At 41.5% G+C, this 72,089-nt stretch overlaps 1 protein-coding gene and 1 long non-coding RNA gene across 5 annotated transcripts; one reads left to right on the top strand and one right to left on the bottom strand.

Moving 5' to 3' along the window:
* Positions 1-15,117: 15,117 nt before the first annotated feature.
* Positions 15,118-63,654, bottom strand: LOC116237221 (potassium voltage-gated channel subfamily A member 6-like). Of its 4 annotated transcripts, XM_090148036.1 has the most exons (6): positions 59,340-63,654; positions 56,581-57,639; positions 56,201-56,282; positions 54,658-54,838; positions 35,158-35,592; positions 15,118-17,928 (listed from the first exon to the last, which is right to left on the bottom strand). In XM_090148036.1, the coding sequence occupies exon 1, from the start codon at positions 63,534-63,536 to the stop codon at positions 61,989-61,991; it is 1,548 nt and encodes a 515-aa protein (XP_090004162.1). In that variant the 5' UTR covers positions 63,537-63,654; the 3' UTR covers positions 15,118-17,928; positions 35,158-35,592; positions 54,658-54,838; positions 56,201-56,282; positions 56,581-57,639; positions 59,340-61,988. The 4 variants fall into 4 exon arrangements, with proteins under 4 accessions (XP_090004162.1, XP_090004152.1, XP_090004147.1 ...); XM_090148026.1 differs by having other exon boundaries at positions 56,577-63,654; XM_090148021.1 differs by having other exon boundaries at positions 56,581-63,654.
* Positions 63,655-66,008: 2,354 nt separating this feature from the next.
* LOC149919742 (uncharacterized) lies at positions 66,009-67,152 on the top strand. Its single transcript, XR_016463687.1, has 3 exons — positions 66,009-66,049; positions 66,408-66,515; positions 66,694-67,152. It is a non-coding gene; the product is annotated as an uncharacterized LOC149919742 (long non-coding RNA).
* The last annotated feature ends 4,937 nt before the right edge of the window (positions 67,153-72,089 follow it).

Here is a 72,089-nt window from a genome sequence, read left to right as displayed (position 1 = left end):
GATTAGTGTGTTATCTGGTGTCAGTCAGTAACCATCCTATTGTTTCCAAGATGTCTCAGTGCTCTTCTTGTCGTATTGATATGGTGAAGTTCAACAAAGAGCACCGGGGGAGGAGGGGGCAGGGTGGGATGATGCCAGGCCTTCCGATGTCTTCAGGCACTTCCTTGGGCATGCGATGATTTGTTCTCTGGTTTGATCTCATGCAGGATATTCTTGCAATGTGTGTGACAAAATATACATAAATACACCTATATACAGAGCCTGCATTCCTGGGAAGGTTCATCTAGAGGATAAGTGATGTAAACTATCAGAGATCTTCCCCAAGTTAAGTAGAAAGACTCCCAAAAAGAACTATGACAGCGGAGATCATGAAATTAAAAAAAAATATTATCCAATTCTAATGCAGAAACAACATTTGATTCCCACAATTCCCCCCTTTTTCTTTTTTTCATACATTGTTGATTTCTGCATTTTTTTTCTTAAGTTTCACTTCTATAGACATCTCCCTCTTCTCCACTTTCTTTATTTCCCATCTCCTCTAATACCATCATTTTATCCAAATGTGGTGACTCCATTGGTGTTTGCTTCAATAGTGCTGTCTCGATCAATCACTGTACCAGTCCCCTCACACAGGGAATAACACAGCCACCAAGGGCCAGCAGGGCTCCTGCTACTACTATGAAAGAAGTAAACGTGGATACAATCACCCCTTTCCATTCACCAAACCAGAACTCCAACCGTCCAGTGATAGAACTATCCCTGATTTTTCTGCCAGTTCATTGGAAAGGGTGGTAAGCCCTTGCAATGCCTTAGTTATTGTGTCACCTGGAGCTGTGTTATTGGGATGAAGGTGCAACAACAGGTACCCAGCATTACACATACACCCCTTTTTTTTTCAGCTTGTATCATATCTTAGGAGATCCTATTTTCCCAAGGACAACAAGAAGTGAAAGGTTTAAATCCTTAGCTTGCCCACATACCAAATAATTACTGATATATGTATACTTTGCCATGATGTTTTTCACAAGAGATACATAAGCATTTACTGCACTTATCAAATCAACATTTCTAACAATTACAAGAGCCCATATTACAATCTTTGCATTCACAATTTTTAAGGGCCCAGCTGACTTCAGTTCCCACTGTATTTGAGGGACCATCTTAACTCTAGTATGATGTATCCGCAATGCTTGCTCTTTAATTTTTACTGTTCTGTGGGACATTAGCAGCACCTGGAGCAGACCTACCCACCTTGGTTCCAGGGGCGAATGTGAAAGAGATCTGCTACATACTTATAATCTCCTGGTAAAATATTATGTATCGAGCCGTCAATGCCTTGGGCTCTAGTTCCTAGAACCAGTTTCTCTATTTCCTAAAGCTATTCCTGTAGACTTATCATATGCTCAGTTAGTATTTCACTCCCTACTTGGGTAGAGATCCTGTTTGTACAACATAAGGCCTTTTGTACAGTATTTTGAAAGACTGTACCCCTCTTTGGCTCTAGGTTTCATTCTGCTCATAAGGAGAGCCAAAGGCAACAACTGTGGCCAGGATAGTCCAGCTTCCTGGTCCAGTTTTACAACCTGTGACTTAATTAGATAGCTCATCCTTTCCACCTGACCACTCGCCTGTGGTCTGTGTGATATGTGCAATTGCCAATTTATTCCCAATGCTTACTGACCTGTTGGACAATCTCTGCAATAAAGTGAGTTCCCTGGTTGAAGGGTATTGTTGCAGGACACCCAAACCTTGGTATAATCTCCTGCAGCAATACCTTGGTTATTTCTTTGGCTCTATTGGTCCTGCAAGGGAATGCTTCTGGCCACCCTGAAAGGGTATTTGTTAGAACTAGCATATACCGAAACCCTCCTTTTTTCTGGCAGTTCTGAAAAAAAAATATCTATTTGCAATTGTTGTCCTGAAAGGTTTCCTTTCCCAACAAGCCCCACTTGTACCCTGTTCCTGGTACTAGGATTGTACAGTTGCTTTCTGGTGTCTGTACCCCCATATGTTTTATTATGTTCCCTTAGAATGAAATTCTATAAAATAATAAAGGGCACAACAATGTGTCCATCTGGGTATGCACCCACCTGTCAGCTGGCTCTCTTCCCTTCTAAATCCTTAAATTCCTATCCTCTCTACAATACCTTATAGGTTCTGATTAAGGTTCAGATATTTTAAGTTTAAAGTCTGGAATTAAAGCCAGTTCAACAATTTCTTTTCCTTCAGCTGCCTGTTTTGCCACCTGATCCACCGTCATATTCCCAGTTTCCTGTACAGTGTCACTCTTCTGATGTCCGTTCCAATGTATAATAGCCATGCTGCTCTTTGGTAGATTTACATCATGCTGAATTTGTTTTCCATGTGTGTATGAAAACCTCGCTCTTTCCAGATGGTACCATGAGTGGGTACCATCCTAAAAGCATATTTAGCATCTGTCCATATATTTAAGGTTCTTGTCAAGGCAGTTATTTCAGCCTTCTGAGTGGAAGTCCCCACAGGTAATGGTTTTGTTTCAATTACCTTGTCAGTAGCAGTTACTGAATATCCTGCCTTACACTTTCCTTGTCTCACAAAACTGCTTCCGTGGATGAATCCAGGAATCTTTACCATCGTACAACGGCTCCTCCTGTAGGACTGACCAACTGGCATAGACAGTCTCCATGCAGTTGCACACTGCTGGTTTGGAAGTAGCTCTGCGTTGGTGTTCTGGGTTTTCAGTGAATTGCTTCCTTCTCTTTGTTGTGCTTTCTGTTGAGAAACTTGATAGGCATTGAAATCAAGAAATTCAGCAGATTCACAATCCATTGTACACAGTCCTCCTTTGTTACTGTAGTATCCACGTAACACAGTAAAGTTCCACTGTGAGATGGAGGAACCCAAGTCTCAGGCTTACAAATTGACCAGTTCTCAAAAATCATTGGGCTGTTCTCACAACACTGGGTAACACTGTCCAGGTTAGCTGAATTTTTCTTATAATTTTTTTAGTTATTATTTTTTTCCTTCTCCCTATATTGGAGTTTTCTTATTCAAAGGCAAACAAATTTAGACTTTCTTTGGCAAAACCAGGTAGAAAAAGGTGTACATCAAATCCAGAATGGTAAACCCCACCTACTTATTCCTTAACTTGGTTAATAAAGATATACACCATGGGTTGCATATATTCAACATTTCCATTAATTGCCCTCAAATCTTGTACCAAAATATAGCTCTTGCCATCCAATTTTTCATTTGCAAGATTGGGGTGTTGTATTTGGATTTCTATCCAATTAATAATCCAAAATTCAAAAAGTTATTTATTATTTCTTTTATCCTCCTACAATCTTGTATCCTCAACGGGCATTGCTTTACCCTGGTTGGGCTGGCTCCCGTCTTCAACTTAACTATTATTGGGCTGCATTTTTGGCTCTGCCAGGTGTTTCTGATGCCTGCAATCCTGTGCATACCTGATTTAGGACTTACCTAACTTCTGGGGGTCCAACATTGCTTTTCCCAGTTTGTGTTAAAGCCAGACTTAAAAGTTTCAGTCAATTGGTCTTGCTTGACACTTAGCTCCAATTTTCTCTAATGAATTTAATCTCTACATTCAACTGTTCTAATACATCATGCCCAAGTAACGGTTTTGGAGAACCTGGCATGTACAAGAATTTATATATTCCTACCTGTTCTCCTAGCCTGTATTTAATTGGTCCCCAAAAAGTAAACTTCTCTTGCCAGTAGCTTCTACAACTATTACAAAAATCATCTACAGGTAATAATTCTTGATGTAGCACACAGTAAGAGGCACCCGTATCAGAAAATAAACTCCTTACCCTGCTTCCCCAGCTGCTTTCGGTCCAGTGGGGGTGGAACTCTCCCTGAGCCCTTCCAGGCTCCCCCTTACCTCTTCTTCTAGGTAAGGACATCCCTGTTACACCTTGCTCAACTTTGCCTTCCTCAGCCTGTGTTTTCCAAACCCTTTTCACTTTTCAGACTTTCATCATTACTGAAATACAATGTTAGTAATTTCTGTTTCACACCCGCCCCTTCCCAGGCTTCCAGTGCTTACACGGGGATATCCGGTTTCCCGAGATCTCTGCAGATGACGGCTATTCTCACTTTCAATGACCCATCCCATCCCCATTCACAAATAATAAGCCCTTTACAGTTACAGCGGGAGGCTCCGGCCCCCAGCTCTTTCTCTCACTCCGAGTTGTTCTTATAAGCCATGGTGGGGGAGGGGGCTAGTGCGGGGGATGTGTTCTCGTGCCGATCCAACTCTAATATCCCAAAATCACTGTTTTTCTTAACCTTTTTGCTGTTTTTGTTTGTTTATTTGTTTGTTTGCTTTTCCACAATTCCACTATTTGTACACCCTCAATTACATTTGCTAATACCATTAACAATTGCACTTCCATATATCATCAAGACAGTTTCTCCCACTGCCTTCCAAATCCACAAATCAAACAATACAGATCTTCAACTTCCACAAACACCCAGCACTTGGTCTCATGATTAGGGTACTCAATTATAAAACTGGTCCCATTACTCCATTTATGTTCCTGATTTCTTATTCAATATTCCCCCTGGCTCACCAGCAATGTTTCTTCCAGTGAGCCAAAATACAGCCCAGGGGGTCTTCTCAGTTTCACTTTAGACACGCTTTGTTCCATAACAGCCTCATACAAGACATAACATAACATAACATAACATAACATAACATAACATAACATAACATAACATAACATAACATAACATAACATAACATAACAAACACTTTCATGACATAAACATTTAACAATCAACAAAGACAGTGACAATAATCAGTACAATTTATCCTCAGGATCCTTCCTCTCTTCGCCTCCCTCTAGGGCCCAACCTTTCCTCCGTATTCATCTCCCACACGTGCATAGATGCCCACCTCCTTCTTCAATAAACAACATATCAATGATAAACATCATTTCCATCCATGAGTAGAAATTAGGCCCCAGAAATTGATCTAATTGTTCTGCTACACTTACAGGATCCTCAATTAAGGGATTTATTTCCTTCTTGAAACTCCTAACCTTTCTGCTAGTAAAAACAGCAGGCATTAGCATATCCTATTTCTCATTCAACTGTTCTAATACATCATGCCCAGGACCATAATTGGCCAGAAAAAAAATGTTCAAATGTGTTATATCTTGCTTGGAGACTAAGAAGGCAGTGAGGAAACATAGCACAGCTTAACTAAGAGTAACTGAAGTGTTTTTAAATAACCTAAAACAAACTGTTTCACTGTAAATGGGAGTGATTCCTGTTATATAGGGCAATATTTACTACAATCAGAAACACTAAATCACTTTTTTATAAAGAACATCTTGTTCACCACACATGGAGCCAAAGTCACTCAGGTTTAATGACTTGCAGTATGCAAGCTCTAGAGACTACCGGCTGTGTAATTCAACATTGATATACTGCCCTTGGAAGTGAAGCAATAAGTTCTCATGCCAGATGCATACCAGCAATATTCAGATGGGCAGGTGCATACACCGAAAAACAGATAAGGAAGTCTGTCAGCAGAAACTAGGGAAAAGAAGTGTCTGTTTCACCTTGATCAGGAAGGAAGGTCATGATAACATCCATCCCAGTGTACAGCCTTTCAGCATAAAGTCTCCCAACTGCATACCTGACCAGCCCTGTGAAAGAATTTATATCCAATCTCTAGAAGAAATTGTTCGCAGACACTTTAACTGGCAGATATCCCATTTAAGCCATTGCAGTATTTAAATGGAAGGCACAGACTGAAAATACAGCCTCAGAATGAATGCTGGGCACAAAACATGAATGTCTTGGGCGAGGCCACTGGAAAGTAAGTTTATGAAGAGAAAGCTCTCCCATGAGCATTAAGAGCTTACCTCTTCAATTTTTAAACAGGTTTTTCTATTTATCAAACCCCTGCTGTAACACGAAGGAAAAATTTTAGATATGTTTAAACACACATTTCTTCTATTTGGATCAAATACATTTCCTTCTCCTAGCTATCAACTTTCAAGGATGCTGAGATTAAGCCGCTGTTTCTTACAAACTGGCAATGCTTTGAGTATTCCCTAATGGCACTAAATAGAATTTCAATCACTAAAACCACTCTCCCCTATGAGGAAAGGCTGGGTGACCTGGTCTTTTCAGTCTTGAGAAAAGAAGACTGAGAGAGGATCTTACTAATGTTTACAAATACGTTTGCGATTGTGGGAGTAAAGGGACGTGGCCAGCCTCTTTTCAGTGGGGGGAGACAAGGGGAAATGGCCATAAACTGAAACATAAGAAGTCCTGCACCAATATGAGAAGTAACTTCTTCACAGTGAGAGTGATGGAACATTGGAACAGGCTGCCCAGAGAAGTTGTGTCCTTCTCTGGTGATATTCAAGATTCATCTGGACACCTACCTGTGTAACCTGCTGTAGGGGGCCTGCTTTGCAGAGGAGTTGGACTCAACGATCTCTAGAGGTCCCTTCCAACTCCCACAGTTCTGTGATTCTGTGAAAAGCTGGGTCTCTACAATAGCTCACATCCTTCCCGTGTTACCACACAGTACTATTTATTGTCTGTTTTTCTGTGGTCCCTAGAATCTCCAGCCATGGGCCACAGTATCAAATTATGACTAATTCTTCCTTCTTGGCTTCCACAGGAAAATAAAAAGAGTATTGACACCAAATATATTTAGAAAGGAAAAGTCTGGTTAACCTGTGCTTTCTTGCTGAATATGAACTTATGCTACAGTTGTTTGTGGCTTTTAGCAAGAATGATTGTCTTTCAACAGCTCACTGACCATGGGACTGAAGGCTTGTCAAAAAAAACAGAAGAGATGATCACAAAAAAGGTATCTGCTACCACTGTCCTAGAAGAAAAGATGTAGGCTGACCAGAACACCTGACTTTAAAGCAAGACTTTGGTCCATAGAGTTGTTCTTCACAACTAACAACAGTGCAAACTTGAGTATCAAAGATGCAGGAGAGCACTTCGTGCAATATCTCTGGGATACAGATCTGTCTCTCAGGTAACTTCTTTTTAAATAATTTAAAAATTTGACAGTATTACAGTAATGCTTTTTCATATATGCTAATATAATCTACAATGATTAATAACGATTAATAAAAAAATAAAAGTCCAAAGTGCGTTATGACAGAAAGAGTACTTCTGATTAAAAAACACAGGGTTTTATTTGTTTGTCCACTGTCGTTTTTTTCAGAGTTGCTTTAATTGCTACTATAGTACCATAGAACCAGAGAAGGAGATGAGTGATATATTATCATAGCACAGTTCTCAGCCCTTTGCGGGGTGGCCCAAGCTCAACCCATTTCCTAGCAATCGTCCAAAAGCCTATGGTTTAATGCTGGCAAGGTCAACTGTATAATTTCTCTAGTTCCAGAGGCTGAGTGGCGAAGAAAAACGTTTTGTTAGGAGACCTCAGTAGATAAGGAATGAATCTGCTTTGAATTTGAAAGCCAGAAATGATTCCTATGGTCATAATAAGAAAATGGAAGAGAACAGCCCCATAATGCAACTAACACTTTTCCCAGTGTCATCCTCAGACCCTTCCTTTCCTCACAATCAACAGGTTACCCAGAAAGGACCACCTCCTGGCAAGCGGACAATCCATACTGCCACTGGCAATGGAATGATGTTTCACAGTAGCGAGCTGAAAAATCTATATCTTATTGCTAAAATGTAGTTTGTAAAGGAGAAATGAATTCAGTTTAAAGCTAAAGCCACCAACAGTGTCAACTTACTTGTCCAATTTCAGGTAGTTTCAAAACATCTGTGCCCACAAACTTGGCAACTGCATAGACATTGCATATAAAAACAAATAAATAATTATTATAAAAAAAGAACAGCATAAAAAAAAAGCCACTTAGACTGTGATTTAAGTCTGAAGAGAGAGATTGAAAATCCAGAATGTTTTCTAGAGGTAATCTGTAGGGAGAAATGTTTATGCACCTGGAATAGAACTGAAGAAGAAAGGGAAAATAAAAAACAAAAACAGACCTCCAGCTCACTGCTGAAGGCACCCTGTACCCTCTCCCAGAAAGCTAGGCTCATTTAAAACATTCCAGTGCAGGAGAGAAACGGAAATAGGGATCTTCAATGAAAAGTGTTGGATCTGGGTACAGGCATGGCTATTAAGAAGGAATGCAGCTCAACATGTAAAATGATAGAATGAGAGGAAGGTGAAGTGCTGTGCAACAACTGAAGTGGCTTTGGTTAAAGAAAATAGGAGTGAAAGGAGGCAAGTGAAAGGAGGGAAACAGAAGACTATATTTGAACAACTAGAGAGACGTGAGATGGTAGGCTGGTAATGGACAAAAGCTTACTATTGCAACAAAGAAAACCAGAGGTTGAGCACTGATCTTCTGCCCAGACACAGCAATAGCAGGCAATACCATTTCCTTTAGCCAGAAATGATGTCTTGATGCTTCTGGTATCTCCAGTACAGTTAGGTACCACTCATAATTCAGACTGTGACACATGATGTCACTATAGGTAGGGTGTCCAATCCCTTTAAACCCTCTATTAGCCTCTGATTTCAAGGTGACTCAGAGTTGAATAAAGAGCAGATAAGCAACACAGGAAACCAATTCCTGAAATGGTCTTTCTTACAACTCTCTCATAAGTGAGATAAGTACTCTCTCAGCAGCTGGGACTTGCCTGTGTATTGTCACTAATGCTACAGCTGTCACACTAGCTTTATCCCTTGCAGGCTTGTTGTACACTTCAAGAGAACCCAAGCAAGAGCATCTGATTAGTCTTACATCTTTTCCTTCAGAAGATGGAAGGTGATATATTTTTTAAAAAATCATGCTTCAGTAGAGTGTTCTGCAACACGAAATGCAAGTTATTTTAACCAAAATATCTGTATTCTCTGATAAAGGTTCTCATTAAGATTTATGGAGCTCCAAGAGCCACTATACTTTAGCCAGCAGACATAAATTTATGCTAGGGACATAGGAAATTTAGACCTGCCACAACTCTCTGGCCTCATACAAACTGCTTATAAGGATTGGTCTAATTCCCAGGCTCACAGACAAGGCCCCTAAATTATGAGCAGACAACTGCTTGTTATATGCGAAATTCACCTTAGGGATCACTGACATGACTTGGTTCTAGTGTCCAGGATTATTCAATTTAATTTAGTAGCCTAGATGTCACTTAAGGCTCAGAATCCACCTTTAAAATCACTCCAAATGCTGTACATTGCACCACCAAAGTGTGTCCTCTTCTCTTACTGGGAAGAATGAAGAGAAGATGAAGACTGGGTATGAACCTGAAGACTAAAGATGAGTCTCTGCTGTGCTGTACCTTGAACATTAATGCTGCTGCAAAGAAGTGAAAGATTTCCTGATGCAGTCATATTTTCCGGGGAAAAGGAATCAAAACAGCAGAAAATAAATCCCAGACAGGTCAAAGCAAACAGCCAAGAAAAGATGAGAAGATATTCCCTTTCAAATAAAGCTGTGCTACTCCTGGTAACATTATTGCAGTGCTACCCTAGCTCAATGAACTAGTTAGCATAGGCACAAGCAGAACCAGCATGTCTGTATTACCTTTCTCCATCTCATATCTGTATTTCTTCCTGCTGCACCATATCCTCTCTGCTTAAACTAGGCCAGATTATTAAAATATTATTAAAATCCAAAATGCCCTGAAGTACCATAAGTAACAATCTATACTTACATACATTCACCAGCTAGCCCGATTGCTGTATTGCACTGCAGGATGCTTTCTCATATAGTTATTCTGAAGACCCGTCATCATTAGCCTCCAAAGAGTTCATCAAAATTGGCAATCTGTTCAAGCTTCCTTTCCTCATCTGTCTTACAGATTAGTGCCTTGTCCACTGTAATCACCACCACTCCTAAACCAGAGAAAATGTGTTTAAATTGTTTAATGAGCTTGCCGTGTCTCTAATGTAGCTGAGATAAATACACATCCTTCCTCTTGCTTCCATCCCCTCCACCCTCAGTAACAATAAATGAGTCACAGCAGAGCTAGCTGGGTTCTCCTCATTTGATACAACAGCATGTCTCAGACGAGATCCTCAGGTGATGTAAACCAAAGCAGGTTTCATCTGTAAAACGGCCCTCAAACTGACAAGGCTATATCCCAAAGGAGAGCCCTTTTTAGGCAGTTATTCACTGAGTCCAGAAGTGAATTATTCACTGAGTTCAGAAGTGTTCCCAAGGGAAAAATCCCTCACTTAACGGTGACTGTAGTGTTGTTACACTGTCTAACATGTGCTGCAGTTTCATGGCAGATCTTCCTTTCGTACTGTAGAGTCTGGCTACAAAATCCAGAGATCTCAAAAAAGAAAAAATAAACAAACCACCAAAATCAAAATTTTAAACCACATTAATTTTGATTCTGGTGTCATTTTCTATAAAAGCGTGTTTCTTTTCCAGAGCGTCTTGTCTGCTGGACAAGAAGATGACAGCCTTCTCAGCTCATGCAGGAGACACTAAAGCCAAGCACAAGGACTTTTACTACTCTTACTCATAGTTGGTTTCAAAAAATCTATTGTTATGAGCAACTTTCCAAAGGTCCTCTTCATGGATACGTTGCTCATTCTTCTTCCTCGGCTTTGTTCTCAAGTAAACAAGTGTATAATTATCCACCCACAATGGATCGGTGAAGTCTTCATCCACAGAGAAAACACAGCTGAAGTATTTATGCTTCTCTTTTTTCTACTCTAAGAAAGGTGCTCTTAGACTTCTGACTACTGCTGTGGACCATGCTGCATCTCACTCCTGCCTGTATGAGCTACAGTCATGGATGCTATAGTCTGGATTTTTCACAGCGCTGACACCAAATACCATCACAGCACCAGCAACATCAGAAGCAGTGATACCTCCCTTTTTCCCATACATTACCATGCCAGACTCACACCATGGGTGGAGTGGTTCCCCAAAAACAGGGTAAAGTCACCCTCCTTCTGGGCTCTCCACTAATAAATTGTACAAAGTGCTCCTTCACCCCACCTAACTCTGCAAGTCGTGAGATCCACACTGTTACCATAGAGCACTGTTTCCCTGGCCAGGGCACACAGAGTTCCAGCAACTCATCATGCATATACTGATTTTCTTCTGGAAGAAAATTAACAATATCCTATCAGGAGACAAATATGAAGTATTCATAGCAAAACAAGTTCTACCTGATCATTTTCTTCTTCCATAAACTAGATGAACTTGATGACTGTAGGGGCGCTGGGGCAGGACTTACAGTCCACTCTAGATGTATTGATTGCAAGAGTAACAGAGATCATGGGTATGTGACACAACTTAAACCACTAAATACAAAGTGGATTGAAATGATCAGCATTGTAACACAGTGTAAAGGGTGAATTTTTATATTAATAAACAAGGAAAATATTCCTCTGAGCATGCAAATTGCTACCTGGGAAAAGGCCTGGGTTATTAGGAGCTATTAATATACACAAAATCACAGAATCATAGAATATCCCTAGTAGGAATGGACCCATAAGGATCACTGAGTCCAGATCTTGTTCCCACACGATCACCCAGAAATCAGATCATATATCTAAAAGCATTATCCAGATGCTCCTTGAACTCCAGTAAGCTCAATGCCTCAATGCCATGTCTGAGGGGAATCCATTTATTGTGGTTTTGTGATTTTTGTTGTCAGTATTACACACCGGAACATCATGTAAAACAGTTGGAGTTAAAGAGTTAATGTTCTGGTTCCGTGGACTGCCTTTTTTGGGCATTTTGGGATCTCAGAAGGGAGGGGAGAATAGGCATTCCCGGACTCGATGCATGGAGTAAGAATGCTAGAGCTCCTGGCCGAACTTCAGCTGTTCTCCCTCTCACTGACTCCCTCTCTCTCGTTTTTCTGTGGAGAAAAGCATGTGCTTCTCTTGCAATATACTAGTGTAAGACCTCGTATTTTGGACACTCTTTTCTCTCTCATTTTGTTTGATTTTTTTTTTTTTTTTTTTTTTATTAATAAATTCCTACTCAGATCGTTGCTGCTGGTTTTTTTTAGACCCATCTGCTATCTTGTTACCCTTCCCCTCTACCCCTCTGTCAGAGTGCAAGGCCCACAAGTGCCTTGCCTCATTAGTCACGGGCTGGGGCCAACTGCGCTGCAAAAGGTGGGGTACTTTTTTTTCCCCTCTCTCTTTCATCTCCTTCTGGGCTTGTGCCCCTGTCACAGACTCAGATCATAACTCCATGACACCGTTCCAGTGCCCGACTACTTTCAGTGAAGACCCTGTTCTGGATAACCAACGTGAACCTGAACCTTTTCTTTTGTAGCTTCATGCCATTCCCTTGGGTTCTATAACTGGTCACCAGTGAAAGATCAGCACCTGTCCTTCCACACCCCATCATGAGGAAGCTATAGTCTGCAATAAGGTCTTCCCTCAGTCTTCTCTGGGCTGAATAAACCAAGGGACTTCAGCCACTCATCACGTGTCTTTCCCTCCAAACCGTTCACTATATTTGTAGCCCTTCTTTGGACACTCTCTAATAGATTTATGTTCTTTCTATACCCAAAAACTGCATACAGTACTCAACGTGAGGCCACACCAGTGCAGTATAGTGTGGAACAGTCACTTCCTTTGATAGCAATGCTATACTTGATGCACCTCAGGAGACTGTTGGCTTTCCTGGATATCTGGTCACACTATTGACTCATGTTCAACTTCCTGCTGATCAAGATCCCCAGATTTATTTCAGCAGGGCTGCCTTCTAGTTTCTTACCCTCTAGTCTGTACGTACGGACAGGGTTGCTCCTTCCCAGGTAGAGAACCTGGCACATGTTACACTTCATACAATTGGTGATTGTCCAGTTCTCAAATTTGTCTGGATGTTTCTTCAAAGCCTCTCCACTACCAGATATGTTTTAGTAGCCTGTGGTAGTAATGGTGATAGGAGAATGTTTGGACCGATCTTGTAGGCCCTTTCCAACCTTGTGATTCTATGATTCTATTCATTTCTCCATTTTGGGGACTACTGAATCTGACGTTTGTTTGTTTTTTTCAAAATTTATTTAGCAATCAACAATCACTCTTTCCTACTACTGTTTACCAAGTTTCCCCTTATTTCCATGTGAAATTTTGCATCTGCACCATCCTTTGTCAAGCTCCCCAGAACTGCTTCCCTTTGCATGAAGGACCACCTCCTTCTTTGTGTTTTGAATCTGGATCCCAGCAGCTTCATTTCATTAGTCCATGGGTGTCCAACGTTTTGGCTTGCCTGGGCCACATTAAGCAAATAGAAATTGTTTTGGGCCTCATACACAAAGGTCACTCTAAAAATAATGCCTCCTGTCTTTCCATGGAACTATGGCAGATACAGAGAGTGCAACACTATTTTATAGAGCAAAACCTCAGCTACAAAATGCAATTGTTCAACATAGTCACCACCATTAGCTGTACATTTTCACCAGCAGTGAACAAGACCCTACATGCTGCACTCATAAAAATCTGCATCAGTAGAAGTATTGCTGAAATGCACCACCCACTGCCTCACTGTGCTAACATCCATTGTTTGGTCTCCAAAATTTTCGCAAGTGTTAATGAATGTCAGTGGCTGCTATTTTTCCACATGAAGAAATTCACTTCCATACTTTTGCTTCTTATGCACTTTCATGTCAGATGCCATTTTGTCAGACTGCCCCTCTGCTACCATTTGTCACACTGCAACAAAATGGAACAGAACAGTAGGAAGATTCAACCTTTACTACTATACCACCAATATCTATCTCATCTGTCAGTGGCCAATATAATAAAACAGGAGGCATGGCTTTCAGAGCAACAGTCATAAAATATATAGTACAGTTCATGTATATAAATAACAAAACTTAATAAAAAATCCTACAGTTTAAAAAAGTAAAAAAAAAAGAACTAGTGGGATATTCTTGTTTTTGTGAAATTAATGCATCATTCTGGTTTGATGATAGTAGGTACAATTTTTAGTGAGTTCTTGAGGTGTTTGTCAGATTTTTGATGAGATTTTATTATTCCTGTACTTCCTCCTTGAAAACAATTGTTCACAAATGTACATACTGTCAAAAAGGGATGACTTGAATAAGGTGTGGTAGTGAAGGAAGGAATCTTTTTCTGGTAAGATAGGCCTTATAAAAGTAAAGAAATACAATCAGATTTTTGAGTAGAACATCACATTGGAACTCTATTCACTCATTTGAAAATTTGCAGGTAACATTAACTGAAAAAGGAGTTTCAAATATACCCAAAAAATGCTGATTTTTTTTTTTCAGTTATCTTGAAACCCATTCCCAAATTCCTTTATCAAAATGGAAAGCAAGGCTGCATAATTTTAACTGCTCACAGAATAGTTTTTAGCCAGTGAATCAAAATGCATACAACTATCTGCTATAAATTGATCTGTCACTGTACTGCGCCTTCCCCATGCCCTGGTTCCAGCCCAGACAGCGTTAATAGTGCACCAGTGTTTGGCTGTTGCTGAGCAATGGGTGCACCCCTGGGACCATGCTGGGCCACTTGACAGGGCAGATTTGCAGTTCAGCAGGGAGGCAGGGGGTGTGAGGCAAGGGCACGGTCACAATACCAGAAGAGCTTGTTATCATCAGCTAAACTGAGCACCTCACTGCTTGACCTTTTGCAAGACTGTGAAACAGAATAAGTTGCAGCATTGATCTCATCCAATAGTGACTTCTTTCCATTCTATAAGTTGGTCAGAGATTCTGCTCTATATTTCCCACTTTTAACCACGCCACATTCTTTTCTTTTCTTTTATCCCATAGCTGCACAGTTCCCTCTAAAGCCTTTCAAAACCTAATCTACCAAATAGAATCAACATTATCACTGTTTATTTACCCCTTCAAAGAAATTAGTTTTCTAAGGCAAAACCTCTATTAATAGAAACCATGTTGACTTTCCCATGGAAATTTTCCACATTTATCAGACATTCATTGATCCAGTTCTCTATTACAGTCTATTATTTTGCCCAGTAGAGAAAACCACATTCTGTCACAGTTTGAAGAGTCAATCACGTGACACCCCTTCCTCACCTTGGGAGAAAGGAGGGGGGAAGGAAGAAGGAAAAAAACAATTGAGATAGAAGAAACTAATTTATTAAAATGAATGTGAGATAATCCAGAGCAATAAATCAAAACCAGTGAATCGAAAAATCATGTGGAGGGTCCTGGGAAATGCAGTACATTCTAGCATACCTTCCCCTTGAAGAATCAAAACTCGCATGAAATTGCTAAACATGAAACAAAGCTTTACACTGCACTATGTCTCTGCACCCAACAGCCTGTTTGTTGTATGACATTATGATACAGAAGGATGCAATCAGGACACACCCAAACAATATGAATGTGGAGTGAATTGCCTCCTATAAACTATGGGCTTACATCCACACTCAGGACTACAGTACAGATCTGATGTAGAAGTATCTTGACCTGCTACCTCCCAGTTGCTTCAAGCCCAGTCCTATAAGAATTTGTTTTCTGTTTGAGTCACACGTTGTCAGGAAGTTGCAGCTCATCAGATCAGACTCTCAGCCAGCAGCCATGAAGAGCATTAAGAGCTTCCACATTAGAGTGAAATGCTTTCTATCTCTACTCCCTCACACACTGACTGAAAAATCTGCTACAAGCTAAAAACCATGCACAAAATTTTAGAGGTCATCATTGACAAAAACTCTGGGAGAGCTGAATCATAGAAAAGGGGTTGAAAAGGACCATAATGATCATCTAGTTTCAAGCCCCATGCTGTGGGCAGGGTCACCAACCACTAGACTAGACTGCCCAGAGCCACATCCAGCTTGGCCTTGAGTGCCTCCCGGGATGGGGCATCCACAACCTCCTTGGGCAGCCTGTTCCAGCACATCACTACCCTCTGTGTGAAAAAATTCCTCCTAATATCTAACCTAAACTTCCCCTGTCTTAGTTTAAAACCATTACCCCTTGTCCCATCACTATCCACCCCTTTCAACAGTTGTATCCCCTCCTGTTTATGCGTTCCCTTCAAGTACTGACAGGCCACAATGTTTCCCCAGAGCCTTCTCTTCTCCAAGCTAAACAAGCCCAGTTCCCTCAACCTTTCCTCATAGGAGAGGTGCTCCAGTCCTCTGATCATCTTAGTGGCCCTCCTCTGGACCCATTCCAAGAGCTCCACATCTTTTTTGTGCTGGGGACCCCAAGCCTGAACACAGTTCTCTATATGGGGCATCACAAGAGCTGAGTACAGGGGACCATCACTTCCTCTCCCTGCTGGCCATCCCTTTTTTTTTTTTTAATGCAGCCCAGAACATAATCAGCCTTCCAGGCTGCAAGCACACACTGCTCATGTCCAGCTTCTCATCCCTGAGGAACCTCAAATCTTTCTCAGCAAGGCTGCTCTTGAGGACATCTTCTCCCAGTCTGGGATTGCCCCAGCCCAAGTGCAGCACCTTGCATTTGGCCTTGTTGAACTTCATTAGGTTCTCATGGGCCCACTTCTCCAGAATGTCCAGGTCTCTCTACTGCACCACTCAGCTGAGGATGCACTCAATGCCATTGTCTATATCATTGATGACGATGTTGAAGAGCACTGGTCCCAAGACCAACCTCAACCCCTGAACGGTCGACTTGTGACCAGCTTCCACTCAGACATAGAACCATTAATCACAACCCTTTGGCTTCATCCAGCCAACCAATTCTTAATCCACAGAACAGTCCAAATACCCAGCATTCCTCAGAATACCCTTTGAAAATCCCAGTTGTAATGCTTAGAACAACCTTTACTCCCTTCTTCTTCTCAGTTTCTCCTTTCCCAGAATCATTTACCTATTTCCTACCCTTCCACTCACCTAAATGGAAAACTGGCAACACATCAAAGGTAGAACTGCCTTTTGTTATGGACTTTTGGTTACAGGACTGAACTCCACCAAAAGGTAGCCAAAGGGAAGGGATTCCAGGCCAGAACATCCCTTTCTGTCCTTCACTTTCCAGTACTAATTGAGTTTCCTACCATTTTCAGTATAGTACAGCATGAGCTCAAGGAACTTGAGGAGCAAGAGGTTTTTGTCAATGGTGCAATGAGAGAAGACTTCAGAGCATTTCCCAGGAAATTATATTACACTTTCTAACTATCTTGCAGTTGTGCCTTTTAAATGACATGAAAGACTACGAACTATGTTATTTCAGTGTAACACTCTACAGCCACTGAAGCTAAGCCACTACCTCCTTCAGAGTAGTGAATGGAATCAATCACATGTTCTCAAGAAGAACTAACTGCACATACACTAAAGCAAGACACTTAATATGAAAATAAGAAATACTTCTAGTTTGGGCCCCAGTCCTTACATATTATGTATATATTAGATATGATCAGGATAATTATTGCTTGTAGAGTTATGTCAAACCATTTATTTGACTATATAACAGCACAGCAATCAATGGGTAAAAGACAGGCAGACAATTGGACATATATTGCCTAGTTGTTCAGGTCCCTAGAGACGACTATTTGCTCTTCTCTAAGGGCTGACTATGCATTTGCCAGGACTGCATGCTCTACTAAATTAGGTGTCAATAACAGAGTGATTTGATGTTGCCCTGTGTCCATTTTCAGATTCCCAAAAGACTGTGGTTGTCTGGTGCTTTTGATGAATAGCTCAGATACTGCTTCTGTATAGCCACTGGAAGTTGAATCATAGAATTCTGAATTCCCAGAAATCAGACACATGTGAACCTCATATGGGATTCTTCCTGCCTCCTTCCTCTCACCCCTGCTTACATTTAAATTACCTGAAACTGAGACCACTAACCTCTTCAATGACAACAAGAAAGTCACTATGCAAAGAAAGTTTTCTGTCCACAAATGCTGTATTCTGTGCACAGAGTGAAACTTCACCAGCTCCACGATGAGAAGGTGCAACTTCTTTTACAGCGCCCTGACACAACAGACTTGCATCATCCAGCCTACTGAGAGAAAAAAAAAAAAAAAAAAAAAAGTTGTGTTAAAAAAATACCAAAGAGAAATATCTTACTTTGAATGTGATGTTGGAGGAGTGCAGTCAGTAAGTCCATGTGTATATACATAGGTTTGTGTGTGCGTGTGATTAATGCTTGTTAATTATGGCTTGTTTGTATATATTACGCATGATTTATGATTAAGTAGCGATGTAGAATAAGAGGTGGAATGCCATGGTTTTATGATTTTTTGTTATTGTATTCCACATCATGACATCATGTAGTGCACTGGGAGTTAAAGCGTTAATGCTCAAGTTCCGGGTACCTATGGATATTTCTGTAAAAAAAGATAGCTTACATGTTCCTATGATGTATGGTGAGGATGTATATTAAAGTAATCATTTGTGGACTTCAATTCAAAGGAAAAACACTGAGATTCAGACTTCATTTAATTGTTATGAGTGGCTGACAGGTGTAGCCCAGGAAGTTAAACATGTTGAAATGCTACAAGCAGGCTTTACAAGGTAGTAATTTCATTCATATTTTCACACAGTATTTTCCACTAAGACGATTCCATTTCCCTCTCAGTACAAAAGCGTGAAAGTAGTTTCCTCCACCATGAAGACCATGCACTTCCTACTCTTCATGTTCCTACAACTCTTCTTACAGCTCTACACTGATTCAAACAACCAGAAAAAGGAGAGTAAGAAGAGGCAATGATGAAAACACACCAGTGAGCAAGTCCTGGGCCTAAGGATGGCAATAGCATTGCTACAGCCCACAGAAGAAGAAAGAAGTGGGAGAAGCATTAGAGAGAAGGAGAATACAAAGGGAGCAAGTTTTTTGAAGAATACTATTTACAAAACAGAAAAATAAATATAAATGCACACTTACAGAAATTCTATAAAGAAAAGCAATGCCAAATAACCATTTCTAAATTACCCCAAAAAAGCAATGGTCACAGTCCAGTTAAAGAAAGAAATATTTGTTTACCCATCCCAAGGATCAGAGCTTAACAAATACTCCAAAAGAAGGGATTGCCAGTCACAAAATATTCCCTTAAGCCAGCTAGCCCTCAAACGAGGTTTAGGGGAAGGTGGAACCTGGTTCCAGTCATACAAGTGAGCTGCTTTCACCTGTGCTCTGAGGGCTGGCCGTGTGCCTCCACCAGGGGCTCAATCATTGGTTCAGGCTCTGACTTAGCAATCCCCATACACTCCACCCCTTCATGGTGTGAACCAATGATTGAGCATATCAGCGGCAAACTATTCTGTACAGTTTATAACATAACAGATGTTATTTCATATGACGTGGATACAGCTTTTACCATCACAATATAAAGTGTGCAGAGTTTTCAGTTATATCTTTTCAGCTTGGAAGATGCTAAAAAAGTCCACTGTGACATGTCACTGAAGGATCAAGATGTCACAGGATCAAGATGTTGTGAAGATCCTTTAGAGGCACTGGGACATACTTGTGTCCACTTATGTCACTTCTGCCTCTGCTGGTGGTCTTGGTGGGCCATGGATTTCGTGAGGAGTAGAGTAAGTATTTAGTCAGTATCAGTATGGACAAGTCCACTCTCCACAGAGTAGAATACACACAGTATTTCTGTCTTGAGTTAATATTTTTGCTTGCACAGTAGCATGCCCAGATCACTCATACCATACCTTTTGCCCTGATGTTGACGGTATTACTGTATCAGGTACCAAAGAAGGAGGTCCTAATTTGCCATAGTGATATGATTAGTGTCTCCTTAGTGATGAAAATCGGAGTTTGCACTATAATTGTCAGTTACTTGGGGGATGACTGCTCCCTCTTCTTCAGTCTCCCCCAACATGCAAGTAGGCCATACCACTTTGGTTCTATTTGCACCTCCCAAGACCATTTTATCTTATGTGTACCTGGTTCCAAGTCTTCTGGGGCAGGGAGCAGAACATTGTTCATTGTCCTAGTTTGGGGTTTTACAAAAGTATTATTTCCTTTAATTTGTATCCTAATGAAGAGAGGCCTGAGTAGTTTATAGCACATGCATGGCAGCGGGTCTGCCATCTCCGGGTCTTTCGCGCAGATCTCTCAGTGTTTCATGAAGTTGTTCAGTCCATCCCTGCAAGCACTACAGTTCTGTTTTCAGAGCAGCCTTGAGATACCATTGTAACTTATAATCAGGCCTGGTCCTGTCAGACTGTAAGGCAGATGGAATCAACATTTGATGTTGTTTTCTTCAGTCCATTTTTGTACCATTTTTTATGTGACATGTGTACCCTCGTTGCTTCTGGAGTCCTATATGCTGCCATCAATCTGGTTAAGGCCTTAACAGTACAGGCTTGGTTTGCTTTTTGTATCAGATAGCTTCCATCAGTCCATTTTTGGGTCCCTCACTACAAGAAAAACATTGAGGTTCTGGAACATGTCCTGAGAAGGGCAATGAAACTGGTGAGGGGTCTGGAGCACAAGTCTTACGAGGAGCAGCTGAGGGAGCTGGGATTGTTTAGTCTGGAAAAGAGGAGTCTTAGAGAAGACTTCATTGCAGTCTACAGCTTTCTGGAGGGAGGCTGAAATGAAGAGGGATTTGGCCTCTTCTCCCAGGCAACAAACAGGACCCAAGGAAATGGCCGCAAGCTGTACCAGAGGATATTTAGATTAGACATAAGGAAAAACTTTTTCTCTCAGAGGGTGGTCAGGTACTGGAATGGCCTGCCCAGGGAGTTGGTGGAGTCATCGTCCCTGGCAATGTTCAAGAGGCATCTGGATGAGGAGCTACCAGATATGGTTTAGTAGGTTTAGTAGCTTATGGTAGTAACGGTAATAGGAGGACGGTTGTCTTTTCCAACCTTGTGATTCTATGATTTTATGATTCTCTGGTTTGCCTTGTCAACACAGGTCAGTGCACATATGGCCCCCACAGATCAAGGGAGGAGACCTACATAGTCACCTTGCCACCATTGTAAAGGGTTGTGTCTTCTGGCAAGGTGCGCTGTCATCTCTGGCAAATGGCTTGGTCTAATCCTTGAGCAAGCATCGCAATAGTAATGTGCCTGAATGATATCTGATGTTTGTACGGGCAGCTCCCATGCTTTGGCCACTGCCCACATCATCTTCTCTCTGACATACTGCTGTTTTTGGTGAATCCAGTGGATTATATTTTCTGCAGGTGAATCTTTTAACCATCTAATTCAGATGAGTGTGTCTGCTTCATCATTTCCTGGCAAGCACATGGGCTGGTGTCCAGATATGTGGTAAGCATGTACTGTTCTATGCCTGACCATGTTCCAGATATCCACCTACATATCCTTGTGCCAGATTGGTCAGGCATGAATCTTCCAGTTCGAAGTGGCCTGCTGCACTATCCATAGTGCAAACATTCTGTAGACTGCCCAACTATCAGTGTAGATGTTCAAAACGTAGTCACCTGGTTCTTATGTGATGACCATTCTCATAGCCTAAAGCTCTGCCCATTGGCTACTCTGTCCATCCCCCTTTTCAAGCCACATTCTTTCTGTTGAGAGATGGTATGCAATTGTTCACCACTTGCTCATATTGCCTTTGCTGGACTCATCTACACACCATGCATCTTCAGGGATTGGATACTTTCTTCCTAGTACAGTACTCTTCTCTGACAGAGTGACCATGGTTTCTTCTGGTACATCACTACGATATGTGACTGAGCCCAATATCTTTTTAGTTCTTCTTTTAATGAATGACTACATTGACCCAGATAGGTGATCCAGCATGCCACTGTTTGTGCTTGGGCCACCACCATCTTAGGAATAGCTCTAAATCTTTTACCTAACTTTGAATGAGTAGTGTTGTTTTTACTATTACTTCAGCTGTGTATTTCATCAGTTCTACTGTCTTTAATGCTGAATATGTTGCTAATAGCTGTTTTTCTATCATACTGTATCTCTCTTCCACCCTGTGCCAGACCTGGGACTAGAACCCAAGTGGGGCATGGACAGAAACTTGCCACAGCCACAGTCGGCACAGAAAGCCTTTCAGGGTTATGTGTACATCTAATTTGATGGGCAGAGTGGGGCTGAATATGCTGAGTGCTTGCAATTGCTTCACAGCTAGTTGGGCTTGCTGGAAAGTGTCTTGTTCCATCTGTCCCCCAGTCCCTACCAGCCCTGAGATTTAGGCAGCCAGCTGAGGCTCCACAGGATGAACATCATCCCCTACCACCTTGCAAACAGGTAATTGGAGGGAACCAGCTGGCATACAGTGTTCCTGCTAAAGTGAACCCGTCCTCTCCTCCCATAACAACAATGGTGATGAACTGGGGAACAGAGAGTAATGCCAATGCAGGCCCACCTGCCCCACGATTCCCCTACTTTCCCAGCTGCCCCTGCAGAACAGGTACAGTGCTCTTCAGGGACAACTAGACAATGGTGGGGATGATGGTTCTTCCCACTTAGAGGTGCCACTGAAGTCTAGTCAGACTACCCTTAGCATTAAAACCTCCTCAATAAAGAATAAAAGATGGGTCACTGTCATTGGTGACTTACTACTGAAGGGAGCAGAAGGTCCAATATGCAGAACAGACCCACCAGACAGGTAGGTCTGCTGCATACCAGGGACCCAGGTTAAAAATGTAAGGAAGAAACTTCCTTCCCTAGTACAGCCCTCAGATTATTATCCCCTATTGTTATTTCAGGTAGGCAGTGATGAAATAAGAAGAACTCTAAGGATTATGACGAAGGACTGCAGAGCCTTGGGGCAACTGGTCGGGTTCAGGAGCATAAGATATGTTCTCCTCTATCCTTTCAGTTGTAGGGAATGATGAGGGACTGAATATGATAATCCAAACAGGGGTTGGGGTTTTTTGACCTTGATTTGATTTACATGAGACTAGGCCTGGTGGCAACAGATAGGAATAGCTTATCCCACTAGTGGAAAGGAGTTTTACAATGGGAGTTGGCACAGTTCATTGATAGAGCTTTAAACTAGGTATGAAGAGGGTTGGGGGTGAAACTGGGGTCACTAGAAAAGAGCCTGTATGTAACATGCCAATGCTTGTGGGAGATGCCAGTAAGATCCAACATTCGTGTATCTTGGTGAAAGAAGAGGATTGATGCACCTTTTTGCAAGAACACGAGGGTGGTGTGAGGTTGATTACTGTATGGAAACACCTCAGTATGGTCTAGAGGGTATTAGGGCTTCTCCCATCCAAAAGGTGGCACAGGTGAGGTGCATTTACACTAATGCACACAGCACGGGTAACAAAAAAGGACAAGCTGGAGGCCATTGTGTGGCTGGAAAACTATGATATAGTCGCTATCACAGAAATGTGGTGGGATGACTCAGCTGGAGTGCTGTGATTGATGGCTACCAACTTTTCAAAAGAGTCTGTTACAGGCCATCCAACCAGGATGAAGAGGTAGATACTTTATAGACAGTTGGGTGAGGTCTCATGGTCTCTACCCCTTGTTCTCATGGGGGACTTCAACTTCCCAGACATCTGCTGGAATTATAATATAGCAGAAAGGGAACAGACCCTAGAGTGTATTTGATAACTTCCTAACACAGATGGTGAGGGAGCCAACAAGGGGAAGAAAATTCCTGGACCTGCTGCTTGTTAACAGAGAAGATCTTGTTAGAGATTTAAAGGTTGGAGGCTGTCTGGGGCAAAGAGATCACAAAATGATAGATTTTCTTATCCTTGCTGAAGCACAGAGGGGAGTCAACAGAACTGCCACCTTGGACTTCTGGAGGGCAGACTTCAGTCTCTTTCAGACAATGGTTGAAGGAGTCCCTTGGGAGTAGTAGTTTTGGAGTGCATGGGAGCCCAGGAAGGCTGGGAATATTTTAAGGAAGTTATTTTAAATGTGCAGGAGCTGACCATCCCCCAAGTCATAGAAGACGAGTCAAAGGAGAAGGAGATGGGTCTGTCTGAACAGAGACCTTTGGCTGGAACTCAGGAACAAAAGGAAAGTTTATGGTCTTTGGAACAGGGGGCAAGCAACTTATGAGGATTACAGATACATAGTGAAGCTGTACAGGGAGAAAATTAGAAACGCCAAAGCCCAGCTAGAACTGAATTTGGCCACTAAGGTGAAAGACAACACTAAATATTTCTATGAATATATCAACAGTAAGAGGAAGGCTAGGACAAACTTCCACTATAGAGGGACCTGGATAGATTGGATCAATGGGACAAGGTAAACTGTATGAGTTTCAGTAGGGCCAAATGCTGAGTCCTGCATTTTGTTTGGAGCAACCCCAGGCAATCCTACAGGCTTGGAGAGGAACGGCTGGGACATTGACTGACAGAAAGGGACATTGATGCGTTGATGGACAGTCAGCTGAATAAGAGACAGCAGTGTGCCCAGGTGGCCAAGAAGGCCAATGGCATCCTGGCTTGTATTAGGAATGGTGTGGTGAGCAGGACTAGGGAAGTAATCTTTCCCTGTACTCAGCACTAGTGAGGCCCCACCTCCAGTACTGTGTTCAGTTTTGGGAATCTCAATTCCAAAAGGACATTGAGGTGCTGGAGCAGGTCCAAAGAAGGGCAACAAGGCTTGTGAAGAACTTGGAGAATATGCCCTACGAAGAGCAACTGAGGGCTGTTTAGTCTGGTGAAGAGGAGGCTGAGGGGAAACCATATTGCTCTCTTCAAATACCTGAAAAGTAATTGTAGTGAGAGTGGGGTTGGTCTCTTCTCACTGGTGATACGTGACAGGACGAGGGGAAATGGTCTTAAGTTGCACCAGGGGAAGTTTAGGTTAGATATCAGGAAAAACTTCCTTATGGAAATGGTTATTAATCACTGGAATAGGCTTCCTAGGGAGGTGGTTGAGTCACTGTTCCTGAATGCATTTAAAAACTGTCTGGATGAGGTGCTCAGGGACATGATTTAGTGGTGGTTGTTAGAGTTAGGGTAGTATGGTTAGATTGTGGTTGGACTTGATCTTTAAGGTCTTTTCCAACCTAAGTAATTCTATGATTCTATGATACTATGAGTTCACCAATACCCCTAAATGCTGAGGAATTCATGCAACTGCTTTGCTGTTGTATATATTGAGAATGCCCCATCTATAATTGCATTAGGCAAAACCTTGATCTTGCCTTACCAAATGACCCTCAGAAATTTGACTAATAGTCCCTGTCCTTGTACCTTTTGTGGGTTTATTGCCCATTCTTTTCCTTGCAAGTAGGCTGACAATGAACTTATTGTTTTTTCCAGCATTTCTATTGAGACAGAAGTAAGCATCAAGTCATCAATATAACAGTATGTTTTTATACAATCAGGCTTATTCCCATCCACCAAATCAAGTGCTACCAAATTATGACAGAAAGTTGGTGAGTGGACATATTCTTGCGGCTGGACTTGAAAGGTTCACTGTCTACTCTTCCAAGTGAAAACAAACTGGTCATATGTCCTATGAGGAGAGACTGAAGGATCTGGGGCTGTTTAGTCTGAGGAAGAGAAGGCTAAGGGGATTCTTCAGCAATTCTTCAGCAATTGGAACACTGAAGAATGCAGTAGCCAGATCTAAGATATAATGATAGGTTTCTTTTTCTCTACTTAATGTGTCCATGAGAGAGGCAATGTTAAGTACTGCTGAGTTAATTGCCAGGGTCACTTTGTTTAGTTCCCTGTAATCTACTGTCATTTGCCAGATGCTACAAGGTTTTCAGACCAGCCATATAGGAAAGTTGTAGGAACTGTGCAAGAGTCTTAAAATCTCTATCTTTTCCAATTCTTGAATTGTTCTGGTGATTTCTGCCTGTCCTTCCGGGAGCTTGTATTGCCTCATATTAGTGATCTGGCTAGGGCAATTGAATAGGCTGCAAGTTTGACTGTACTGTCTGGATACTAATACTTATTCATAACCTCTCCAATATTAGTTTGGAGAGTCAGTCCTCATAATATATCTATATCCAATATATACTCCTGGATTGGTGTGACAGATACCTTGTACTCCAGAGGAAGCAGGTATGCCACACCCGATTTTAACCAAATTTATTTGCATTACGGGGATCACTTTTCAACCATATCATCCCATAATGGCTCATGTACCAGGAAATTTTAATAGGTCACTACAAACTGCCAACATCTCAGCTCCCGTGTCCATTAATGTTATTAGTCTTCATATATTCTTTCAGGACTGGTATTTGTCAGCTTGACATAGGGCCTCCAGTTCCCTTTGCAGGCCCTAATCCAAAAGAACCTTGGCCTCCCCTTCATGCCATGAGTTGAGAAATCCCTAGGTCTTGTTCTTCTGGAGACTTGTCAACGGCCGCCCAAGCCCCCTGTTTCAGGCTGTCTTCTAGCCTATATGCCGGTGGAGGAATCCTATCTATACTTCTTTTCTAGTGTCGGAAGGTGTAAAACATTGTTTTTCATTTAGCTGCCTCCACTGGTTTAGGAGGACATGATTACGTTGGTTATAAACTTTGCTAAATTGTACCCTGCCTGTATGACATCATTCCACATTTGCTTTCAAGAGACTCTCACAGGCCCTGACTGTGGAATCCTTGTGAGGAATCTTCAGGCTTGGAATTCCCAAGATCAGTATTCCTTTTCCTGCATTAATTGAATGTTGCACTTTAATCTTAGGCCCTCAGCCTCTCTGAGGTCAGCCACTAGCTGAGCAGCAATTGAATTACTGCCCTGGAGGCTACTAAAGGATTTAAGATTGCTACAAGTGACCCAAAATGATGGGAGGGACCTTGCTGTAGAATCAGGTCTCTCATCCCCACAGTGAATTTGACTAAATCAGGACTTTCAAAAGTGTTCTCACAGATAGCCTCCCACATGCATATCTCCCAGATATAATCCTTGAGCTGTGCTACAGCATTCCATAGACCACTATAGATAGGCATATCCAGTTTATTAGGCCACGTTATTCAGCATGCAGCCATCAATCATTGAATTAATTAGTGTTTTTTTCTTATTATGCTGTACAGTAGAATATAGTCTTTGTCTGAGGGCAGGGTGAGAGGCAAGTTTAGAGATTTCCAGACCATTTACAACAATATTCTCATTTACAACAATAGCCCATAAGTGGAATTACCATGACAGCAGACCCTTGGTTTCTGCCTGATTATTTGCACTAAATACATTATTGAAGTTGCTGGATATGGGCAAGCTGTTACATATAGTGCCCTCTGGGCGGAGGAGCCACTGGTTGGGGGCATACATACCAGTCTATCTTCCATCTTTTTTGTTTTCTTTGTTCCTTTAGATCAGATCTCACAAGGATCCAGCTCAGGTAGAGCCTCAAGATTCAACTTCTTGTTTTTCTTGTCTACAAAATCAGGGTTATACAGGCCTGTTTGCTCAGGGGCCTTCATAGTTTCTAGACATATATTCTGGATTTTTTTCAAGGGAATAGCCAGAGTTGCTTATTTTTTACAGTTAATACGGGAAGCTGTTACTCAAGTCTTTTGATTGGGTGACGTAGCAATTAGTTTCTGTTTTCCAGTGTGTTCTTTGATAGGTCTAATCATTTCAAGCCATTAACAGAGTCCACATCTGGTGGACACAGCCAGCTGTCATTTTTTTGTAGTTAATATATTTCTACTAAGACCATGCAAGTATTCTGCCATGCAGGCAGTAAAAAATAGTGCTCCCATCCCACAAGGAGCACTGTTACCCTTATTGCAACCCATGATTTTACTTTTCTGTTGTTCTTTTTTTTTCTCTTCCCCATTGCACTGGGAGTGGAGTGGGAAGGGTGAACGAACAACTGTGTGGTGCTTAGTCATTGCCTGGTTGAACAACAATAGGATGTTTGAGAGAGCAATACCATACAAAAAAAGGAACACTACTGGTTATTCATTATTGAAGTGATGAACAAGCAAGTGAGAGTATGTGAAATGTTGGAAAAGAGAAAGAAGTGACATTATGTTGTAAGGGAACCTGTAAATTCTCCAGCTTGTTTCTGTTAGTGATCCACCAGTACAAGAGTATGTTGAAGAGGAAAGCATCTGCTTCATTAGGGTTATCCAATCAAGAATTCTTTTGCTGCAAACATGATAATAAAGGGGAAGAGATAAAACAAAACATGCATAAACATGAATCTGATAGGTAAGGGATAACAGAGGCAATGGCAAAGACCAAAAGTCTTCAGCCCCTTCTTAATGGGCCATCAAGAAACTCCAGACACAACTTTTGACAAGGCCGGCCTGTGCTTTGTAACTGATAAGAAGGGGAAAAACAGAGGAACAGGAAGATTTGGGATATTTGGTGAGGCCCTGTGGAACTGCAGAGAACTTGTTAAGGAACATTTATGGGAAGGGGATCAGGGAGAAACAAATGAGTGAACAGAGGTTCAATAGCAACAACACAGCAGCAGCAGCAACAGCCATGTCCATTGGCCTGGGATAGAAGCCCTTGGGTCTCTGGAGGCTCAGGGCTGGGCTCTAGCATCCAGAAAGCAGAAGCACTGGGTCCTGGAACTTCTGGAAGTGGTGTCTCTTAACATCCACCAATGAGAGCAGTAGCATCCACCAATAGGATCTCTTAACATCTACCAATGAGAGCTTGGAGTCAGGCAGCAGAACTTCCAGTTAGAGCATCTCTGCAGACACGTGCATATATGGTGTGCTTAAAAGTATTTTCAAATAAAAAAAGAAAAGAGCAACAAAAGCAACTGTGGAAACAATACATTTCAATTTGTTACTTGTTGCATGTTAAGGTAAGTAGTTAGATGTTGCCTGCACTGTTTCATGTCACCTCCTTTACTTTATGCTGCCACTGCATGTCGGTATTAAGATAGAATAAGAAAGATTTTACCAAGATTTGTGTAGTTCTGATGGAAAGAAAAGCCAAGACAAGCCCTTATCCCATGACCCCATTGTCCCATGCAAATGTGATGCTGTGAGGAATAGCTTGCCTGCACAAAAGTCTTCCCCTGTCATTGTTCCACACAACCTGTTTGCCTCCCAAACACTACACCTGTCTGTGCTCCTCCCATTGACTGAAAATCCTCTTGTACACATCAGTGCTGTGTCTCTCAACCCTAGATCTGCCCTGGGGTGTAACATCTTCAGAATGTTTTCTTTTGAGGGAGGCAACTCTGTAAGGAATGTCTTTCCATTTTCCTCACCAGATATTGCCAGGATGAGTGTAGGCAGTAGGCTAACAAGTTATGCAAAAGAGACAGAGGAGAGAGGCAATGCTTCTTCCTAGAACTACATCTTTATTTCTGCTCACTCTTCCTGTCCATCCCCATCCCACTTGTGAAAGGGAAGGGGGAGAAAAGGCCTTTCTGTGGCAAGTACTCTTCACGAGCATTTCTCCTCTCCCCTGGAATAGAAATGATGAGACTTCTAGAGCTCTTCTGATCACAAAGGAAAATGTCATTACCCATGAAGATAACGCCATGACAACGCCATGTTCCTGCTTGCATCTCAGTCTCTGCCTCCCTCCATAAGTTTCTACACCTCCTCCTCCTCCAGTCCTGGAAAAATTTGGTCTCAGTGCAAAAAAATCCTCGGGGATTTTTGTGGCAAATAGATCTGAGTACATTTCTTCAAGAATGGCAAAAAACACATCATGATATTAGAACAACCTCCTTGCAAAATTTTCCATCTCTGCTCAAAAAGTAGAAGAGCTTTGCAACAAAATGAAAGCAGTAATTTTTGACAGACAATGCAGAACATTTTCCACTAACTTCATGTCACAGAAGAGAGTTAACTAGATCAATTTATGCCCGTGACAGGGGGGTAGTAGGCCCCTGCCTTCCCCCCCCAGCCCCACAATGTGGGAAGGAAAAAGGTTAGGGAGATGGGAGACGGGCTCAAGGAAGGGAAAAAAAAAAAAAAAAAAAAAAAAAAAAAACAGCGGCAAAGATCTGTGGAGGAAAACTCATTTTACTATGATATCAGAATGCAAGATAACACAATATAATAGAATCCAATTGAAATTGAGACTAATAAATCAAATAAAATAGGAGAGAGATAGAGTTCCTGAGACTGAGTCAAACCTGGAAACCTTGGTACAGCTAGGAAAGCACCCTCCAGCACCCACTGCAAAGCAGTAAGAGAGCGCCCAACCAGGAAGGACCAAATCCCATGACTTCCGTGATGTACAGGGACAGGTACCCAGAATTGGAACAGTAACACTTTAACTCCCAGTGCACTACATGATGTTATGACGTGGAATACCAAAAACCAAAAATCACAAAACAAGGACACTTTGTTTCAGAATCAAATAATCTTCTCTTTGTTTCTTTTAGCACATTTCCAAAACTAGCCCAAGGTAGAAAACCAACATGAAAAAAATGCACTTTGAACAGTCTTAGGAATAACAAATAACCTTCCAGCAGGAGCAGAGAGAACCAGAGTCTTCTAAGGTAAGAATGTTATGTGCACAATGCTTACTGATATTATTTCAGGACCTTTTGTCACTGAATATAGACACTAAGCCCAGTTAAAAGTCAGTAGTGGAACCTGATATACCAAAATACGGCATACAGACTAATTCACATATTCTTCCCATCTTGATGACTGCAAAGAACAGAAATAACTTTCCCTCCTTTTGACCACTGAAAGAAGATGGTCTTTGAACATGAAGCAATGAGAAACAGATATAAGCACCAATCTTATCACATGAGCCTCTCTTCCCTTGGATGAAAACTGCTGAAATTCAGTGTAGCAGTGCAGAGAAGCTGGTTAAAAACCACAGTGGCCACTGATAAGGTGAGGGTGACAAGCGTGGCAGGAGTTATTACTTGGAAATAATCTCCGTTTGCTCCTGGTCTTTCTGGAAACCACTGGAGGACCACAAGTTTTTGACCTGATCAAGATTTCAGGACATGAATTTCATAAGTAGAAAAAGGAAGGTTAATAGATCCCACTGCTCAGTGATACAGGGAACCTACTGAGAAAGGACAAGAAAGACACAAAAAGGTTAATTGTTTTTCTTCTGCATTTGTTGATACCAGGATAGCTTGGGTATACATTGAATAGAAAGCAGCTTTGCAGGAAAACAAGTGAGCTTGTCATGGACCATAAAGAAAACTTGAGTTTATTGGATGCCCTTCAAGCAGAGAGTGTGAGGTCCATTCTGTGCAGTGTTAGGAAGGGAGTAGGGAGAATAAGGGAATTGATTCTTCCCCTCCATTTGGAACTTGTGAGGTTATAGCTGGAGTACTGTACCCTTTGAGTTCCCCAGCAGAAGAAGGATGTTGACACCCTGGAATAAGTTCAGAGAATGGACATTAGGATGGCAAGAAGGCTGAAGCATGATGTACAAAGGAGAGGCTGAGGAGGCTAACTTTATTCAACTAGGAGCAGAGAAGACCTAGCAGATGACTTCTTGTTATTTTGGCACTGGATGCAGATTAAAGCCATATTAGGTAATCTGGGAAGTGGAATGACTTTTTTTTAAAACTTTCTAAAGAATAAGGTGTTCCAAGGAAAGTGTGCATTTTCCAAGCTCCAACCACTCCCTGCAGTGTACAAAACACTGATATTTTATTGTCTTACTGGAATGTGATCAACCTGGGACATTCAGGGGAAGCTCCTCAAAAGAAAATATGAGTTTCAGGATTAACAAGAATAAAGGAAAAAAAGATTGCTACTAGTCTTGGAGTCAAACTCCAGATATGTTGTTGGGCACCTAATATCAAATTAAAACAAGTGTTTAAGCTCTGTGCACAACTCAACGCTATGAATCACACCTTTTTTTCCCATGACATCTCTCCTCTTGGAGCTGTCTCATCCACCTATACTCAACAGTTTCTTAATGGCTGCCAAACCAACCCTCAGCTCCGTAGATAGGATCTTAAGTGAGGAGAAAGAACAGCAGCACCACTCTTCTTTTAAAAATTGAATTGCCTGAACAGGCAAAAGTTGCCTGAAAATAAAACTTCATGAATCACCCCTCAGAGTTTAATGAAATATGCATACGGTTAACCTTGGATGTTCCTGCTGGGTCAGGCTTGCTGTGAAGATGTCAACACCCAATGCATTACGGTGGCAACAAACAAATACTACGCAATCTTGTACTCATGAAAATCCTTAGTCATTCAGGTGCTATGCTAGAATAAGCATGGGACCAACTGTACTTGGCCTGTGGAATTCTGCTAGCCTCCTTAAGATAGCACAAAGGCAGTATAGCTATTCCAGCACATCAGCGTTTGTGGAGCCAGACTCTAACTTTCAATGTTTTTTTTTTTTCTGATGAGCAATCTCACAAAATGCTGTTTCAGCACCAGGGACATGCCCATTAATGTGTCAAAAAAATTCCTTTACTGTGTCAAAAAATACTCCTTTACTACTACAATATTCAGTCCACCTCTCTTTATTTCTGACTCTCTGTTCCCCTGCGTATATTTCAATATATAATTATATATAATTCAAGGCATAAAGAATATGATGACAAAGCCCAGAGTTCACTTACTGCACAGTACACTGAATCCCATTGAATGCACCATGGAGATAAGAGTCTGATGTCAACCTTTCACAGCTAGACCAACAGAAGTAAATTTATGCAGGTGTTCTTTTTTCAACCCTTGAATTTCTATCAGTGACCAAAATATTGAAAAAGCAGAACATAGACTGGAGATGAAAGGAGTTCACCGGTAACATCACTTACCTACATTTGTATCAGTTCTCTGAACAGAGTCAATTTGGATGCTAGCTGCTCACAGCTACTGAACAGTCAAATCTTCACTTTGATTCTAACAAGGTCATTTTTTAAAAAAATGTATTTCATCGGCATTATTAATGACAGAGAATTTGTATGCTTTGCTGCTATTTCTTGCTTTATGGTCTTTCAGGAGAATATTAGAAAACATAGGTGGCAATTATGCCTCTTCATGTTTTATGTTTAGCCATATACTGGGGATGCAAGATCCAGGTGAAATATCACATAAATTTATTTATGCCCTACCATAGTGGAAATGCTAAGTCACAATCTGAAACAGTGATTGACCACCTGGTAGGAAGGCAAGGCCAATCTAGGGGAGCTAAGGTAGATAGAATGCACCTGAGTGACTGGAAGGCATGGAGCCAGGATTCACCCCTTACACTTACACATTTAGGTGTGAGTCAATTACATTTCTATTGAGGGCCATTGTAACTTTCAGCTATCCACCATGATACATGAAGACTTTCCTTGAACACTGTAGGAGAAATGCTACGTCATGGCTTGATATGGTGATTGAGCACCTGGTGAAGGGGTCTGGCTGGCCTAGGGAACACAGGAAAACTCTTTGCACCTGTGCTCTCCATAAAATCAGAAGTGGGGGGGGGGGAATGTGGAGCCACCCTGGACTTATGCAAGGGTGTCATGGTTTTATGATTTTTATTATTGGTATTACACATCATGTTAAGCACTGGGATTTAAAGAGTTAATGCCCCAGTTTCATGGATGATCTCTTTTTCTGCATACCTGTTTCTCAGAAGAGAACTACTACATATCCCAGAAGACTTTCACTGTTTGTTTCTGTTTTCCGTTTAGAGGGAGAGTTAACACTGCTCACAACTGGTGAGACTGTTTCTCTTCTTTTACTGCTTGTCACCGCGACGTGTGCTCCCTAGCCATCACACCTTCAGTATTAGAGTAAGGCCTTTGGTTTTGAACTTTCGCTCATTTTATCTGATTTATTAGCTTTAGATGCTATTGTATTGTTATCTTGCGTTCTGGTATCATATTTAGTAAATCAGTTTTCTCCCTTAGCTCGTTGCCACTGTTTTGTTTTTAGGCCTATCTCCCTGCCTTTTCCCCTATTTCCCCTTCCCTCTCTCCAGCTTGAAGGGTTTCCACAGTCAGGGCCAGTGAGAGCGACTTGTTGGCAAATGTGGAACAATCTAATAAAAGCAGGGGGCCAACCACAAAAGTTAAATAGACAAATGAATCATGTATTACTAAATTTATGGTGGCAGTATCATGCTAATCAATGTTTTAAGCCTACTCCAAAGAGAAGAGAAAGTGTAAGAAGAGTAGAGTGAGTCCCCACCCAACCATGGAATTTAGAAGGTGTCTTGGAACCTGCGATGTGAAGGCAGCTGCTCCAAGTGGTCCAGTTGGCCACTGCAGGGGTTTCCTCAGAACAAGATCTATGTCTAGATACATTAATGGCATGAAATGAGGGCTAAGGTACTCCTAGAGTCCAGGCCTTCTTGGGGGACTAGAGGCCATATACTGAACTGACTATTGGTTCCAACTGAATCTATTGGTCCCAAAAGAATATATAACAGGTAGGTACTGGAGCTGAAACATCTGTAATTAATGGCATTCCGTCATGATTTCCAGGCACCTGTAGTGTTATAGAAGCATTTGGAGGGAAATGATTCCAGTAACCCAAACTTGGTTGATCTTAGCTATTGGGTATCTATGCCCACAGGAGTATCAAGTATCTACAGCTCCAATTCAGGTATATACATTGGATATAAATATACTATAGAGACTGGCTCTTCAAACTAATATTGGAGAGTTCAGGTTAGAAGTTAGAAGTTTTAGTTTCTGGGCAGCGCAAGCAATTTTGCAGGTATATGTGAAGCATGTGCCTGTTTGGTTACCCTAGCTGTGTCAGATCACTAATAACATTGAATGGTTTGGGTTGCAAGGGACCTTTAAGATCCTTTAGTTCCAATGCCCCTGCTGCAGGCAGGAACACCTCCCTCTAGACCAGGCTGCTTAAAGCCCCATGCAGCCTGGCCAGAATGCCTCCAGGGAGGGGGCATTCATAACCTCACTGGGTAACTTGTTCCAGTGTCTCATCATCCTCACAAGAAAGAAATCTTTCCTGATATCAAGTCTAAATCTACCCTCTTCCCGTTTAAAACCATTTCCCCTTGTTGTGTTCTAAAAAGTCCTCCCCAGCTTTTCTGTAGGCTCCTTCCATTACTGGAAGGTTGCTATAAGGTCTCCCCAGAGCCTTCTCTTCTCCAGCCTGAAAAGCCTCAGCTCTCTCAGCCCATCCTTGTAGAGGAGGTGCTCTAGCCCTCTGATCATCTTTGTGGCTCTTCCCTAGACTTGCTCCAACAACTTCATGTTCCTCTTGCATTGGAGGCTCCAGAACTGGACATAATACTCCAGGTGGGGTCTCACAAGAGCAGAGTAGAGGGGCAGAATCACCTTCCTCAACCTGCTGGTCACATTTCTCTTGATGCAACTCAGGATATGGTTGGCCTTATGGATAGCAAGTGCATGTTGCTGGCTCATGTTGAATCTCTCATCAGTCAGCACTCCCAAATTGTTCTCCTTAGGGCTGCTCTCCAACCATTCTCCACCCAACCAGTATCTGTGCTTGAGATTGCTAAGTTTTTTCAGGTATGACTTACCCTTGGTGAAGCCATGTTGGTTATCACTAGTCACCTCATCTTCATTTTCCATTTGCTTCAGTATGGCCTTCAGGAAGATCTGCTCTATGATCTTACTGTACATAGAGGTGAGAGTGACTGGCCTGTAGCTCCCTGGATTTGTTTTATTTTTTTCCTTCTTAAAAATGGAGGTTATGTTTCCCATTTCTCAGCCAGTGGGAACTTCAGCAGACTGTCATGACCTTTCAAATGTGATGGATAGATAGTGGCTTGGCAACTTCATATGCCAGTTCCCTCAGATCCAGGGATGGATCTCATTGAGTCCCATGGACTTGTGCATCTTCAGGTTCTTTAGATGGTCTTGAACCTCATCTTCACTTCTAGCATGTATATCTACTTTCTCCAAGTTCTTGCCATTGCTGTCTGCAACCTGGGTGGTGGGGCTAGAGCCCTTGCCTGTGAAAATTGAGGCGAAGAAGTCATTGAGCATCTCAGCATTTTCTCTATCCCTAATGACCAGGTCTTCAGTTTGCTTCTGCAAAGGGCCCACATCCTCCCTGACCTTTTTGTCACTGATATACCAGTAGAATTTCTTCTCATTTGCCTTTATGTCCCTGGGTTTTAGCTTTCTAGCCTGATCCCTAGCTGCTCAGACAACTTAGTAGTCTTCCCAGGTAACCTGTTCCTGCTTCCACTCTGTATAGACTTTCTGAGCTTAAGTAAGTCCAGGGGCTCCTTGTTGATTCATGGAGGCCTGCCTTCCTTTTTCTCTGCATGCACTGCTTCTGGGCTTGAAGGAGATAGTCTTTGAATACCAACCAGCTTTCCTGTGCCTCTCGTCCCTCCAGGGCTTTATCCCATGTCACCCTGCCAACCAGTTCCCTGAAGAATTCTAAGTTTGCTCTCTGAAGTCTGGTGTAGCAAGCTTGCTGTGCACTCTTTTTGATACCCTCAAGATCTTGAACTCCGCCACTTCATGATCACTACATCCAAAGCTGCCCTTGAGCTTCACATTACTCACCAGCCCCTCCTGGCTGGTGACGACAAGGTCCAGCATAGTACAGGAACCCACGAGGAAAGGTGCTACTTGGAAGAGGAAGTTATCAAAACATTCCAGGAACCTCTTTGATTTCTGGAGCATTGTTGTGTTGTCTCTCCAGCAGATATCTAGGTGACTGAAGTCCCCCATGAGGACTATGTTTTGTTAATGTGAAGCTACTCTTATTTGTTTATAGAGAGCCTCAACCACTTGGCCTACCTGATAAGGGAGCCTGTAGCAAAGCCCCACTACAATGTCTACTTCCTCTGCCTTCCCTTTAACTCTAATCATAAGCTTACTGTCAGCTCCTTGTCTATTCCCAGGTGGAGCTCTATGGACTCCCGGTACTCACTGATGTAGAGGGCAACAACCCCTCCCCTTCTTCCCTGCCTGTTTTTCCTAAAGAGTTTATACCCATCTATTCCTACATTCCAGCCATGAGAGTCATCCCACCATGTTTCAGTGATGCCAATGACATCATAGCCCTGTAGGCACATACATAACTCTCCTGCTTGTTCCCCATGCTCTGCGCATTGGTGTACAGGCACTTGAGTTGGGCTCTCATTGAGGCTGATATACCAATTAGAGTTACCGTGTCCTGAACTTTAGGTGCTGTGATCCTATTCCAGGCCAACAACATCCATTACCATTGTCAGCCTCAAAGTGGGATGGTTTGAGGATTTCCCCCCACCCCAGCAATTCTCATTTAAAGCCCTCCTGATTAAATTGGAAATCTTGCTGACAAAGATGATCTTTCCTTTGTCTAACAGATGAACCCTGTCCTCCCCCAGAAGACCAGAGTTCTCGAAATTAGTTTCATTACATGAAGTAGCCAAAGCCCTTTTCCCAACACTACTCCCTTAGCCATTTGTTGATTTCTTCTTAATTCTGTCAGTCCTTTCCCTCCCCATTCCCCTAACCCAGAGGACTGATGACTACCTGTGCTCCCAAGTTCTTCACTGCTGCTTCCAGCTGCTTGTAGTTCCTCTTGATATTGTTAAGGTTGCTGATGGCTGTGTCAGCAGTGCTTACATGAAACAGCAGCAGCAGGCAGTAGTCTGTGGAAAGCACAAGGTCTGCTTGTTGCAGGCCCTAGCAAGCAGAAGACTTCCCTAAATAGCAGGTCAGGGTGACAAACAGGTGCCTCTGTACACCTCACAAGAGAATCACCTGTCAGTTTTTCTTAGTCACAGTAGTTGTTATGCAATGGGGAGCTGATCTGGCTGCCTTACTCAGTTCGGACAACTTACCTGTTATTGTTTCTTTTTCCTTCTCAGCATAGGGAACAGTGAAGTGGTTCTGTAGAGGCACCTCAGGCTTTGACACAGGCTTTTGCCCCTTGTTAGTCTTTCTCGTGATAATTTGCCATTTCTCATCACTGTTTATTCCTTCCCCCCCCCCCCCCCCGCCAGCTGCATATGCCAGTTAGGGAGTTTAGGCTGTTGATTCAGTGCAGTGTGTCCTTGAATCTGATTGACTCTCCCTAGCTCTGCCTCCTTGATAGTGTACAGCCTTTTGACTGTCTCCTGCAGGTCATCCACCTGGGCTCATCTTGCACAGACAAGGTTGCCACTCATCTCTGCTCTTGGAGAAAGGTCCAGACACTTCCCACAGGCCATGTTCTGCACAGAACTTCTTCCTTTTAGTGGCTCTGTCTGAGTGGAGGCACTGACCATGACCAGGGTAGGTGGTGCATACCCCCCTGCCAGAGCTGCAGCCTACTTTTGAGAATGAGTGCCCCTCACTTCTGAAGCTGGCAAAGCCTCAGTGCCCTGTCTCATGAGTGCTGCTATGGCTCTGGTTGTTACAGTACAGGTGGGAGTACAGGTGACACCCACACTCTTTTCCCACCACTAGTCACTGCCCTCCCTGAGATTTCTTTTAAGGGTGCAGGTGTGGCCTCTGTTGCCCTGGCAATGCCCCAGGCTGTTTCAGCCTCTGTCATGAGAGCTGCCTGTTCTTTAGCATCTCAGTTGCTGTGGAACTGCAGGAATTATTTGCCTGTACTTGGGAGGGAAGGCAGTGGGCCTTTCAGGTCCTACCACGAGTATGTATGTGCATTCTCCAACCATCTGCCACAATTTGGTGGCATATGATTTGGTGGAATGGGATAAACCTAATAATGTAAAGCTATGTCATTATAACGATGATTTAACGTTAACCTCTTCCTCTTTGGAAGCGCTGAAGAAAGAGATAAGATCATTGTCAGCTTACCTGTAGGAGAAAGGATGGGTTATGAACACATAAGAACTCCGAGGCTCTAGACTGTCAGTAAAATTTTTGATACTTATTTGGCTAATCACTGGTCTTACCCAATGATATTGATAAAATTCAAACCAATCACAGCAAAAACAAACAAACAAACAAAAAACCCAGGAATTTTCTGGGCACATTGGGGAACCCTACCTCATGCAGATCTTAAGACCTCTATATTGATTAATTTTGAAAGGCAAGTTGTGGGAACAGGCACAAGTTAGTCATGCTAAGCAACTGTGTTTATTTATTTGATCCCACTCTCCCTGCTGAACAGGACATACATCTGACTCAGGAAGGGCTTGGTTGGGGATTGTGGCAGTGCCAGGTTTCTGTCTGGACCCCAGACAGTTCTCGGTTTCAAGTATGGCATGGAGCTGAAGAGAGATACTGTATATGACTAAGAGGCAATTATTGCCACGTTCTGCATTGTAGGCAGTAGAACCAATAACACAGACAGCAAAGGCAGTAGTAAAAACAATGCTGCCAATTCAGGAATGGGTGAAAGATCTGGCCCATATTCTTAAGACAAGGATGTCATAAGCCCGAATGGTGGCATGATGGGCCACCTATCTGGGGCAACACAGCTGTTTGTCCTTGTTGCCACTGAATCGCAGAAAACACTTGGCCTAGTGACGTACCACAGCAATGCACCCTAGGAGGTGTCTGTTACTGCACCAGAGAAGAGTCCCATTGAAGTGGGAAGGTATCCAATTCCAGAGGATGCCTGATGACACAGATGGGTCCAGCAGAAGAAATCCAAGTAAATGATGTGTGGTTGTGTATCATACCTCAGCCAAGAAAATCTGGTTTGGAGAAGGAAATGGACAAAGTAGCCAGCAGGATGAATTTTAAGCAGTGTGAATGGTTGTGATCCAAGAATCAGGTGATAGTGTGTTGAACATCTGCAGGGATAGCTGGGCAGTATACTGAGGTATCACACTTTGGATTGCACAGTAGGCTGCTCAGGACAGGACTATCCATGCCCAACCAATCTGGGGTTGAGGCATGTGGATTGATAGATGGAACATGGTTAGACATAGAATAGTATATGCCTACCGTGTATCTGGCCATCAGCCCTTGCAGTCACCTGGAAATGATGAAGCTGGCACATTGGCTCTGGTCAGATGGTTGGAAGATCCACCAACAGAGAACATTGCTGACTGGTTGCATAAGAATTTGTGACATGCCAGACAAAAGATGATGTAGGCAGAAGTAAAAGCATGGGGACTGTTTGTCTCAATGTCAGGTATTGTACAGGTGTGTTATGATTGTGAAGCTTTCTCCAGAATGTGACAGAGGCCGCTACTGGAGATAACAGCCCACCTTGGCAGTGGACACAACCCCTTGCAGAGATGGCAGATTGACTGTATGGCAGATCCCCTCCCTTGGTCTGAAGGGGCCTGGTATGATCTGGCCTGTGTTGATACAGTGAGTGGACTACTGCATACCTATCAAGGTAGCAAAAGCACATCAACCCTACACCATCAAGGCACTCACCAAACTGATGGCAACATATGGTACTCGTCAGGTCATTGAGGGTGACAAAGGAACACATTCTAAGGGTATGCGATACAGAAGTGGGTCGAGGAAAATAACATAGAATGATAGTCCCATCTGCCCTATATTCTGACAGGAGGAGGCCTGCTAGTGTGATATAATGGCATTCTAAAGGTCACTCTGAAGACTGACTCCCAGCCCCTGCAGGTGTGGACCAAACAACTGCATGAGATACTGAGAGATTTAAATGGAACTCCCAGAGGTAGTCGACCTAGTGCCTTCTGTATATTACAAACTACTTGGGCCTCCCCACTTAGGATCCAAATTAAGGGAAATTATGTATGCTTGAAACTACAAGTTGAAATGCTGAATAATCTTAATCTCCCTTCCCCTGAGGACCTTGAGCTGGGGACCAATGAAGTAAAGCGGCCTTGGGAGATGCAGGTATGACCAAAATAGTGCAGCCTTGCTCTTGCACCATGGGGGAATATACTATAAGAGGTGGGATCAGTAATTCCACAAATAATCAGTATATGGATCCCAGAAATTATAATACAAATCCTGATTTTCACTGGGAAGGGAACACTGATGGTGTTGCTTTAGCAGGTCAGAACACCCCCTCTGGTGTCTAATATAATTATCCAAACATCAATATGAGACCAGAAGATGTAGTACAAACTTCCTGGACATGTCCCTGTTCAGAAATCCTGACCCAGGATGGTAGTACTGTGCATATTTTACCTTGGAGGACAGATGTGCCTGTTCTGATACCAATTATACATTTGTTTTACTCTGAGACTCATGCCCTGCAAGACCAGTAGCAGGAGCAACATCACTGAACTCTGATGCTCTCCATCATCACTGAAGTGACACTGTAACATTCTGCTCTTCAGTGGCCCCTGGTAGTGGACTTTATTGATGGAAAAATATCCTAGACATTCTGGAAGTATCTACTGAATAAATCGTGCAACATCTATGAACCTTGTGTGTGATCCAGTAACAACTACTAAGCCTGCACACACAAGTTAATTGATTTACAGACTTCTGTGTATTCTATATGGGTATTATTGATTGTATATATTGTAATTGTAATGTATGGGCTCATACATACATTAGCACACTCTTTTTTGATAGTTATAGGCAGGATGGTACAGGGTGCTTCAGAGGTCTTTTGTTTTTCAGCTAGTCAATTTTTCTGAGAGTTAGGAAACCTGTTATCTTGAAAATTCAGTGTCTTGAAGCATAGCTAAAGTTCCTATTTGAATGCTTTTGTGTAGGTGCTGACTCAGATCTGCTGCAGGGCTTTTATAGTCTGTGGATAGACTGAGGCACACATGTATACTGTATCTATGTCTGCTATGGATCTGATGTTTTATTTTCCCATTCTTCAAGTTCCCCAACTGTAGAATGGAAATGCTGTCTTTTTGTCCTCAGCATGCACTTGGCTGTTTATCAGCAATAAAGATTTATAGGAACAACAGGAGTTGTTTTTTCAGCAGATAATGCAAACACTCCTTTTTCTTATAGTGAGTCACAGGTAGCGTTGGGCAGGACTGAAAAGTTGAACTGGGGTTAGTAATTCCAATAGCTGTTTACAGAGGGACCTTCAGTCCACTTCTGTGTAAGCCTGTTTTTATTTTCACTGGGCTGTAACTTCCATGAAGGGCATCCTCATTTTCACAGCTGGAAGCAGGTTAGGTGGGATGCTGACACTCTCTATGTGTCCTTGACTGCTATTGTCACTGGAATTTTTTTGTAGAGATTTTAGTGAAACAGAATTGGACTAATAGCAAGCATGTTTGAAAATCCTGCCTCTTGCTCTAGGCTGGATTATTATTTGACAGTGAAAGAGCAACAGGAAGAAAAATTCCTTTGAATCATGATCGGTGGATCAGGGACAGGTGAGGTCTAAATGATCTTGCTATTGATATTTACACTGCTCTTTTTGTCCATATTTCATGTCTTTAAGTAATGCTTGGGGATCCCCTGTATGTATGGCACTTAGGAACTGCTACGTGCCATCTCTATTCACAATCCTACATGTGGAGCCTACTGAAGAAATGTCTTTCCTCATGGTTCTTTCTTTTAATGCCATGGCTCATCAAATCTTAGCAACTTTTCCATGACTTAGTGGCTTTTGGTTTATTAATGTTTCACCATGCCAACCTGATGTATCTCAGCTGTGAAGGCAAAATGGAATACTGCTGCATGTAAAGGGCTAGAGTTAAACCACGGGGAGGAAAAGTGAGAAAGGGAAGCTGGGTGAGAGGTGCTGGACAGCCTTGCTTGCTGCTCCTTGGGAGGGTAGCAGAGGCAAACAGTGATGGCTGTTGTTACTGCTGCCGTAACTGTGACAGCAGTTTTCTCTTCCCTCTTCTCAGCAGCCACCAGAATGGTTTCCCAGGGCTCTGGTACAAGCAGAGGAGATAGGACCGTGGCTATTTTGCTGTCCACAGCAGGCTGTTGCCCTGAGCAACTGATGGATTAGACTCTGGTTGTCAGTCAAAGCAAAACTCAACTTACTTCATCTTCTCAGCTACTCTGAGATGAAATAATTAATCTCAGTGATTTTTATTTTTTATTTTTTTAATAAGAATAGTCATTGTGGAATTTTAATGTAAAATCATTGACTGCAGTGCTCCCACTATATTTTCTTCGTGGGATACTTTAAATTAAGAGAAATTTGCAAACATTATACCAGACGATCCTCAAACACTGTTTAGAAGACTTTGAAATCTGTTATGCAGTCCAAATTATGATATCACTGGGTTGGTTCCATCTTTGAGCCATAGATGGGACTGGGCTGAGTAACTCTGTGATGCTACATGAGTGTATGCACCTAGTATGTACCCATGAACATGCGTGTAAAGATTTGAGCTCCCTTCAATCTGTGTTTGATAGCTGCAGGCTGCACAAGCTCCAAATTTTTGCATTCATCTTAGGTAGAATGCAAGAAATGTGGTATTTAGATAGACAACTAAATATGGTTTTGTACAATACTTTGAATATACAGAACATGTTGTAAGCATGACTACTATTAATTAGTTTCAGGCTTTCCCAATAGTTTCTCAGCAGCAAGATGAAGCAGTTGTTCTGGAGGCTGCTGTGTAGCTGCTAGGCTAACCCCTCAGGGGTGAAGTGTACTGTTATTTATTCAAGCAAAATGTCCACAGAAAGCAGATGGTGTTATTTCTTAGTAAAGACACAGAGAATCAGCTCGTGTGTCTGCATGGAATAATCTGTACAATTACTCTGAATTCTGGAAAGCCTGGAAATTCAGAAGAGAAACCTGTGATAGGACAAAGTTCACCTCATGCTTATGCTGTCAGAAAATGTACCAAAAGCCAGTGACAAACTTCTGTGTGGCACAGTGCCATTCTATGGGCCATGGAGGTATTCCACAGGCAACATGTGGATGTGCTGACTCCACTGTCAAACTTACAAACTTACAAAGGTGAGTTGACCCCTATTTTCATGGGAGGTGGGAAGGAAAGGTCTGCCTGAACTGGCATTTAATTTATTTAAGCAGTTCCTTTACTACTGGAGGGAGATAAATGAGATCACAATGACATGATGGGATGGCTCCTATGACTGCAGGGTTGGAATGGAAGAATACAGGATCTTTAGGAAGAATAGACCTTCAACTAAAAAAAAAATAAAAATAAAAATAAAAGTAGATTTAGAGTAGACTTTAGGAAGAAATTATTTACTCAGAGGGTGGTGAGGCACTGGAATAGGTTGCCTAGAGAAGCTGTGAATGTCCCATCCCTGGAAATGTTCAAGGCCAGGGTAGATGGAACCCTGGGCAAACCTGGTCTGGAGGGAGGTGTTTCTGTCCTCAGCAGGGAGTTGTAACTAGATGGTATTCAACCCAAGCCATTCTGTGATTTAGTGTAGATATCGGTGTTGAAGTGTGTCGTGAAACCTCCACAGACTTGGGTTTTACACATTGGCTGTGTGGAAGCACATCTTCTTCTCTAAATAAACAAGTCAGAAACTTCCCTCATAACAGAAATAAATTCTTTTTTTAAGCAGAGCATTTATCAGCTTGTCTTGCTCCAGTTATTGGAGGACTTGATTCAATATACATACTCCTTGAGAAAAATTAGGACCAAATGAGGCCAAATACTGTTCAACCATTTTACTGCTAATTCTAAGTAGTTAAGGAATGCAGAACAGATGGGGAACTTAGCAATAGTAAAGTGAGGAATACAAGCAAATGGGTTATAAAGCAGAGATAGGCACGACCAGGGATCTCACAGTGTCTTATTGGTCCATAGGGAGCTGCAGGCCTTGTTGACCTGCGTGGCTGAAGTTTGGTGGAGGGGGTATACATTCTACTCTTTGGGTTTTTATCCTCTTCATAATGTTATTTTGTTTGCCAGGGGCAGTCGTTGGTTGTCAGGGGCACTTATGTTTTATTCATCAGGAGAAACAGTAATGCTTGATTTAGTTGTTAGGGTCAATGACATGTCCAGAGTACATGCCCCTCCCACTGGGCAATTGGTAGTTGATCACGTAACTGTTGCATGACAGGCAGATAGCTATGTGCATTGACTGTATGTGGACCTCTCCTCCAAAACAACCCACATAAGTAAGCTTGAATGCCCAAAAAGGAGCAACAGCTGAAAATGGTTTATCCTGGTTTCTCAGCCACATATATATCTTACCACTGTGATCATGGTAAACATTAATGACAAAAGCTTGCCAAGCAGATTAGATTTTGGACAGGTGCTTCTGAACAAACTTTGAACCAAAAATTGTTCCAGCTTCTCACACTACCCAGTGGCTCAAAGTTTCTTAACACAGTCCCATGCTGGTCAAAAGGACAAAAGCATTGAGGAGAATAAGGGAAAGGGAAAGACACGTGTCTAGGGCTGATTTATACAATGTCTGGACTGATCCATCAGAAGAGACAATGGTAAAATGCACAGTAGATACAACACTTTAGGCAAGTTGGATAAAGCAGGGGATCAAACAGGTTGAAAACATGAGTACTGTTAAAGCACATAACAAACAGCAGAACTTGCTTTCCCTGCAGACCGCTTGGAGGCCAGGAAAAGAAATCTAGTACCTATGCCGACTCCCGGAAATCCTTGGGTAATCCAAGTTAGGTTAGTCTCTTTATCATGTTCCAGACTTTCACATATAGTATGATTATAAGGAATAAACACATCAATGTTAGGGTTAGTAGGATTACAACTGGGTGAAGCACAGAAGTATAAATTCCTGTTGCTGTTGGTGACCATCCAAGACGTGTTTTGTACCAAAGGTGTTCTCCATCCTTCTTCACACTTTCCAGGACACAATGTAACTCTTTTGTATCACAGTGAACAGTAATTAGTTTTTGTCCATTGTCCCAGATGAGTTCTAGTAGTTGGCATAGATTGTCATAGATTGTCATGTTGCTGTAATTTATTTACTAATGCAAGATGCATTCCTGCAAGGGCAGGTAGTAAATCTTGACTTAATATGTAATTGGGTTGTAACAACTGATATGGTATAACTGGAACTGAGTAATTCCATAATGTTAGTAAAGTTACAAACACATACATATGAGCAATTGTTTGTGTCTATAGTAATGAGGTTCTCATATAGACACATCCTTTTCCAGTATAGACAAGCACTGTTTCAGGGGTCTCATCAGGATACATTCCCATACAGCAGATCTTTTGCTCAGTGTCAAGACAAATGTCTTGAACTTTGATAGTATTACTCTCACAAATAAATCCATGATGTTCCCGTCCAGTACATACACCAATGTTAACAGTTTACTATTTGTTTCCATTTGTTGGCCCATAGTTTGTGTTCTACTGAGTAGACTATAGTCCCATTTTGATTCAGTCCCAGTGCAGTGATACTCATTATATGGTATATACTGATGCATTGCATAGCAATAGGACAAAAGCTGTAGACAAGTTATTAACAGGATCATAATTAAAATAAACTAGATGCCACCAAGATTGAAATTTTCTTTCAAATTTATTTGCATTATCCTAAATCTCCTTCAGAATTTCAGTGGATAAAGTTCTTCCTCCACTTTCTCTTACAATTGCTGCTGCCATAGATTGATGGGGAAGAATGCAAGGGATGTTGTAATGCATCTAAGTCACTTGTTGCTGAGCTTAATTTATTTATAAGCATTTTGGCATCTGTGCTCTTTAGGACTCTCAGTCCTGTCCCCATGATGCCAGTCACATCTCTCCATGGTCATTTAGTTGGGGTAAGGGTTTCCCTGTGTAGTCTGTTAGCCATCCTGCATAGGATGTTTTTAGAAATAGTAAGCAGGTGTGTTTGTCTGCTGAGATATTGGTTTGCGTTGACAATTTTATGTGTTTAGGAGACTATGATGGATTAAACAACATCTGTTGTTGGCCTAGATTTCTGATTGCAACTTCATTGCAACTGATACCAACTTCATAAATCTGTGGGGACAGAGCCTTTTCACCATCCACTATAGCAGTAGGGTCAACGTAGGTGGGGTGTTTGTTGTTTGGTATTTAGTAATGCTCATTTTAAATTTAAATGATCATCCCAGGCCACTGCAAGCCCAGAGACAAACTATGAGAACAGGCTGTGTTAAGGTAAAATTGTACTAGCAGTCCCAGCTTTTAGTGGCACAAGCTTTCCTTCAATTTTCACTTGTTCTGGCATTAGTCACAGTGATTTAAGTTTCTTTCTCATGGATGGACTCATGGATTATCCAACACACTAACTTTAGTCTTTGTCCTGAATGCCTCAGGAGATGGGAGGAGTCAATCGGTACTATACTAGTTCTATTCAGCTTCTCACACAGCTCTTTCAAAACATGAGAGTGAGCGCAGCTTATTTCTGTGCAGTGAACAGGACCCACACAGGTAGGAGAGCCCCTGGAAACAAGACAATGGAGAAGTCTGGTCTAGGAGTGTAGAAAAGTTTCTTTTTGCTTCTGAAGTTTTTTGGAAGATGATATTAACAATGTCAAAGAGGAAGGATGGCTCCAGAGTGCCCTTTTGAGCAGGGAACAAGACTTTCTGCTCTTTGTCCCTTTATTCTTTTCTGCTGAGGGTTTTCCCACCAGCAACCTGTGGGATCTGCATGGGTCTGAAAATTGCACAGTAGAGCCATTCCATGTCATAGTCCACGTTTTCATGTCACTGGTTTCAGAAAGCCTCAGTGAGGAGTTAGGAGCTGTTTACTATGAACTTAGGCATCAGTTATCTGACTCTTACAGATTAAGAGTAATAAGTGATAAAGAAATGAGTCCCTAAATATAATCATTTGCCTCTCATCTCACGTGTGCCTTTACATGTGATTGGAAATAAGAATATTCTGATCCTCCTTTCTCTTCTTTGCCTCCCTGAACAATCTGACTCAGTGTAGCTGTAGATATATAACATCATAAAATTTAGTTTTTAAATGTGTCCTCTACCATTAATTATAATTTGCAATTCTCTTGCTTTTTACTTCCTTGATGCAAAAATGTTATACATAGAGAACATCACAATTCTTCACCTGACATGGACTCTTGGAGGTTCTAAAGAATTCATCCCAAATTGGGAGGCCCAACTTTTCAAATAATGGCAACAATGTAGCAAACTGTTTTTCTGGATGCCTATAAAAGACCTTTCTTCTTTCTGAAATTCAGTCCATTTTGAGTGTAAAACTGACTATCTAATGTTACCGGTGTCTTTGGAAATCATTGGTCTTTTTTGTACTTCATATTAAAATAGTATTCAAAAATAAGTAAATAGTAGCTGAGTAATGATTAAATAATAGATGAACAGGGAGTACTTCAGTATTTAATTTATCTTGTATCTCAATAATTGCCTCGCTTCTTTTCCTTTTAGATATTTTATTACCTTTAGATTAGTAGAATTACAGGCATAGAGAAACCTATCTTATGTCCATCTGCCTTTCTTCTCGGTGTGAGAGACTGTAATCTTCATTTAAATAGTCCTTTGAAACACTGGTATAAGCTTGAATCTGCCTTCTGTTTTCATGTCAGTCCCTTCACTGCCATAACACACCTGATTAGCCCTTGCGTACTTGAAAGATCTAAAATTATAGTTTTGCTGTCCTATAGCCATATTGTTTGAGTTTTTCACAATATTTTCCATGCTGAATGACTATCAGTTACACTTTCTGAGATTTTTTCATACATTTACTTAATTCTGCAGTGTTTGATCCATGCAGTTGCTTTGTATAGAACATTTGTTGAAAGGATATCTAGAAACAGTTAGACTTGTGCTTTTGGATTTTCAAACACTTCAAGAAAATGTATCATGGTAACCTCAAACAAAAAACCTGTTTATGATATATTCATTTTCATTACTGAGACTGTTTTTACATAATCCTCACTTTGGACAGGCAGTTGACGTTACATACCTTAACCATGCAATACATTTAGTGCAAAAAGAGTCTTGTTCGCTATTAAGGGGTCTTAGTAAATAAATTTAGAAACCATAGAGGAGCATGGATTTTTTGCTATAAGGAAATTTGTAGGCCCTTTTTCTCTACAGGAGAGTTGGGGCTGTGGAGGCAGCTCTGAAGGCCTGCTTCAAACAGATGGTGATAGCAGTAGGAATCCAAGTGCCTCGTGACTTGCTCTCAGTGGGTTTAGCTCAGAGCAGTTCACACTAACAGGTTTGGCACAGGTTGCCCAAAGAGGTGCTAGATGCCCCATCCCAGGAGACACTCGAAGTCAGGCTGGACGAGCACCTGATCGAGCTGTAGGTTTCGCTATTCATTGCAGGGGGGTTGGATCAGGTGGCCTTTAAGGGTCCCTTCCAAATCAATGATTCTGTAATTGTATTATGATTCTATGACTATATTTTACAATTTCTAAACATTTGTTAAATTAGTAATGTACTCAGTGGAAAAAAATGAGATCCAAGATCTCAGAAATTGAATGTGTCCTCTGTATTTCCTCTCCATTCTTTCAGCGGAACATCTGCATTGTAAGCCATATCCCAATCAAATCCAACAATATTAAACTAAGAGCAGAACCAAACCAGTAAACCTGGTTGTGATTATACGCCACACAATAAAATACAACAACTTGTCATAGTTTCACTTAACACAGCTCTTGCAGATATCTGTCTCTTACTGTAAATTGTCTAATTTACAGATTCTCTGACTTACCAAACTTCAAGAAATCAGTATTTGCTATGATTTTTTGGAAAACCATAAGCCAGCCTTCCTATCTCTACTGGCTTACTCGCTGATTGTAATCCCTGGATTGAAAGCTTTCCTCTTCAACATATAAATCTGTAGGAGAAAGCTTACATGAAAAAAAGATCAGTGACAATATTCTGTTCTGAAGATTGGCAAAGATTTAGTCTGCACATCAGAGATTTCTCACAATTTAGGTGAACCCAAAGCAAGCAGGCAAGTTGGTGGATTAATGTACATTATTAACAGTTGAACTAGATATTTCCTAAAAAGTTTTTTTGGAAGTAAATACATTTTACAGATTCTCACTTCTAACATTTTGCATATCTGTGTCTCTATATGATCTCTGCTTATATATGTATCTTATGCATGTGAAAGCATTTATATATACTTAAATTTGTAAGGGAATTGTAAAGTCATGGCCTGAACAAATGAATGAGCAGTTAGTGAAGGGACACAGCCAGCCCTGGGAACACAGGTGAAAGCAATTCACCTGTGCAACCAGAAGTCTCATTGCTCTCTAAGTCTCATTTAAGGGCTGGCAGCCACAAGGGAAAGATCTCTACTGGAGATCCCTCCTTTTGGATTATGTGGTGAGCCTTGATCCTTGGAATGGGTAAGCAAATATTTCTTTCTTTAACTGGGTTGTGACCATCATCATTTTTTTTTGGTAATTTAGAACTGGTTGTCAGCCATTACCTTTCCCTATAACTATGTAAATAGTTATATATATATATGAATGTATCTATAAGAAGTGATGCACAAGCAATTGCTCATCACCCACTGACTCAGAGCCCTTCCTGAGCAGCAGAAGAGAGCCACATGAACTCCCAACTGCTTCAATACTCCTTCTGTATGATGTTGTATGTATAAAGAATACCCCTTTGACCATTTTAAGATGGAGATCCTATTTCTGTTCCCTCCCAGTTTCTTGGGTCCTTTGCTTAGAATGGCATTGGCTCTGTAAAAAAGCTGCATCTGCCTCCAACTCCCATTACAGCTATGTCACATCTGAAGCTGGCTTGAATGATTTGTATTAAGACATCTTCTGTGGAAATACTGAGAAAGATTATTAAGCAAAGAAGAGCTCAGTACTCATCTTCTCTGAAATTCACTTAGCTAATTGACATTGAGAGTTCACAAACCTGCTCAGTGTTTTTTTTTTTTAAGAGCCAGAGAAAAAAGTAAATAATAAGGTGAGCTAGAACACATTCCAGATAGCACCTTCTACTACCATTCTTCCTCTCACTGCAGACAGGAAATTATCAGGACTATAATCTTCTTATTTCTTTTTTCTTTTCTTTTAAGTTCTAAAAGATAATATGCTAAGTGGAAACAGGAATTGCTCAGAATTCACAGTCATGGGGTCCAGCAAGTCACACTGCATTGCACAAGCAGTTTGGACTCATTAAACAACTTTTTTTATGTGTGCATATTTTCCACTTGGAGAAAAGAACAATTGGCTCTGTGACAGCCAAAGCACTGGAACATCCCTTCTATCATTCCTAATGCGTACAATTATAGAATAACTTGGGTTGGAAGGGACCCTACAGTCATCTAGTTGCAGCCCCTCCAATATGGACAGTGTTCCCATCCACTAGTTCACACTGCCTAGGGCCCCATTCAGCCTGGCCTTTTAACATCTCCAGGGATAGAGCATCCACAGCTTCTCTGCACAACCTGTTCCAGTGCCTCACCAGCTTCCAAGTAAAAAATTTCCTCATTATTTCATATCTATATCTCTCCCCTTCTAGTTCGCAATGTGGTCTAGTATCCATGCTATTTGACCTGTCACTTCATCTGGTTTGGAGTATCTGAATAGCTCCTAACTGAACGCACAGAAGTCTTTGAGCTGACATTGGAGCCACACTGCTAACAATCGGAAAGCCAGTGGCTACACTGTATTGTCTTGAAAAAAAGGTTAGTTTACAAATAATATCAATAATAATTGTATCTCTCATTACAGATCAAAGTACAAAAGATATAATTGCAAGACTGCATTCAACCTTGTTTACATACATGCTGTTAAAAACTAAAAAAATGCAGAACATTATAAAAATAATAAGATATATTGCAAAATTTTTAAATAATTCATTTTCTAAAGAATATCAAACAACTGAAATCAGAATATTCTCACAGACATGGCAGATTTTGAAGAGGCCTTTTTTGATGGAAATATGACTTACAAAAATATTTGCAGTGTGCTGTAGAAAACTAATAGATCATCAGGTACTAGACAAATGAATAAGCAGTACTGAACACCTTCAAGAGTGTTTTTGAAACTCGTGTCATCTCCAAGGACAACTACAAAGATCAGTTGTTTTGTGGGTATCATTTAATAAGCATGAAAACCCCTAGTCTACAGCACTAAAAGGATTGTATCTGACAATATTATTCCTGATACATTACAATTACAGCATATTTCAGATCTTGAGAAGTATACAATGTGTCTTCCATATCCTCATAGATCAACATAATTTACTTGTCGGATTTGTTCTGGTGCTATTTACCTGTACTTTGTGATATCAACACCTTCAACCACGGTTACTATGGCCAAGAATAGACAGAAATTGTTCTGCAGCACAAACGACTCATGTGTTCTGCTCATTTAGACTTTTGTTTTCTTACCACTCTTCATAGCTAATTGTGCTTTATTCTATCATCATTGTAAAATCAACTGTAATAACACTTTCTCACCAATGGAAAGTTCTTTGAGCTCTGAGATGGCATATATGATTTTTATCACATAAGCACTTTGATCATCTTTTTGCTGATAGTGATTACTACTGTAGGATCATTAGCATTAATATGTTTCATGCTTCAAGACTAAGGCATACACAACTGCACTGCATATAATGTAACAGCTGTAATTAAGATGCACATAAGCATATACTAATTGTGTCTTCTTCTATCAATGTCAAAATCAATTGAGCTCAGAAACAGATGCAACGCTGTTTATGGTCCAAATTAAACTTGTTGGATCATCTGTAAATGTCATAAGATAATTTGTTTTTCCCTTTTTTATACTGTTGTAGCTCAAGAAATGATGACAAGCTCTTAGAATAACTTACACACAACCAGATTTGTATGTACCATACTGACAATGTCATTGATAAAGTTTGGTGTTCGTATTCACATGCTTCCATAATGTGCATCGTTATTGGTAAAATTTTGTTTTGCTTTTCTTTTTTTTCTAATTAAGGAATTAAAAAGGAGAGTTAAAAACAAAAACAAACAAAACAAAACAACTGAACTTGCTAGCCAGAATATAGATATAAATCACAAGGTGATGGTTTCATCACATAAGTGAGCACAGAGCAGCAACAAATTAGAAGACTCATGGACAAAACATGACTAGGTTTTCCTATGTGCTTTTGTGACACAGAGCTGAATGGATGGGTGAAGATCCCACCTTGGTCAATCATTGTTCTATCCCCTGAACTCAAAGTCTCAGTCATATTGCCACAGAATGAGATGAACTCAAAGAGGTGAAAGAAGAAACATGAAACCATGGCTTTGTCTCTGCCAGAACAGTGCTTTTTAATAGAGGATTATTCTGATAACCTCTTGTAGGCCACTGTTATCAACTTAGCTGACCTTCAGTTCAGTGAAGGTTATTTGTCACTGTTGATTTCTGCATCCAAATTAGAAACCCGAGCTGAGCTGCAGCAGAGCTTGCTCAAGGCTTTTCTCAAAATTATGTGCTACTGAAATTACTCCAGGGAGTTAATAATAACAAGGAATTACCAGAAACCCTAGAAGGAAGAAAGATTAGTGAAGACCTTGAAAGTTCTGTACAGGGAGAAAGGACCAGAAACAGTCAGCAGAGGTTCCAGGTTGAAGGGAAAGGCAATGGACAGAGATCGTTGTGCTTTCAAAGTGCAAAAAGTAATAAAAGCTTAAGGGACCGGCCTTTCCTCTGTCTCCAAACTATTACATAGACCACTCAGGTACTGCCTGCTCCATCCTAACCTACTACTTGCACTTCTTTCTCTTCCCTCATTTCCACAGAGAAACAGCCATCTCCAAAGACTCACGTTCCTCCCACAATTCTTCCTGCCCATACACCAAACTGCCCAAGTACTAAAAAGGGTCAATAGGGTTGGGCATCTTGCAGCTAAAAAATATAATGTCATCTAAGCTGTATTTTTTTTCAGAAGATACAGGCAGTAAGATACAATTGCTTATATATTTGGCACCTGAAATACAATTAGGTTCAACATTGTATGTAACTACTTCTATATAAGAATGCTTCCACAAATTTGCCAAAGTTCATTTGAAAAAAAACATTTGCTTTTCTCCCAAAACAAGTTTTCATTTCCCCTTATCTGTTATACTGGAACTCACTGCTTTCCAATATAAATTTATTCATTGTCAGTTTTTGCTCTATTGTTCACCAACACCACTTAAATAAAAATAAATAAAATCCCTTGTAATTTTGTAACTACAGGTCTTGCCAATCTTTTGCCGGTCTAGAAAAGACAGTTTTTTCCAAGTTTCTCTTGTGAAGTTGTGTTGATCCACCTGATAATTCTGGCTGCCATTCCCATGCTTCCTTCCCACTCTGAGTTAAAATTCACTAAATTTAGGTCACCACAAAGGCACAAAACACTCCAGACAAGGCCTTAAAGAATTAACACTTCCCAGGTGGTAGCAGAAGTTCTTCTGACAATTTCAAGAGTTGTATCTGAAGCTTATGACTTCATCACTCTTGTGACTCTAATTGACACTGGTACTCTGACTGTTCTTACCACTCCCAATCTTTGTCTAAGTGATATGCTTGCTATCAAAATCCCTATTTTAATTGCTGTGCTATTTAGTATCTTCCAGTTTCTTTAAGTCCATCATTCACGTTCACACACACAGTGACACTTAGGTTACATCACTGCTAAATTTTATCTTAGTCCTACTGCAAATACTTTAAACAATCTAGAGAATAACCCTTAAACAACTCCTTTAAGAACCTCTTTCCTTTCTCACAATGATTATTTACTGTGCTTTTTACTGACTCTGTATTTCCTCTATTGATCCTCATCTATCCTATCTTAAGTAGTAATTTTCCACACAGCATACACTAATGGCTTTTATGTAAAGCTTTTTCAGGGGAGGCATCATTAAAATCAGAAGTATTGGAGCAAGAAATAAGTGATCTGATTTGTTTAAACTTAGTATATTCTGAAAATGGAGACCCTAGAGTCAGCAGATCTACAGCCAACCTGACAGGACTGTGACAGTTTTTACAGATGGCCATAACAGTAAAAATCTGTAGGAGGAGTAGAAATTGTCTCCATGCCTACTGCTGCTACCCTTCTGTCATTGTATTATTTAAGAACTGCAAGTATAACTTCTTACCATAAAAAATCTGTCTCCTTAGAGACAGATCATATCAAAGCAAGAGGAAACTGACAGAAATTGGGATAGGAAAGAAGGCAAGGATCTAGAAATGGAATCTGCTCTACTTGATATGAGCAATCTAGTGACCCCAAAAACTGCTCACCAGCCTGACTTCTGCCAGGCTCATAACTGTTAAGGGCACAAAAAAGCTGAGTGTGGCACAGCATACAGGCTCAACTTACGGTATGGTAGTAGTGCACCTTCCTAGAGCACCAAGGCATATAAGCAAATGATGAGACTGTGGTCCAATTTTGCTTTCATCGGAGATAAGTTTGGAGTTACTTCACTGACGAGGTTCTTTTCCAGAATTGCACCAATGCAAAAGAGGGCAGCATCTGCTTTCTGAAAATGGATGCCATCAATCTAATTGAAAACAACATATGCATCAGCAAGCAGCAAAAGGAGACAGTAACGTTCCACTTCTTTTTTTTTTTTTTTTTTTTTTTTTGGTCAAAGAACATAAGAACATTTCATTTCTCTCCAGAGAATGCAAGAGGATAAAACAATATGTGCTCCAAAAGTTAAATCTTATGTTGGTGTAAAATCATGTACAACTCTTTAGGTAAATGAACCTACAACACCTAAAGATAGGGCTACAAGCCCAGTGAAATACCTTAGGATTTATTACATTTTATTTATATATACAGTTATTTACTTTTCAACAAATTGTCTTTCAAAGCTTTACAATAAATATTTTTATATCCATTTAGTGTAAGTGAATCCAAAGACAGATTTACTGAACTTCCAGTGATATTTTGTATGAAGGCAAAATTTCTCACGAGTCTTGCCTCTGAGGCAACACAGCTTCAGTATTTTAGAGTGACCACAAAAGTTGATGAGTACTTTCCATAAAATCTCCCTCTTGCAAATCTTTTCCTTTCTTTCATTAAGGAAAAGTTGGACACTGGAAAGTTCAACCTGTAAATGTGCAGTACAGACAACATGGATATTTCCTACAGAGAATGTTTATCAGTGAAGTAAAACTCACACTCATCCCAGTTATGAGTACAGTATAAAACCATGCCGTAATATTCAAGTTCTTGTGACATCCAGCAAACCCTGAGCAGAGTTCTCAGGAGCAAGCAAAAACTTAACTAGTTAGGCAAAGCATACAGAATTGACATGTGTACTAACAACATAAGCCACAATGGAAAATCAATTTTACTGTAATCCCTTGCCTACTTTCACCCTACAAACATTCTCCTGAATTTGCCTCCCTGACCAGAGTCTTGCCTTACTTAGGACCTAATGTCTATATCACTGAACTCCTTACTGTAATTAACAAGCAGTTTCATTACCAACTATTCCTTAGGCAACTAAGGACATACCACTTTTATTGACAATTTTTCATTTTATCAGAGGATTAAGGCTTCTGATCCTGTAGACACCTGCTCTTCTTAACTTTACATGTAAAGCAGATAGCAGCAAATTGGGAATTACACTGTAAGCATGCTGATAATATGGCTACAAACATACTCAGAATGTGATTTGTCTGGAGTGTAACCTCCAAAAAGCAGAGATGAAGAGATCAGACCTCAGTTACTACAATGTAAATAGAGCTATCTTGCGCTTACATGTCTGCAGCTGAGTGCAGAATCCCATTTAGTCTTTAACTTGTCCATAGGCTGCATACTTTCATCACCACATTTAGAAATGCTTCTGCTTTTGTTTTTGCCAATATAAACTTAAAGAGAAGCCTAACTTTTCTGAGCTCAGTAGACTTACTTGGATTTAAGTCAGATGAGAGTTTTCAGGAAAGCTGAGGTTAACTCCTGCTGTAATCTGCATTCCCTGATGTAAGCAGTACCTCAAGAGAAGAAAAAACAAAGGTAAGCACTTTAACAGACAGTACATATGTTTTGTATGCAGAAGATTCAATTTAAATGAAGGTAGTTGTGTTAAATGGAGTTTTGCCAACTTGTATCAGAAGATGGTGAGGATCTGGCTCATAATGCGTTTTTATAGTTTATAGTTATCTTTCTCTCTTTTCTTTAGCTAGAATCAGATTCTCCATTTAGGCTGTAAATTTTAATTAGGAAATCCCTCATTAATTGCAAGAAATTCATAGTTGTTAATTTCACAGATGAAAAAGAAACCTTACCTACCTCTGCTACAACAGCAGAAGCTGGAGCTGTTAGTTCTTCTGCTTTTAGGGACGATCCTGTTCTTTTCATCATAGTATGAAAGACGCGTCAGCCCTTACCCTGCTTTTTGCTCCCTTGAATTTTCTTTATACTCATTCTTCTTTATCTCTGCAGGGATCTCCATGCATCAAATGAGTGGGGCTAGTAGAGAACACTTAGTCCTGTCACCTTCATCCTTCCAGCTGCTGTAGCAGTGACTTTTATCTGTATAAGCTGGATCAGAACGAACAGGGCCAAAACAGAAAATTGCTCAAGGAACATAATGTGCAACATTTTCCAAACAGGAACAGAACTTTCATCTTGTAGAAAACTTCAGGAATCCTTCAGTAATACTCTGAAATACTGCAAAACAACTTTTCATGCCTTTTAAACTTACAGTCCACCAGATGGTTGATAAGCAGTGAATAAAAAAGGCATGCACAGTAAAATTCTTCTTTTCCTTCCCTCATTGATTTCTCCCCTGATCTGATTTGGTGCAAAATATCCTGTGGAAAATTTTCTTTATAACTGATTGTCACAGAATGGCCAAAGATTCAGGAAAAAAGTGGTAGTCTTGTCCATAGCAAAACTTTATTTCCTAGTGAGATTGTTAAAAAAAGGATTCTGTGTTTTTTAAAGCAACATTCTTCCTTGTATTCCTCGTTACTGAGCACTCATTGACCAGTTGGCCCCCTTGTCCCTAAGCATGTCTTTCACACACTCTTCATCTCTCCACGTGCAAGGATATAAAGTCCCTTCCTGTTTCCTTGTTTGAACTGCCTGTTTTCAAACACTGTTAACAGTCTGTCAGTCTGGAGTTTAACAGGGCAGCTATACACAATATAATATGATGCGATCTTCACTAACCAAAGAAAATGGCTGCAAAGGTGGCCTGCTAATAACTGAGGACTGAACATATTCAACAGTGCTTTTGCTTGTAGCCAAAGCCACACGGTAGAGAAACAGTCTGTGAGATTGTCATGAATTCTTGGAGATGCTACTTTGCTTCAAAAGATGTGGGCTGCCTTAAGAAGAAAATAGCTAAAGAGAAAGACAGATTTGTATTTCAAGCATCCAGAGGTGACTGCTAACAGCTGGAAACTTAAGTGCTCTATAAAGGCACAATGTCACTTAAGTCAATTGCAAAAATTCTGAAGGCTGCTTAATAAAAATGCTGAATGCCAGAAGTGCTGGCATGCAGAAGTTGCTGATAACACTGCATGACTATCCTGTTTTTTGTTTTGTTTTGTTTTTTTTTTTTTAGGAGATGCTTAAAAACAGATTTGCACATTTAAATAAAACTCCCAGGTTACACTTTCCAAACTTGCTAACTTTTTGTATTTCTTTTAGATCTAACACAGAAAATCCAGGGACAAAACAACATTCCTGTTTTACACATTTTCATTTCCACATTGTTTCCAGAATTGAAAAATATGGAGTGCAAAAAACTGCACATAAAGTGGTCTGTTTGTTCTTTTGCATGTGTACATCTATATGCTTAGAAACCGACAGCTGAATTTCATTTGATAGCAGAAGCTCTTATTACCAGAACATCTCTACAAGACATGCTAGAGTTTATGTTACTGGTTATATCTCTCACGTCTTTTTTTTTGTTGTTGTTGGAGTCTGCATGCCCAGCCACGTACCACGCTGGCTGGAAGAACGACCTATTCTTGAGAGGTACAGCTCCTGCCTGGCAGGGGCAGAGGGGTTGGGCCAAAGAGAAGAAACCAGCACAAGGAATTTTCTGACGTAAGCAGAGCATAGCTCGTGCCTTCTCCTGAACTCGTGCTTAACCTGAGCTTTTTATATCTTACTTTGGGGAACTTGTATCAGCTGATACACTTCTGCATAAAATAATCCCAAAGATGGGCATTCTACTAGGAGACAGCAACAGCCTCGACACATCCTTCTTAAATAGCAGGTTCTTCTGCTAGCTTAGTGCACTTGCAAGGACAACATAAAACTGAAAGCCAATACCTTTCATTCAGAAGAATATTTCACTGTACTTAATCTGATACACAACTAAGAATAACAACAGCATTTTGCAGAATTAATTCAGAGACCAAGACATCTTTTTACACAAAATCAACAGAGATTTTGTTGCAGTGGGATCCAGTATTACTGACCCACAAGTTACATGCTTCGAGAGATGCAGAATGAAACCCAAAGCCCAGAAATTCAGATAAATTTGCCTCAGTTCCAATGTACCAAAAAAGCTCTAGACACAGATACCTGTGGAGGTAGCCTGGAAAGTCACATTCTGCTTTCTTTATTCAGGCAAGCTCCTCTCACCTACAGAGCCATCACCATACGACACCATATGTGGTCTCCCAGACTGATCTGCAGTAACAAATGACTTTTTGCTGCTGACCAGTGAGAGAGAACAGAGGAATCAGTGCAGTGTCTGTGCACTGACCTAAGGCGAGTTCCTTGTACATTAGAAATCTTTGAGAAGACAGTGGGTCTCTGGAGATGTGCAGCATTTAGGACTTACACAAACAACTTCTACCATATGATCATGACCCAGATGAGGAGAGATACAATAAAAGCACTCTAGGCATGGAGCCAAGTCTCAGGACAATGGAAAATAAGCAGGGTAACAAAGATGTAAACAGATCCCATCTCACAACCCTGCCAGCTCAGACAATATTAAAGGACATGTCCTTAGCAATCTCAGCCTTATGTTTGAAAAGTATGACATATACATATATATAAAACATATTCTATATATTTCGCACCTTGTAATTACATCTGTTTTGTGGAGTACTCAGTGGACAAAGAATTGGCTGGGTCACAGGGTTGTGGTCGATGGATCTATGTCCAGACAGAGGCCAGTGATGAGTGGTATCCCACAGGGGCCTGTCTTGAGGCCAGTGCTCTTTAACATCTTAATCAGTGACACAGACAATGGGATCGAGTGTACCCTTAGCAAGTTTGCCGATGACACCAAGCTGAGTGGTGCAGTTGATATGACATAAGGAAGGGATGCCATCCAGAGGGACTTGAATAGACTTGAAAATTGGGCAAACAAGCAATAATGAGATTCAGTAAGGCCAGGTGCGACACTCTGCACTTGGATCAGGATAATCCCAGATGTATACATACACAATGGGAGAGGAATTCCCTGAGAGCAGCCCTGTGGAGAAGGATTTAGGGATCCTGGTGGACAACAAGCTAGACATGAGCAAGCTATGTGTGCTTGCAGCCCAGAAAGCCAACATGATCTGCATCAAAAGAGGGATGGCCAGCAGGGCAAAGGAGGTGATTGTACCCTTAACTCTGCCCTTGTGAAGCCTCATCTGGAGTTCTGTATCTGGCTTGGGACTCCCAGCACAAGAAAGTTGAGGAGCTACAGGAGCAAATCTAGAGGAGGGTCATGAAGATGATCAAGGGGCTGGAGCATGTCTATCACAAAGAAAAAATTGAGGGAGCTGGGCTTGTCTAGCTTGGAAAAGTCCAAGAGAAAACCTCATCATGGCCTGGAGGGGAGGCTAGAAGCAGAAGGGAGACTGATTTTCATATGGTCTAATAGTGACAGAATACAAAGGAAGGGCTTTCAATTAAAAGAGGGGGAAGATTTAAGTTAGGTGTTAGGAAAAAATTCTTTACTCGGAGGGTAGTGAGGCACTGTTGCCCAGAGAAGTTGTGGATGCTCCATCTCTACAGGATTTCAAAGCAGGTTGGATGGGATACTGGGCAGTCTGACCCAGTGGCTGGCAACCCTGACCATGGCATGGGTGTTGGAATTAGATTATCTTAAAGTCCCTCCAACCTAAGCCATTCTATAGTTCTATGATACTATGATTTTGCCTGCCTTTGCTTTCATACACATGCACACATATGAATGCAGAATATACATTCACATTTAAAAACAAAAACAATACATGTATTTGCATGAAAATTTACCAATAGAATCTAAAAGTATTTGTTACCTCTTTTCATCAACTAGCAGCATTTGAAACATTTTAAAATTGGGAATTGGCAGAGATAAATGTGATCTGTGAAGAAAAACATGCATCTTAAAATGAAATTATCTGGTCCCTTGACAAGCCCAGCAATGCAGGCTAAGGAATGTATTTTGCATTGCTACTGTAAGTTGTGCTTATAAAATCTAGTGCATGAAAAAATCATTTCTGTGCCTTCAATTTAAGAAATACTCAGAACTGGCTGAATCACTAATAAAGAAAAAATACCATTTCAAGGTTACCTCTTTTTCCTCTCATTTTAAAGTTCTGGGGTATGCTATTGAGTTTGTGCAGATGTCTTAAGGAAGCTGGTGTAAGGGCCAGCCTCTACTGCCAATACATTTACCCAGGGGTAATTTATGACTGTGACCCACAATATCAGAGGAATTTTTAGACAGCGCAGATAGATGTGTTTTTTGGCAATATCAACATAATACCAGCATGCAAACTTTCCTCAGCTACAGAAACACTTCAACAAAAACGCAGTGGAGTCAACTGTGTTCACTGAATACAGAACTGAGTAGCTTAAGCGTAAAGTACATCTCACTAAACACTTGTGGAAATAAACTGGGGAGATAACAAATCAATTTTCTCAAAAGTGAGAAGGCACCATTACAAAAGTTAACTTGGTATTATAAAAGCCAAGTAACATCAAGATACTGGCACAAGTAAGACTTAAATAAGATCAAAACACAGAGAATCTTCAACAAGACTGTCAAATTATTTATGCCCACTTATGATAAATGCATATATGAAGTAGCAAGTGCTTTTATATTTATGCAACTTTTTAGAAACATAAAACAAGAGGATCTTCTTCAAGCCAAGTGTTGCAAACAAGAAAGGCATCTGTTTGCTGACTTTTCCCTACAGCTGCAGAACTCACTGTGAGGCTAGCTAAAGCATTTCCATTATTCAAAGGCAATGGCATTGCAGGCGTGACTGATCCCGCAGCCAAGGGCACCAAGCTGGCACAGGAACCAAGGGTACAGCTAGAGCCAGATGTTCATAGCCCCTTTAACTACTTACTCCCTGCAGAATCCTTCAGCTGAAGTTGTTGCAAGGACTTCTTTGCTAATGGAGTAGAAAGATTAGGCTTCTAAGCTAAAATTGGATTACAGTTTTCTTCAAATAAAAATAAATAAATAAATAAAAAAGACGTCCACGAGGGAGCAGGAAGACATCCATGAGGGAGCAGGGAATGACAGCTAGCACTCCACAGAACAAAGCAAGAACGTTTTTGACTGCACACAGCAACAAGAAACAGCATATCAGGACAGAAGAGCCCATTATCACGACGACTCCGTTTACGGTATCACAATCCACAGTATGGTATGTAAATGCTGAATAGATCCAACTGCTAGTGGGAAGACAGCTGTGCAGCAGCTTGTGGCTCTGTGCCTGGATCCAGGATAACAAAACTGATCACACTTCTGTCAGCATTTTCTTCTCTTTATAACCCTGATTACCAGGGGGGATGAAATTGGAATATTTCATGGACTCCAGGTCTTCCACTTCCAAAAATTCAGATTTGCTGATAGACTGATTACTGTCCCCCTTCTTGGGCTCAGAGAAGGGTGACTGCTGCTGGCCACAGGTGACATGGGTGTACTGGCACTGCTCTTCATTATCAGTCTCTCGATGGTAAAAGTAGTTGAAGTTGGACACAATGACAGGCACAGGCAGAGCAATGGTGAGCACACCCGCAATGGCACACAAGGAACCCACAATCTTGCCACCAATTGTCATGGGATACATGTCCCCATAGCCCACAGTGGTCATGGACACCACTGCCCACCAAAAAGCATCAGGAATGCTGGTGAACAACGAGTCAGGGTCATCGGTCTCTGCAAAGTATACGGCACTAGAAAAGAGGATCACACCAATAAAGAGGAAGAAGATGAGGAGGCCTAGCTCCCTCATGCTGGCCTGGAGAGTCTTCCCCAAGATCTGTAGCCCTTTGGAGTGCCTGGAGAGCTTGAAGATCCTGAAGACCCTGACCAGTCGGATGACTCTGAGGATTGCCAAGGACATAGCTTGCTGCTGGCCCCCGTTGTTGCTGCTACTCCCAGACTGCTGCTTCTGCTGTGGTTGCTGTGCTAGCTCCGTGCCCAGGGTGATGAAGTAGGGGATGATTGCCACGATGTCAATGATATTCATTATGTTGCGAGAGAAGTCAGGCTTGCTGGGGCAAGTGAAGAAACGCACAAGAAGCTCAAAGGAGAACCAGATGATACACAATGTCTCAATGAGGAAAAAAGGGTCAGTGAAGAAAAGGCCAGCACCAGCAGTGGACTGTGGAGACTGTGGGCTCCCGCTTGGTGGCGGTGGTGGCAGCAGTATGTCATCATCGAGTACAGCCAGCTCCCCAAAACCAGGCTGAGTAACCTTGAGCTCCTGGCGAAACTCAGGCAGAGTCTCTAGGCAGAAGATGACAATGGAGATGAGGATCACCAGCACAGAGACAATGGCAATGGCACGGGCTGGTCCAGAGCTCTCAGGGTACTCAAAGAGCAGCCAGACTTGGCGCTGGAAGTGGTGCTCAGGCAGGGGCTTCTCCTCCTCCTGAATGAAACCCTCATCCTCCCGGAAGGTCTCAATGGCCTCCTGGCCCAGCTGGTAGAAACGGATCTCCTCCAGAAAGATGTCGAGGGGCACATGGACTGGCCGCCGAAGCCGCCCTCCAGACTGGTAGTAGTAAAGGATGGCGTCGAAGCTAGGTCGGTTGCGATCGAAGAAGTACTCGTTGCGGAGAGGGTCGAAGTAGTGCACCCGGCGGCTTGGGTCGCCCAGCAGCGTATCGGGGAAGATGGAGAGGGTCCGCAGCTGCGTCTCGAAGCGCAGCCCAGAGATGTTGATCACTAGCCGCTCGCTGCTGCAGCAGCCGCTGCCGCCCTGCTCCTCGCTCGTCGCCTCTGCCTCGCCACCGACCACCTGCGGGGCCGCCAGCGCCAGGGGCTCCTCCGCCCTCATGCCGCCGCCCTGCCTGCACCCCCACTTCTCCTTCAGCGGGCAGCACCACCCGTCATCCGCACGCCGCCGCCGAACCGCCCACCGCCCCGCCTGTTGCGCCACTCCCGCTCTGCGCCTGCCCGGCGGCTCGCCCGGCGGCCCCTCCTTCTGCCCCGGTCCTGGTGCTGGCGCCGCCGTGCTCAGCAGCGAGCGGCGGTTCTGCCTTCCGCGCCGCGTGCGTGCAATCATACTCACGCGGGAGAGGGAGCGATACAGGGGACTACGAGCTTGGTTGATTCGTGCCACAATTGGCATTTGAAACTGAGCAGAAACTCACAACGGTTCACTTTGTCCTTCTGAAAATTGAGCTAATAAGTAAGGTTGCCTCCATCCTTCCCAGGACAGAAGTCTATTTTTTCCTTGAAAGCCCTTTGTTGGTGCTAAGTATTAATAATAATTTAAAAAACAAAACAAACCTGAAAAACAGGCTTTTATCATCCTTGTATCCAATGCCTTTGCTGGCTGCAAACCATATGCATATAGCCTATACTATCTTAGCAGCATGGATATAGAAGCAAAATATTTCTCTCTTTACTCCTCCTACTAACTAGCTGCTAATACTCAGTTAATTAAGGCCTTGGACTTTCTGACCAGATCATGGTGGCTGTCTTGTTTGTCTCTATTCTTAGGAGGGAGGTGAATATAATCTAAATGTTGCTTAATCCATTTTCCTTTCTCACTCAGTAGCACTGAAGATGGCTGCTGCAAAAGGAAGTGTATTTTTTCATTTGTATGGAGAGTCTGACACAGAAAGAAGCATATTTTTCTTTCATATTACACATATTGCATGGCAAGATGAAAAATATGTTTCTGAAGAATATATCTTTAAAGAATATATTTACCATTATAATAGAAAAATGGTTCTTGCTGACACTCCTTTTTCAGTTGTTACAATAAATAATTTGTTCCCATGTTTGAATTAGTATCGTGATTTATTCATTCACATGGTTGACAACTAGGAAATAATTTAAAAAACAGCTTCTGGGAGGGATGGACAAACTCCTGGGTTTTATAGGAGGATACAGGACATGCCTATGTTGCAGTAATTGCTATGAACCTGCACGAGGTTTGAACTGTGAGCTTCAGTAGCACAGAAGACAGCGTGGAGTTCCTCAACAGTCTTCAGTATGATTTGCTGGCCCACACAGCCGCAGCTTTGATCCTCACAGTACTTGAGCTAGCAGTGTTGCAGATAGCTCTGCCTGCACATGGTATCCAGCCATGTCTTCCTGCTCTTCTTGGCTGCTGCCACAGTCCACCTTAGAGCATGCACCCAATGTTTGCTTCTGAAAGCCCTTAGGAAGTGAAGTCATTTTGTTTCCCTATGAGTACTTGGGTCATCCCTCATGCTCAGTATCAATTCTGTAAGTTTTGCAACATGCAACTAAATCCTTTTTAGCACTGTTTGTTCCCTAACTTCTCAAGGTGGTACTGCCTGTGCAGCCATGCCCCTCGCTTCTGTACTAAGAGGCTGTGCCAGCTGTCACTGCTCAGCCTCTATGAACCATCTTGATAGGATTGCATCTTGCAATAATACACAACTTGCTGGAGAGCCAGAGCTGCCAAAGAAGGAGACAAGGTTATACTCTCTAGAAAGCAACACAGCAATATCATAACTTTCTCTGCAGAGTGATTTGGCAGCTACATCTGGAGCCAGCACCCCAAGAATATTGCCAGCTAAAGGTACCACTAAGCTGCTCTCTGAGCTATTGGCTATGTTCACATACCCAGGCTCACCTGGAGAGGTTCGGTTCAAAAGTTAAGGATGAACTACATCCTCCCCCAGGACATAGCAGTCAGTAATCATGAGGTGCACAGAATGATCTTCCTAGATCTGTGGGAGAACTTGCTGCCAGTTCTAGCACAGCAAGACACCCGGTTCTGGACTTTCATCCTAGTACAGAATCTGGAAGGGTATTGCTTCCTGGAGCCTGGCTTTGATAGGTACCCATCAATCTGTGGCATGCAGTTCAGCTTCAGCAAGCCAAACAGTTCCTGGAGTATCTTATGGACCACTGAATGTGGTTCAGCATTTTGGATAACCATATTAATTCCTTTTAGAGCTTTTTCATTGGTTTTGAAGTGCTCAGCACTGGGTCTGCCACAAAATCATGGATATGTAGCATTTTCTCACAAAAGCCAGACTCAGGGCCCCTCAAGATAAATACTCCAAAACTGAGACATCCCCTTTGGGTATCAAGATTTGTATCAAGAATACACAACAACTTTTTCACTTCTCTTTCCACGGTGTATGGGAAATATTGAATCACAGCCTGAATCTCTGATTGATCACCTGAGGCAAGCAATAGGTCAGCTGTGGAAGCACAGGTGAGGGCAGTTCACCTGTGTGACTGGAAGGAGTGGAATCTGGCTCCACCTCTCCTAGACCCCATTTAAGGGCTACCTGCCACCAAAGAAGGATCTCCTCTTGGAGATTGTTCCCTTTGGGCTTTTCCTGAAAGCCCAGGATGTGGGTGAGCATTTTCATTGATTTTCAATTATCTCTTTCCACTGTGATAATCTTTCTAGCTATACACTCTGTAGATACTAGCATGACCACTCTGTGTATTTGCAGATTATACACCAGCTTAACCACACTGAATATTTGATGATTATACAAATGGCTTCTGGGTGTTTCATCATCTTCCTTTCAGTTTCTAATCCAGGTATCTCCTGCTCGCCTGACTCAAGAAGGACACCTCTTCTCACATTCATATACTCTTTTCAGTTATGGAGCATCTCCTCCCTTTTATCCTATTAGTTTCTTCATTTATTTGCAGATCTCTGGCCCTAAGTATAAAGATCAGTATAATTTTCTTATCTTTTTTGTAGAAACCCAGTTGAAACAGGATCTTGTGTAATAAGTACTGAAGATAATGAGTAACTGCCTAACTCAGCAGAAGGAGACACAGACCGAACAGGGGAACAGCCTACTTCCAGGTAGACTACAGAAAGCTCAAAGCTGTGTTTATACCAGCAAACCACCAATGATGCTTAGTAAGTTACTGCTTAGCAAGCATGGCATTGGTCTGGAACTATCCATAAAGTCTTGAAAGCAAGTCAAAAAGTTAGCGAAGATGAGAGAGCATCCCAACAGGTAGTTAATTATCTTTTTTAGGTTTGAGGTGGAGGAGTCATCAAGCGTTTGGCTCTGTCAACACAAATAAGGATGATGGAGACGTGGCCTGCAGCAATGGCCTAAGAAACCATATTGAAATAGTGCTCTCCATGGTCAATGGAGTGTGTCTGGCAGATTTATATGAGGGACAAACTAAAGCATGGGTGTCCAGCTTTTGGCCTATCTGGCCCATCTTGAATAGAGAGGAATTGTCTTGAGGTGCATGTGTATAGATCACTCTGACAGTAATGCCTCATATTTATTTCCATGGAAATTACAACAAATATGAAGAGCAGAAAAACTCTCTTTGATAGAGAAAATTCTCAGCTACAAAACAGTGTTTTTCAGTGCAGTCATCGCTGTTAGCTATGCATTTTTGCCAGTGGTGAACAAGAGCATACGTGTCATGCTCTTAAAAATCTGTATCACTCTCTGGAGATGACCCACTGTCAAAACACACCACCCACTGCCTTGCTGTGATGACTGTTTGGTCTATGTAAATATACAGCAAGCAGCAGTGAATGGTAATGGGTACTATCTTCTCCTCATAAAGGAATTACATTCCACTCCTTTGCTTCATATGTACTTCCATGCTATACTACATCTTGCTACTATGTCCCTCTGCTGCCATATACAGCAACAAAATTTAATGGAATATTGGTGGGAAGACTCGTCCTCTACTGCCATATCACCAACATTTATCTCTGAGGTAGTAGGCCAACAAAACAGGAGGCATTTCTCTCAGAGCAGCGCTCAAAATACATATAATATAGTTAATGTATATAAGAAACAAAACTTATTTTAATTTTTATTGTTTTTTTATAAAACATAAAGAGAGTAACAGAAACATAAAACAAGTGGGTTACTTGACTTTGTTTTTGTGAAACTGAACATCAGTCTATTTGATGGCAGTAGTTGCAATTCTTAATGAGTTTTCAAGGTGTTTGTCAGAGATGTCTGTTCTCGTATATCACCCTTGAAAATAGTTGTTCACATGCTGCCAAAAAGCAATGACTTGAGTAAGGCATGATTGTTAAGCAGGGGATATTTTTTTTCTGGTAAAAGAAGTTTTATAAAAGTCTAGGACAGAGAGGTGATCAAATTTTTGACTTGAATATCTGATGTTGGGACACGCATTTGGCAAAAGCTGCCTGGTTAGTCAAGACTCAGGGATCTGCCAATTGAGCAGTTCTGATGAATTAAACCTACTGAACTATTTATACCTCAGAGGGCCCATAACACATGAGGCCATTAAGGAGGATAAGCAAACAATAGATGGTCTTAGGTTTGAGGAGTGGATTTAATTATGAATGCTATTGCACAGGTTATTCACTAATGTGAAACGTGCTGTAATTAAGCAAGCCAATTGGATAAAATGTCTCTTTTTTTATGAAGGATGATGACTGAAACATAAACACAGAGAAGCCTGCAAGGTAGATTATATAATGCTTCCACAGACTCGCCATGGCAAATGCCATGTGTTTAAAATGGTGGAAACAATCACTGGATGGTTGGAAACATATTCCATGTTCCACACCACCAACCAACCTTGGTCTTGAAAAGCAGATCTTTTGGTGACATGGCACTCCAGAAAGAACTGAGTTAGACAATGGGACTCATTTCCAAAACAATCAAATTACTGCTTGGGCCAGTGAGCACGGTATTGAGTGGGTCTGTCACGTTCCCTGTCATGCACCAGCCTCTGGAAAAAATGAACAATACAGTGAACTGTTTAAGACTACATTGAGAACAGTGGATGCTGGAACACTGAAACATTGGGACACACATTTAGCAAAAACCACCCAGTTAGTTAAGACTTAGGGATCTGCCAATGGAGCTGGTCATGCCAAATCAAACCCTCTGCATACCATAGAAGGGGATAAAATGCTAATGGTGCACATAAGGAATGTGTTGAGCAAGATGGTCTGGGTTATTCTTGCCTTGGGCAAAGTTATTCATGGGATTGCTTTTGCTCAAGGACCTGAGTGCCTGCAATGGGTAATGTGGAAGGATGGGGATTTCCAATGTGTATCTCAAGGTGATTCTATGCTAGGTGAGAACAGGTAATAATTTGAATTGTATGATGTTAAATTGCTGTTGTAAAACTATATGTCATAACCATTGTGGTTGTTTTACATCTTGTTAGTAGTACTACTGTAAGTACTACCCAGGTTAAAGAAGAACCAACTCTGATGGAATCAGAATTAATTTCTGCATGCAGTAACCCTACACTGTGAATCATCCCTCCTGCACTGAAGGAGCTCAGAGTTATGGCTTAAAGGAATGCCATGGAAAATTAAAATGGATGGCCCATAGTCTGTGGAAATTATACATGTGCATATGTATCACAAAGAAAGATAAATGATAGTAATTAGTTACAATGTGTACAAACTGTGGGACCAGATCATTATGTAAAAGGTATGGAATGTCTTACGTTCATCTCGGATGGAATTGCTTTCTTCAGAGTGTTTGATATGATGCTGTGTTTTGGACCTAGGAGAAAAACAATGTTGATAACACACCAATGTTTATAGTTGCTGCTAAGCAGCATTGTATGGAACCAAGGCCATTCTTAGTAAAGAGCATAAGGAACTGGGAGGGAACAGAATTAGGACTGCTGACTTAAATTGATCAAGACATATTCCATACCTTATGGCGTCATGGAAGAGGTATTAAAGGGGTTGGGAATTCATGTGGCTCTCTTCCACTATGCAGGGAGGGCATCGGTCACTTGGTGGTAAGCAATTGCTTGTATATTACTTCTTGTAGATAAGACTGTAAATATTTATATTTATGAATGTAACTACTATAATTTTTCTTTTCTCTATCTTAGTGAATACATTTATCTCAACCCATGATTTTACTTTGCTGTTTGTTTTTGTTTTTGTTTTTTCTTGATTCTCTCCCCCATCCCATTGGGAGTGGAGTGGGAAGGGTGAACGAACAACTGTGTGGTGCTTAGTCACTTGTACACATCAGTGCTGTGTCTCTCAACCCTACATCTGCCTTGGGGTGTAACATCTTCAGAATGTTTTCTTTTGAGGGAGGCAACCCTGTAAGGGATATGTATGGGAACTGCTGAATCATGGGCTGAGGCAAGCAATGAGTCAGGCATAGAAGCAAAGAGGAAGGTAATTCACCTGTGCTACTGGAAGGGGTGGAGCCTGGCTCCATGTCTCCTAGATCCCATTTAAGTGCTGACTGCCTCTGAGGAAGGATCTCTTCCTGGAGATCATTCCTTGTGGAGAATATTGCGAGCCTACAACATAGGTAAGCATTTTCCATTTATTACCTTCCTGTTGCAATAATCTTACTTAGCCTAACTTTCCTGTATATTTCTTAATTATAACATCTGTATATTCATTGATTATACAGAATGTCTTTCCATTTTCCTCATCAGGTATTGTTCAGGATGGGTGTAGGCAGTAGGCTAACAAGTTATGCGAAAGAGACAGAGGAGAGAGGCAATGCTTCTTCCTAGAACTACATCTTTACTTCTGCTCACTCTTCCTGTTCATCCCACCTGTGGAGGGGAAGGGGGAGAAAAGGCCTTTCTGTGGCAAGTACTCTTCACAAGCACTTCTCCTCTCCCCTGGAAAAGAAATTACGAGACTTCTAGAGCTCTTCTGGTCACAAAGGAAAATGTCACTACCCGTGAAGATAACGCCATGACAACGCCATGTTCCTGCTTGCATCTCAGGTTCTGTCCCCCTTCATTCCACTCCATAAGTTTCTACACCTCCAGTCCTGGAAAAATTTGGTCTTGTTGCAAAAAAATCCTTGAGGTTTTTTGTGGCAAATAGATCTGAGTACGTTTCTTCAAGAATGGCAAAAATCACATCATGACATTAGAACAACCCCCTGCAAAATTTTCCATCTCTGCTCAAAAAGTAAGCTTTGCAACAGAATGAAAGCAGTAATTTTTGACAGGCAAAGCAGAACATTTTCCACTAACTTCATTTCAGAGTCAGCCAAGTAATCTTCTCTTTGTTTCTTTTAGCACATTTCCAAAACTAGCCCAAGGTAGAAAACCAACATGAAAAAAATGCACTTTGAACAGTCTTAGGAATAACAAATAACCTTCCAGCAGGAGCAGAGAGAACCAGAGTCTTCTAAGGTAAGAATGTTATGTGCACAATGCTTACTGATATTATTTCAGGACCTTTTGTCACTGAATATAGACACTAAGCCCAGTTAAAAGTCAGTAGTGGAACCTGATATACCAAAATACAGCATACAGACTAATTCACATATTCTTCCCATCTTGATGACTGCAAAGAACAGAAATAACTTTCCCTCCTTTTGACCACTGAAAGAAGATGGTCTTTGAACATGAAGCAATGAGAAACAGATATAAGCACCAATCTTATCACATGAGCCTCTCTTCCCTTGGATGAAAACTGCACTGCTACACTGAATTTCAGCAGAGAAGCTGGTTAAAAACCACAGTGGCCACTGATAAGGTGAGGGTGACAAGCGTGGCAGGAGTTATTACTTGGAAATAATCTCCATTTGCTCCTGGTCTTTCTGGAAACCACAAGTTTTTGACCTGATTAAGATTTCAGGACAACAGGAATGGATTCCATAAGAAGAGTTTCAGGATCAACAAGAATAAAGGAAAAAAAGATTGCTATTAGTCCTAGAGTCAAACTCCAGATATGTTGTTGGGCACCTAATACCAAATTAAAACAAGTGTTTAAGCTCTGTGCATGGCTCAATGCTATGAATCACACCTTTTTTCCCATGACATCTCTCCTCTTGGAGTTGTCTCATCCCCCTATACTCAACAGTTTCTTAATGGCTGTCAAACCAACCCTCAGCTCCATAGATAGGATCTTAAGTGAGGAGAAAGAGTGGTGCTGCTGTTCTTCTTTTAAAAATTGAATTGCCTGAACAGGCAAAAGTTGCCTGAAAATAAAACTTCATGAATCACCCCTCAGAGTTTAATGAAATATGCATACGGTTAACCTTGGATGTTCCTGCTGGGTCGGGCTTGCTGTGAAGATGTCAACACCCTATGCGTTATGGTGGTAATAAACAAATACTATGCAATCATGGAAATCCTTAGTCATTTAGGAGCTATGCTAGGACAAGCATGGGACCAACTGTACTTGGCCTGTGGAATTCTGCTAGCCTCCTTAAGATAGCACAAAGGCAGTATAGCTATTCCAGCACATCAGCGTTTGTGGAGGCAGACTCTAAATTTCTATGCTTTTTTTCTGATGAACAATCTCACATAATATCTCTCCTACTGATTTTCAACAAGGTTCTAAATTCTTGTCCCTGTTTTTTGGATATATATATATATTTTAAATAAACAGGAATCTTAAGTTTGTCATAGAAACTGTCTCCATAATGGTGTTATAAAGCCATTGTCATGTTTCTGTTCCACAGCC

The sequence above is a fragment of the Phasianus colchicus genome, chromosome 1 (assembly GCF_987193195.1).
Source record: "Phasianus colchicus chromosome 1, bPhaCol1.hap1.1, whole genome shotgun sequence".
Classification (NCBI taxonomy): domain Eukaryota; kingdom Metazoa; phylum Chordata; class Aves; order Galliformes; family Phasianidae; genus Phasianus; species Phasianus colchicus.
The sequence above is the reverse complement of the archived record's forward strand: the minus strand, read 5'-3'. Positions and strand labels throughout refer to the sequence as shown.

What these genes read in the sequence shown, in the direction of transcription:
- LOC116237221 (XM_090148026.1), bottom strand. Translation starts at nt 63,536, where the DNA reads ATGAGGGCGGAGGAGCCCCTGGCGCTGGCGGCCCCGCAGGTGGTCGGT.